Consider the following 72,089-nt stretch of genomic DNA (forward strand, 5'->3'; position numbering starts at 1 on the left):
GGCTTCCCCCATGCTAATTTCAGCCTCATGAGTCAAGTTTGGCTTTATTTTCCCTTTCTATTTCTTTTAATTACCAAATGACTAAAATGCCCTTAAGGCTTTTCTATAAAATTTTGTCCTATTCATGCCCTGTACAAAGAAAATATAATGGCCTAATTACCATTTAAGGACCTCCTCTTTAAACCCCAATTTCAATCAAGTACTTATGAATTAGAACACATATTTTGCAACTTTTGCAATTTAGTCCTAAAAGTCCAATTAAGCACTTTATCAGTAAAATTACTTAACGATATTTTTACACAATATTTTAATCAATAAATAAACCTTAAAACTTAATCGGAATAAATTTTTTGACTTTGAATTTGTGGTTCTAAAACCATCATTCCGTTAAGGCCCTAAATCGGGCTGTTACAACAACTTCTGCAAATAAGCCCTAATAGGCAAATTAAACTTGCAATCTATAAAATTTCTTATCAATACTCTAACACATGCATCTAATCACTCTGTAAATCATAAAAATTAATTGAAATAAACTTTTCTATCTCAGATCTGTGGTTTCGCAACCACTATTCCATTTAGGTCCTACTTCGAGATGTTACACACATAATGGGAGTGTGACAGCCCAAAATTGACCCTAGTCGGGAAGTGGTTTCGGGACCACCAAACCGAGGTATAAAAATAATCTAATATTCATTTTGATGCCTATAATATGTGTTAATTGTGTGTGACATTTTGATGTTTTGATTTAGGGTTTTAAATGTGAATTTCACTAAAAGGACCTAGTAGTAAACTTTGAAAATAGGATAGGAAATGTGTGATGACTAGTTGATCATGCATGCAAAATGAGGGTTTGCATGTCAAATTTCCCTAAACTAAAGCCTAGTGGCCGCCATGACAAGGAAATATGGGCAAGACATGTCATGAAACATGTTTTGTAAGTGCATTATGTAAGGAGAAATAAAATAAGATGCATGGGTAAGAAAAAAAAAAAAAATTTGTGTGTGAAGGCTTCTCCCCCTCCCCATTGCCGTGAGTAGAGGAAAGAGAAGAAAAAATTGTTGTTCATCTTTTTTTTCATTTTCTTTGAGCTGAAATTTTAAGGAAGAAGGAAGGGGTTCTTGCTTCATGCTTGGTTTGGAGGGGGATTAGGAGGAAGTTTGGCCATACTTGTGTCAAGATTAAGGTAAGGTTGATGTTGTGCCATGAGACTCATGCATGTTTTTTTTTGTTAGCTTGAGTTCTAATTAACCCATGGTTCAAATCCTTGCTATGTCATGGGGATGATATTCAGCCAAGGTGGATTTTGTGTTAATGCCTTTGCATGCTAAATATGAAGCTTGCTAATGATGCATGTGAAGGTGGATTGATGGCTCTTGGACTTTATTTTTAGCATTTTTGAGTGAGGTATTAAGTTCTTGTTTCAACCATGACCAAAATTATAGTGTTGTGATGTATTCAGCCATAGTACATCTATAAGTATGATTTATGCTCATTGCATGATAAGTAAGATTTGTGTTTTGGATTTATGCTCATGTTTAGTATAATCAACTTGAGATTCGGCTCTTGCACATATGTATATATATATGATTGCACATGATGCATTATTATGACATATATACTATCTCAAGGTATATATTTACATATGATGATGTTTCGGTTATGAAGTAAATGATTGATGCGCATTGAGTTACGATATGTAATGCGTTAGTTAGTAAAATGTATGCTGTTTTTTGTGTGGTACTAAGTGTATAATTGGCCTCAACATGGACATGCATATTCGCCACATGAGGGAATTGGTGTGCATGCATTCGGTTAGAGGCAAGCATATTGATGCCTATTCTTGGCTTAGAAAATTCGGTTAAGGAGAGTACTAACTAATGTGTTGAGTTGATTCATGATTTCCGTACATATGTGACTTTAATGTCTAATGAAAATATGTGGGCTAAGTACCATGAATTCCTCTTCGATGCTTAAATGATTAAATCGATTTATTTGTTAAATTAAGCTCAAGAGCAAAGGGAGCTAAATCCGATAAAGGGAAGGAAAAAGTAGTCGAATAGCCGTTAAATCGTTCGACCACGTCCGAGGTAAGTCTTGAGTAATGACCCTACTTGAATTATATTGAAATGATTTGTCATATTATGGCGGACAGCCGAATGTGCGAGGGACTAAGTTATAAAGTCAATTGAAATCATGCTCTTTGTGTGTGGCTATTGAGCTGAAATTGAAAAGGTTTGATAAATGTTTTGTGTTTGAGCCTTAGTAACGAGAATGAAATATGGATGTGTTGTGATTATTGATATATGTGTACATGAGCATTTGAATGATACCGGGCTAAGTCCCAAGGCATTTATGCTAGTGATTATATCCGGCTAAGACCAAGGCATTCGTATGAAGTTGTTATATCCGGCTAAGACCAAGGCATTTGTGCAAGTTACCAAATCCGGGTTAAGACCAAGGCAATTGTGCTTGTGGTTATATCCGGTTAAATTGCGAAGAAGCTCGGTTGAAGGTGAGCGTTTTGGTGCTGTAATAAATTCAATTAATACTCGAAAAACCCATACGATAAGGTATGTTTACATGTGCATCGGAAAAGTCGATCCGTTTGAAATAGTATTCGCTCAATCGACTAACGAACTTTCGGCTCTTAGATAGGTTAATACCTTGTGTGTATATGTTGATGAACTGTGAAGTAAGTATGATTATGAGAATGTGTATTAATAAAGTGATTCATTTAGCTATGTGAATGTAATACTTTAGTCAAAGCTGATTTCTTTACTTGAGACTTACTAAGCATTAAAATGCTTACCCCGTTGCTTTGGCTCTCTGTTTTATAGATTTTTCTCGTTAGCTATCGGATTCGGGATCATTGAAGTCGAAGTCATCCACACTATCAAAGCCCCCTTTTTGGTACAAATTTTGGTTGAACTTTGAAATGGCATGTATAGGACTACCCTTTTGTTGTAGGTCATGTACCTTTCGGTTTTGTGTAAACTTGGATAGCCATGTGAAAATGGCTTATATACGTTTTTAGCATAGTACTATAATCGTTTGTATGTTGATCATTATGAGGTATGGAATTGTTTTGAACGATTAGGCATTGGAATGGTTAATCATGATCACACTTTGTGCTATGTATGCAAAAAGGGCCAATGGAATCATGGAAATTATGAAATAGGTAAAGTCTACCTTAAAGGCAGATGCTGTCAGCAGCAGTGGTGTGGATGTGAAAAATCACTAAAAATATCAGGAGCAGAATAAATTAGTGAATAAATTATGTAAATGAACCTTGATGAATTTACTTTCATATGGAAGAAACGAAACGGTCATATGAGTTGTATGTTAAGAGATATTTAGGTTTTCGTGAGATAGGGCCAGAACGGTTTCTGGATCCCCTGTTCCGACTTTGGAAATTCATTGTAAATTAACAAGGGATAATTAGGAGTCATGCCATATATGTATAGATTCCTATTTGAGTCTAGTTTCTATAGAAACAAACGGCATCAGTATTGAAGCCCTGTACAGAGAGATATTCAAGTTGTAACGCGCGAAGGTCAGTGTAGTCGACCCTTGTCACTTGGGAGACTTTAACTAATAAACTGTACTAATTGGCCTGACTAAAAATTCTAGAAAAAAATATGTAGATGGAAATATGAGTCTAATTTCAGGGAAAAATTACGAAACTGATTTTCGAGCTTTGAAACTCAAGATATGATTTTTAAAGTGACAGTGATGCAGTAACCAGCTTGTCTGGAAATTTCTAAATGGACTGTGAAAATGATTAAATTGAGTTGTGTGCACCTTGTGTTCGACTCCGGTAACGGACTCGGGTACGGGGTGTTACAATTTTATTGGTATCAAAGCTACGGTTTAGTCAATTCTAGGACTACCGTAATGCGTTTGGGTCTAGCTATACATGCCATTTTATGTGATTATTTGGTAGTGTGGTGATTTCTGAAGTTTGAATTTGTGTTTATTTATAGTAATGGATCCTGATCCTAACCGAGCGATAGCTGATGATGTGGAGAGTGTGGCGCCTGCTCCCGCACAAGGGACAGCGCCGGCGGACTCTCAACCTGTTGCTAGCAATCCGAATGATGAGGCTAGGCAAGCTTTCTATAGCGTGATGAATGATTGGTTCAACCAATACATTCGAACTAACACGGCTGTTCCACAACCTCCATCCCGACTAATACAACCCCCGCACCTACAATGCCTCCATGAATCGACCAAATAAGGTCAAATAAGCCCCAGTTGATGTAATTGAAAACATGGGGCTACTGAATTTAAAGCTACGGATAGCGACGATGCCGAGCAAGCTGAATTTTGGTTGGACAACACTATCCGGTACTCAATGAGCTATCTTGTACACCGATGAATGCCTAAAGTGTACTATCTCCTTGCTACGTGATTACGCCTACTATTGGTGGAGCACTCGACTTCTGTTGTGCCCGAGAGCAAGTAACTTGGGAGTTTTTCCAAACCGAGTTTGGAAAAAGTATATCATCGAGATTTGTTGATCAAATACGGAAGGAATTTCTTGAGCTTAAGCAAGGTTCTATGTCGCCATCGATTACGAGCGAAAATTTGTTAGACTTAGTAGATACGCTCAGGAATGTATTTCGTTCGAGGCTACCACGTGTAAATGCTTCGAGGATGGGCTGAATGAAGATATAAAAATGTTGTTGGCATTCTTGAAATACGAGAGTTCGTAGTACTTGTCGAGCGAGCTTGTAAAGCCGAAGAGCTTAGAAAAGAAAAACAAAAAGTTGATGTGGGAACTGGAGAGTTTCGTAAAAGACCCTCGGAAAGTCTCTTCTAGGCATCAAAGAAATTTCGTGATGATGTGGGCGGTCTAGAGGCACTTCAGCCTTTTAGACGAGATCGTGATCGACCCCTGTTGGTACGAGGCACTTGATCGCCGATGTTGGGAATGAACGTCGAGACGTAAGCTGAGTGTCGAGATTGTGGCAAATGGCATTCGAAGTTGTAGATTCCATGACCGCTCCTATTACAAGTGCGGATCGTTGACCACTTCATTAAAGATTGCCCGAGGTTGTGCGAATGAATGTAGATCGAGTGGGAAACGGGTGCTACCACCGCCGAGGAGACCATCTAGAAATACGGCAATGATAGTGGTGGTCGAGAGGATCTAGAGATGCTACGACCAGATCCGAGGCTCGCGCTCTCGCTAGGGCTTATGCTATACGCACGACGCGAGGATGCTTCCTCGCCGATGTTATTACCGGTACTTTCACTCTCTTTGATACTAATGTGATTGCTTTAATTGACCCCGGTTCTACTCACTCTTATATATGCGAAACCTTAGCATCCAAGAAGACTTTACCTATTGAGTCTCATCGAGTTCGTAATTCGGTGTCAAATCCCTTGGGTCGTTACGTCTTTGGTCGACAAAGTGTGTAAGAAATGCCCCTAGTAATTCGAGGATCCTGTTTTTCAATGGACTTGATGCTTTTGCCGCTCGATGAATTTGATGTTATTCTTGGGTTGGATTGGTTGACCGTGCATGATGCGGTTGTGAATTGCAAAAGCAAGACTATTGATTTGAGGTGCGCAAATAACGAAATGATCCGAGTTGAGTCTACGGACTTGAAGGGGTTGCCAGCTGTAATATCATCAATGTTGGCCCAGAAATGTGTAAGAAAAGGGTGCGGAGCATACCTTGCGTATGTACTTGATGATAAGGAGTTAGAAATAGAACCCGAATCTGTGCCGGTGGTTTGTGAATACCCGGATGTTTTTCCTGAAGAATTACCGAGTTTGCCACCTGTTCAGGAGATAGAGTTTGGTATTGAGCTTGTACCTGGGACCACACCGATTTCGATAGCTCCGTATCGTATGGCACCAACGAAATTAAAGGAGTTGAAAGCTCAGTTGCAAGAGTTGGTGGATAGAGGTTTTGCTCGCTCGAGTTTTTCACCTTGGGGTGCACCAGTGTTGTTTGTGAAAAAGAAGGACGGAACCATGAGGTTGTGCATCGACTATCGTCGACTTAACAAAGTGACAATAAAGAACAAATATCCGCTACAGCAGATCGATGATTTGTTCGATCAACTGAAGGAGCCTCGGTGTTCTCAAAATAGATTTGAGATCGGGCTATTATCGATTCATGAATCCGAGATTCGGACATACCCAAAACCGCCTTGAGCGAGATATGGTCACTACTAGTTCTTAGTGATGCCGTTAGGGCTCACTAATGCCCCTGCGGTATTTATGGATTTGATGAATCGGATCTTCAGACCGTATTTGGATCGGTTCGTAGTTGTGTTCATTGACGACATCTTGGTCTATTCAAGAGATGAGACCGAACATGCGAAGCACCTGAGATTAGTGTTGCAACTATTACGGGATAAGCAGTTATTTGCTATGTTCGGCAAGTGTGAGTTCTGGTTAAGAGAGGTTAGCTTCTTGGGTCATGTGGTATCTGCATCGGGTATTCAAGTCGACCCGAGTAAAATTTCAGCCATACTTAACTAGAAGCCTCCGAGAAATATTACTGAGGTTCGGAGCTTTTTGGGACTTGCCGGTTACTACCGACGGTTTGTAAAAGGATTCTCGATGATAGCCACACCCATGACAAAACTACTTCAGAAAGATGTCAAGTTCGAATGGACGGAAAAGTGTCAGAAAAGTTTCGATCAATTGAAAACTCATTTGACGGAAGCTCCAGTATTAGTGCAGCCCGAATCTGGCAAAGAGTTTGTCATCTATAGTGACGCCTCCCTACTTGGGTTGGGCTGCGTATTGATGCAAGAAGGTCGAGTTGTGGCCTATGCGTCGAGACAATTAAAGCCACATGAGAAAAATTATCCGACCCATGATCTCGAATTGGCGCCATCGTATTCGCTTTAAAGATATGGCGACATTACTTATTTGGTGAGAAGTGCCATGTGTATTCGGATCACAAAAGTCTCAAATATTTGATGACTCAAAGAGACTTAAATCTGCGACAAAGACGTTGGCACGAGTTGTTAAAAGATTATGAGCTTGTCATTGATTATCACCGGGAAAGGCTAATGTGGTTGCGGATGCCTTAAGCCGAAATCACCGCTTGCTTTACTGAGCGATGAATGTACACTTGTCTATTCTACCCGACAATGTGTTAGTAGTCAATTAAAGGCCAAACCATCATTGATTCGTCAAATTCGTGAAGCTCGTAAAGTCGACGATAAGTTGGTTGCAAGACGGCTGAATGTGTTCGAATGTGGAATCGAGTTTCAAGTTGATGATGACGATTGTTTGAGGTTCAGAAATCGTTTGTGTATTCCAAGAAATTCAGAACTTATTTCGATAATTCTGAACGAAGCCCATTGTAGCCGAATGGCAATCCACCCGGGAAGTACGAAGATGTACAATGATTTGAAACGTCGGTTTTGGTGGCATGGTATGAAACGAGACATCTCCGACTTTGTTTTGAGATGTTTAATATGTCAACAAGTGAAAGTGGAACATCAAGTGCCTTCAAGATTACTTCAGCCGATTACGATACCCGAGTGGAAATGGGATCGAGTCACAATGGACTTTGTGTCCGGACTGCCATTGTCAGCAAGTAAAAAGGATGCGATTTGGGTTGTTGTTGATAGACTGACTAAGTCGGCTCACTTTATCCCCGTATGTACGGACTCTTCATTGGATAAACTTGCTGAATTGTATGTTTCTCAGATTGTGAGATTACACAGGGTACCTATTTCTATCGTGTCGGACAGAGATCCGAGATTCACCTCGCGGTTTTGGAAGAAATTGCAAGAAGCTTTGGGTACCAAGTTGCATTTCAGCACCGCCTTTCACCCTCAAACCGATGGTCAATCCGAGCGGATAATTCAAATACTTGAGGATATGTTGAGATGTTGCATCCTCGAGTTCAGTGGTTCATGGGAACGGTATTTACCTTTGATTGAATTCGCTTACAACAATAGTTTTCAATCAAGTATTAAAATGGCGCCTTTACGAGGCCTTGTACGGCGTAAATGCCGTACACCATTGTTTTGGACCGAGCTCGGTGAAAGCAAAATTTTTGAGTGGATTTGATTAAAGATGCTGAAGAAAGTAAAAGTAATCCGTGAAAGTCTGAAGATAGCCTCCGATCGTCAGAAGTCGTACGCGGATCTGAAACGAAAAGACATTGAGTATCAGGTGGGAGATAAAGTGTTTCTTAAAGTTTCGTCTTGGAAAAAGATACCCAGATTTGGCCGTAAAGGCAAATTGAGTCCGAGGTTCATCGGGCCATATGAGATATCCGAACGAGTCGGTCCAGTTGCGTATCGCTTGATTTTGCCACCTGAACTTGAAAAGATTCACGACGTCTTTCATGTTTCGATGTTTCAACGTTATAGATCTGATCCATCGCACGTAATTAGTCCATCAGAGGTTGAAATTCAAGCCGATATGAGTTATGAAGAAGAACCGATTCGTATCCTAGCTCGTGAAGTGAAGGAGTTGCGAAACAAAAGGGTTCCGCTAGTGAAAGTGTTATGGCTCAAACACGGGATAGAAGAAGCTACCTGGGAACCCGAGAACTCTATGAAAGAGCAATACCCAAACCTATTTACCGGTAAGATTTTCGGGGACGAAAATTTCTTAAGTGAGGGAGAGTTGTGAGAGCCCAAAATTGACCCTAGTCGGGAAGTGGTTTCGGGACCACCAAACCGAGGTATAAAAATAATCTAATATTCATTTTGATGCCTATAATATGTGTTAATTAAGTGTGTGACATTTTGATGTTTTGATTTAGGGTTTTAAATGTGAATTTCACTAAAAGGACCTAGTAGTAAACTTTGAAAATAGGATAGGAAATGTGTGATGACTAGTTGATCATGCATGCAAAATGAGGGGTTTGCATGTCAAATTTCCTAAACTAAAGCCTAGTGGCCGCCATGACAAGGAAATATGGGCAAGACATGTCATGAAACATGTTTTGTAAGTGCATTATGTAAGGAGAAATAAAATAAGATGCATGGGTAAGAAAAAAAAAAAAAATTTGTGTGTGAAGGCTTCTCCCCCTCCCCATTGCCGTGAGTAGAGGAAAAGAGAAGAAAAAAATTGTTGTTCATCTTTTTTTTTTTCATTTTCTTTGAGCTGAAATTCTAAGGAAGAAGGAAGGGGTTCTTGCTTCATGCTTGGTTTGGAGGGGGATTAGGAGGAAGTTTGGCCATACTTGTGTCAAGATTAAGGTAAGGTTGATGTTGTGCCATGAGACTCATGCATGTTTTTTTTTGTTAGCTTGAGTTCTAATTAACCCATGGTTCAAATCCTTGCTATGTCATGGGGATGATATTCAGCCAAGGTGGATTTTGTGTTAATGCCTTTGCATGCTAAATATGAAGCTTGCTAATGATGCATGTGAAGGTGGATTGATGGCTCTTGGACTTTATTTTTAGCATTTTTGAGTGAGGTATTAAGTTCTTGTTTCAACCATGACCAAAATTATAGTGTTGTGATGTATTCGGCCATAGTACATCCATAAGTATGATTTATGCTCATTGCATGATAAGTAAGATTTGTGTTTTGGATTTATGCTCATGTTTAGTATAATCAACTTGAGATTCGGCTCTTGCACATATGTATACATATATGATTGCACATGATGCATTAGTATGACATATATACTATCTCAAGGTATATATTTACATATGATGATGTTTGGTTATGAAGTAAATGATTGATGCGCATTTGAGTTACGATATGTAATGCGTTAGTTAGTAAAATGTATGCTGTTTTTTGTGTGGTACTAAGTGTATAATTGGCCTCAACATGGACATGCATATTCGCCACATGAGGGAATTGGTGTGCATGCATTCGGTTAGAGGCAAGCATATTGATGCCTATTCTTGGCTTAGAAAATTCGGTTAAGGAGAGTACTAACTAATGTGTTGAGTTGATTCATGATTTCCGTACATATGTGACTTTAATGTCTAATGAAAATATGTGGGCTAAGTACCATGAATTCCTCTTCGATGCTTAAATGATTAAATCGATTTATTTGTTAAATTAAGCTCAAGAGCAAAGGGGAGCTAAATCCGATAAAGGGAAGGAAAAAGTAGTCGAATAGCCGTCGAAATCGTTCGACCACGTCCGAGGTAAGTCTTCGAGTAATGACCCTACTTGAATTATATTGAAATGATTTGTCATATTATGGCGGACAGCCGAATGTGCGTAGGGACTAAGTTATAAAGTCAATTGAAATCATGCTCTTTGTGTGTGGCTATTGAGCTGAAATTGAAAAGGTTTGATAAATGTTTTGTGTTTGAGCCTTAGTAACGAGAATGAAATATGGATGTGTTGTGATTATTGATATATGTGTACATGAGCATTTGAATGATACCCGGGCTAAGTCCCGAAGGCATTTATGCTAGTGATTATATCCGGGCTAAGACCCGAAGGCATTCGTGCGAGTTGTTATATCCGGGCTAAGACCCGAAGGCATTTGTGCAAGTTACCAAATCCGGGTTAAGACCCGAAGGCAATTGTGCTTGTGGTTATATCCGGTTAAATTCCGAAGAAGCTCGGTTGAAGGTGAGCGTTTTGGTGCTGTAATAAATTCAATTAATACGCTCGAAAAACCCATACGATAAGGTATGTTTACATGTGCATCGGAAAAGTCGATCCGTTTGAAATAGTATTCGTTCAATCGACTAACGAACTTTCGGCTCTTAGATAGGTTAATACCTTGTGTGTATATGTTGATGAAGTGTGAAGTAAGTATGATTATGAGAATGTGTATTAATAAAGTGATTCATTTAGCTATGTGAATGTAATACTTTAGTCAAAGCTGATTTCTTTACTTGAGACTTACTAAGCATTAAAATGCTTACCCCGTTGCTTTGGCTCTCTGTTTTATAGATTTTTCTCGTTAGCTATCGGATTCGGGATCATTGAAGTCGAAGTCATCCACACTATCAAAGCCCCCTTTTTGGTACAAATTTTGGTTGAACTTTGAAATGGCATGTATAGGACTACCCTTTTGTTGTAGGTCATGTACCTTTCGGTTTTGTGTAAACTTGGATAGCCATGCGAAAATGGCTTATATACGTTTTTAGCATAGTACTATAATCGTTTGTATGTTGATCATTATGAGGTATGGAATTGTTTTGAACGATTAGGCATTGGAATGGTTAATCATGATCACACTTTGTGCTATGTATGCAAAAAGGGCCAATGGAATCATGGAAATTATGAAATAGGTAAAGTCTACCTTAAAGGCAGATGCTGTCAGCAGCAGTGGTGTGGATGTGAAAAATCACTAAAAATATCAGGAGCAGAATAAATTAGTGAATAAATTATGTAAATGAACCTTGATGAATGTACTTTCATATGGAAGAAACGAAACGGTCATATGAGTTGTATGTTAAGAGATATTTAGGTTTTCGTGAGACAGGGCCAGAACGGTTTCTGGATCCCCTGTTCTGACTTTGGAAATTCATTGTAAATTAACAAGGGATAATTAGGAGTCATGCCATATATGTATAGATTTCTATTTGAGTCTAGTTTCTATAGAAAGAAACGGCATCAGTATTGAAGTCCTGTACAGAGAGATATTCAAGTTGTAACGCGCGAAGGTCAGTGTAGTCGACCCTTGTCACTTGGGAGACTTTAAATAATAAACTGTACTAATTGGCCTGACTAAAAATTCTAGAAAAAAATATGTAGATGGAAATATGAGTCTAATTTCAGGGAAAAATTACGAAACTGATTTTCGAGCTTTGAAACTCAAGATATGATTTTTAAAGTGACAGTGATGCAGTAACCAGCTTGTCTGGAAATTTCTAAATGGACTGTGAAAATGATTAAATTGAGTTGTGTGCACCTTGTGTTCGACTCCGGTAACGGACTCGGGTACGGGGTGTTACAGGGAGAAATATTTTAGGCCACTTGATGAAGTGAGACTAGAAATGTATGACCATGCTCAAGTAAGTTAATATGAGATATTACACTTTTTTTTTATTATAGTCCACTTCGAGTATCAAGAAACATGAGATTGGACTTTACAAGTGTGACTATTCCATCACTTGTGTCCAATCGAGATATAAAAGACAAAAGGATATAATACATGAAAATTTATCACGGAAAGGTTATGTTGAACCACGACTTCTTGTAACTTGGGTAGCGATGATCATTGCTAGATGCCACTCATTGCTTGTAACGTTAAAAGTGTTCTAGTATTACTAACAATGTTACAAGATCCTTCAAGGTCACACCCTATGGTTGAAAGAAACAAAATCTAAACACAGTTGGTATTAAATTTAACTGTCATGAGAATTATATTAATTATTAAATTAATTTAATTTGACAGTTAAATAATAAACACAATATATGTACAAATTTGTTGTACAATAATAAAGAACATATTTAAAATAAATGTATGAATTTGATTCATATAAAATATTAATTATGATTTGTTTATTGAATTTATTAAAATAAAGTATTATAATAATTAATTTCGGTCAAACATAATATATATATGGAAATTAATATCCTTTTGGAAAGGATATTACACTGTGATAGTTTCATAAATTGTGGCACCAAAAAGGGGATTCCATTTTATTATTTAAAGAATATAAAATAATATGAAAGGAATCATAAAATAAAACCCTAGGGTGCAGAAGAGTGTTTAACCAACATTCATTACACAAAGAAAAGAACCTAGGTCTAGCAACTGCATTTCTTTTTCAGAAAAACCTCTCTGAAATGTTAAGTGAGAGTTTTTGTACGTTCATTCACAATAAGGTGGACTACGTAGAGGTCGAGAGGATTCTATTGTAGCTTTGGATCAGCAGTGTTCGAAGGGGATTAAAACAGTAGTGGTTCCTTCCTATTTTCCAGAGTACGAAATGTATATTTTTCAAACCTTTTCTTTCTGATTTGTTCCTTTTGCATGGGTTCTTGGTTTGGATCATCGAAATAATTTTTCTCTATGCCATAGGGGGTCTTGGTGATCCAACAACTACAACAATTAATTCATGAGCTACAATAGCAACCCCATGCTCACTCTAGATATAGCTGGAATGGAACATTATTGCGAATAAAGGGAAAGGTGGTTGTTGGTAGCAATACAGATCTCAGGAGTGATCTTTTCCACTATTTCCATGATAGTCCATTGGGGGGGCACTCTGGAATACATGCCACACGGCACCACATCTCCAATTTACTTTATTGAAAGGGTCTATCTAAGGATGTTAAAAACTGGGTGTAAGAATGTTTAACTTGCCAAAGATGCAAAGCAGACCTCACAACCTCCCTTGGTCTCCTTCAGCCTTTGCCTATCCCTGATTGGGCTTGGTCTACCATTAGCATGGACTTCATTGAGGAATTTCCAACATCCAAAGGGAAGAACACAATATTGGTCGTGGTTGACCGACTGACTAAGTATGGACACTTCATATCACTAGCTCACCCATTCATTGCAGTCATTATTGCCCAAGAATTTATTTGTCACATTTACAAACTACAAGGAGCCCTTGAGTCTATTGTGTCTGACCGAGACAAAATTTTCATTAGTACCTTTTGGCAGGAGTTGTTTAAACATATGGGGACCAACTTGCATCTCTCCACTGCATACCACCCATAAATGGATGGTCAAACAGAGGTATTAAATAGATGTTTGGAAGGCTATTTATGGTGCACGACATGTAAGAGACCTAGTGACTAGGTCATTTGGTTACCTTTAGTCGAATGGCGGTATAATACCACATATCACACAGTCATACACTCTTCCCCTTACTGTAATACCCCTTACCTGAGACTGTTGCCTGAGTCGAGCACGAGGCGTTACCATACTTATCTTACCTGTTCGGGGCATAAAAAAAATTACCTTTTAAAAAAATATTAATTCGCTCACATTCATCCAATAAATCCCTAAAAAGATCCCTCCAAGCCCTAAAAGTGCAATTGGAATAGTTCGGGACCAAACCGAGAACATTAACAATTTTTCGATTACTTACACAAATCAAAACAATTTATTTCACTATTCATAATAAAACTGTCCATCTGCATAACATTATATTTCTTACAGAAATCAGTCTGAAAGAACTCCCAAGTTACCCACTCTCTCGGAACCACCGATCTAGTGTATTCCACCAGTGATATGCAGTGTCTCGAAGCAAAGATATGGCTTCAGACATTTATCCAGAGTACAAGATAGTTTATCAAACACACGGATAGTATTATCAAGCTAGAATTCAGCTCACTCAACATCATCATCATCGGTAGCTTTGAACTCTTCGGCCCCATGTTTTCTGATTTTATCAACAGGTGGCTTTTGTAATCTCAACGGTTCACTTACCTGAGGTATAGCAGGTATCTAAGATGGATTAGTCGAGGGTGGGGGTTGTTGTGCAGCCAGGTTAGTCTGGATATACTGAGTAAACCAGTCATTCATCATTTGGTAAAAGGCTTGTCTAGCTTCTCCCTCCAGGTTACTCGAAATCAATCGAGAATCAACCGGCGCTGTCCCTTGTGCGGGAGCAGGTGCTACACTCTCAACATCATCAACTACGGCTCTATCGAGATCCATTTACTATATGAAAACACATTTTTAAAAGTCAGAAGTCATCATACTATCGCTGTATATAATATGGCATGTATAGCTAGACTCACACGTGCTATGTTAGTCCTAGAATCGACTAAATTGTAGCTTTGATACCAATCAAATATAACACATCTAACCCGTATCCGTCGCCAGATTAGGGTTACGAGGCATTATCGATCATATCACAGTTCATACTAATATGCATTATGTTTTAGTTATATCAACAAATTCGTTAATGGAATATTAACCTAATTTTTTTTATAAAAATCTTTCACACATATAGGTTGTACCACATATGAAACTAACTTCCACATTATATTTGTCATTCATTCATGCAACATTACCATGTTGGTAAATGCGAATTTCATATCTCATACATTAATATAATTTATATGCATCCATTCGAAAATATGTAAATTTAAATAAAGGTATCTAAGCATATTTGAATTAAGCTTTATAGCAAGTCATGTTTACAGTTTGATAAACCACCAACATATAAAAGATGCAACATGTTCACCAAGCTCAAGTACATTACAACATTTTAACTTCAACCATTTTCGGACATAAATAATAACTCCTGCACAAGCTCATAGGAAAACCATTTGAAAACTTATTACATAATTTAACAAGCAATCACATATGCAACATAATACAAAATAACATGACCGAACATGCGATTAATGCATATATATACATAATGTGAAACTTACCCTAAAATAAAGATCACACTTAGCATTGATTACATACCCAAACAATCAACCCAAATAATCATGAAACACATGCAATACTTACTACTTAACAACTGAACCAATCAAGCTAGTATACATTCATCCATCACTTTAATTATATCACCTTTCATATTTCCATCATGAACTAACTAATATACCAAGTACATATTATGCTATTATTCTTTCATTGCCGAATCTTATTACCTAAAACCCCTTACATATCCAAAGCTTCCATTATCAATTTACAAACATTTTAACAAGAGCATATAAGACCAAACTTTAAACATAATATGCAAGCCATTTTCAAAGCATAAAACACCTATCAGGAACATCATCCATTTATAGTACTTAACACTTTAACTAAAATGAATTCAAGCCACAACCAAGCATAACCCAATTCAAACATAGAAATTAAGCCATTTTCACATGGCTCAAATTATACATAAACCAAAATACAACATTTCAAAAGTATGTTCTAGCCTATACATGCCATAATTCGAGTTCAACTATTAAGTACCGAAACAGTGGATAGCATGATGAACTTTCCTGACAATCCCCGAGCTTGTAATTTGAATCCAAAATCTATAAAATAGAGTAAACATGAACACACAGAGTAAGCTATCATAGTTTAGTAAGTCATAAGCAAATAAACAACTCAAAGATATAGTCTATTCATTTTAACTAACTGATTTACATTACCATACCATGCTTAATCTCAAACTTACAAATTCTATAAATAATACATTTTCATTGACAATTTCTCACCTTGGCCGAAAGTTCATATAGTCAATTTAACATATTATTAATCAACTTCTAAAGCCAAATAATCGTAATATAACGTAGTCCACATACACTCAAATATATTTATAGCTCATGTATCAAATTATAGCTACATATACATATATTAATTAGGTGGCTGAATATACCTAAATATATGCACATATTAAGAATTGTTTCAATGATACACAAGTTACTCTTTCTCAAAGCCAAATACACATACCACATACACATATATTTTCATTTGCATCGTACATGATCTGTAATAAATATATAAGTTACTTACTTACCTTATCCCAAGTAGGTAACAAGTTAATTCATACTTGGCCATTTAGTTCGTTTTACACATTCGAACACCACTTACCTTTGCCCAATGAACCATTCAGAATTGGATAGGACACTCAGATAATCACACATATCATACAATGCCAACATCCCATACGTGGTCTTACATGTTGTCACATATCGATGCCACTGTCCCACACAGGGTCTTACTCGCACACATATATCGGAGTCACATATCGATGCCATGGTCTTACTTGCTCACATATATCAGAATCCTATGTCATGACATATGTATCCTAACTATTCCTAACGTTCATACGGGGCTTTCAGACGTTATAACTCAGTCTAAACGAATGCATAAACATGGTTATGATGCTTATACACATTCGTCAATAGCATATATAAATTCATATATTTCATTTCAGCATATATACTTTGCATTTAATTAAAATTAAGTACATCTATTTGCTTATAAACTTACCTCAGACAATGTAAAAGGGAACGGGATAGCTAGTCGACAACTTTCGTTTTCCCCCGATCCAAATTTGATTTCTTTGGTTTTTGATCTAAACATATTCAAATTAAGCTCATTCAATTTATTTTCATTCAATTTAGTCCAAAAACACGTAAATGGGAAAATTACCATTTTACCCCAGATATTTACACTTTTTCCAATTTAGTCCCTATTGCACAAAACACAAAATATGGAAAATTTCACTATACCCATGTTGGGCCGAATCTTACCCATGTTCATACAAGTCCATATATTTCATTTATTTCACATTTTAGTCCCTCAAATTATTATTTTTGCAATTTAGTCGTAATTACTCAAAATCATCAAAAATTCCAATACAAAACATGTTAACCCAAAACATATCTTTCATATTTCATCATCAAACAAAAAAAAATCACAAGCTTTCAACAATGGCATAACTCAAAATATTCACCAAAATAAAAAATTCAAGCATGGGTTTACTAGTACTCAAAGCAACAATCTCAAAAACATAGAAATTATCAAAAACCAAGCTAAACACCTACCTTGATTGAGCTTAGAAATGGCCGAACCCTAGAACTCTTTTCCTTTATTTCTTGTTTAGTTTTAGCAATGGTGAAAAATATATGAACACTAATGTTTTATGATATATTTTATATTATAATAGCTTATATTATTAGTTTACTAAATTAACCTTAATGAATTTATAACAAAATTATATAATATAAGCCTAATTTCATCCGTTCAATATGTCAATGGGCTATTTTCAACTTAAAGGCTTCCATTGATAAAGCCAATAGCAATTCGGCCCCTTATACATTAAACTACTAAATTTTCATTTTACGCGATTAAGTCCTTTATTTAATCGGACACTCAAACGATAAAATTAAAGCACAAAAATTTCACACATAATAAACACAGAAAATAGTTTTAAAATTTTTTCCTGACTTGGATTCGTCGTTCTGAAACCACCGTTCCGACTAGGGTCTAAATCAGGCTGTTACACAGATTTCATTTGAAAAGATCTCAAGCAAGAATGAAACAGTTGGCTGATAAAAAAAAAGATTAGATAGAGAATTTTAGGTGGTAGATTTGGTTTATCTTCGATTGTAACCTTATCGACAACACTCCATTTGAAGAATAGTGAATCAAAAAATATCCCCCAAATACTTTGGTCCGTATCCTGTTGAAGCTAAAGTGGGTCGAGTTGCTTATAGACTATCCTTATCTGTTGGCTCGAGAATTCACCCTACATTTCACATGTCACAACTGAAAAAACATATTGGCTGAACACCTCATTCTCCATTGCTACCCTTAGTAGGACCTGAGGGTGATCTACTGAAAGTTCCAACCAAGATAGTGGATAGACGTATGGTCAAAAAGGGTAACTAGGTCGGCATTGAGGTTTTAGTGGAATGGTCGAACACTTTTCCTAAGGACTCAACATGGGCAAATTTCAATGAACTTTGCAAGAAATTTCTAGACTTTGATCCTTGAGGACAAGGATCTTGTTCGAGGGAGGAGTAATTGACATGGGACAGAATGCTGCTTCAACATAATGATCTACTTTTTTTAATCTACTATTAATTTTGTTGATTAGATGTTCTGTCAGTGTTTGTTTAGTTGATGCTAAATGTAACACCCCTAACCTATATCCATCGTCCGAATAGGGTTACAAGCATTACTGTAAAATTCAAACATTTATAATTAACTTCAGTCAAAAATCATAAACATAACTTAAATCATTCCTACATACACATATTGTCCCTAAATTGAGCCATCGAGGCCTTAAAAATACTTTAGAAACAAATCAGGACCAATTTGAAATAATTTGGAAAGCCTAGGAAAAATTTAGAAAAATTGAAAACAAGGGTCACACGGTCGTGTGCCTCACACAGCTGAGACACATGACCATGTCTCAGGCCTTGTAACCTTCAAACTAGGGACACAGCCGTGTCCTCACTCGTGTATCTCACTGACTTGCACCTTAAGCATTCAACAGGTGACACATGGCCTGTAACACCCCAAACCCGGCCTAGACGTTATGACCGGATCTAATGCGTCACATCGAAGCGTTTAAAACATTCCGTATTACCTAGTTTGGAAAAACTTAGTTGGTGTTGTAAAAGACACTTTTAAAAGTAGCTTAAAGTGAACGGAAGCTGTGCACCAGGTAGGAAACCAGGAAGAAGAGGAGGTGAGTCCGTCGGACTACTTAAGTACCAAGCTCCCTTCGGATCCAATCCTAGACATGCACACCGCCATTGCCACACTCTAACATCTCGTATAATTTTGAGAAAACCGTTTGGTTATGTCCATCTTAAGAAAGTGATTAAGGTTGAAAATGTTTGCTTAGCGGAAGTCTTACTTGTACTCGTGTTATTTTGAAATCACTTAACGTTTTTGAAAACGCGTCCTAGAGCTAATCCATTCCGTTAATTATCATAGTTCAGTTTTATCATAATAGAGTTAAATAATAAAGAAACAACCCAAACTATAAAATAATTAGCGGCCTTATTACAAAAAAAACCCAAAACCAGAAATGAAAAATATGGAAAATCTAGTTCACCGAAGAAAATGAATTTGCGTAAAACGTGTGGCCACTCCGAATCCCCTTGACTCCAAGTCCACCAACTAGGGCTCACCGCAAGGATGGAAGGAAAAAGGGTGAGTTTGGGAAAACTCGGTGTATCTGAAACCCATCCAAAGCCCAAATCAGCTCGAGCCCATTGGGCCTAAGCCCTACCAGATAACAAGATTACAGTGGACCGAAGCCCTTTTCGAACACAAGAGTACGACCTTAGCCCTTTTAACATAACGAGTGTGGCCCAAAGGCCCAATCTAAAGAACATAGGTAACAATAGTAGTAATGCATGCAAATCCATCCGGGAGACTACTCAACCCACCAACCGCTACACCGCCTGCATCAAACCCTACACTCCATGTGGGGAATATCTCAACCCACCCAACCCTACACTCCACAGTGGCAGCAACGCTGCTCAAATATCAGTAAGTTGAGGCAAAGCCTCCAGTACGTGGATGAACCACTTTCAATACTTCCTCCATCAATACCCTAATCCCATGCAACAGATATTAATAAAGCATATCATGTAAAATACAGTATTAATCAATCATGCAGATTAGCCAATTTAAACCCTAAGGGTATATCGGTAATTTTGCTCTTTAGGGGTAATTTTTGTAACTTAGCAACTACACAAGCTACTTCAGTAATTTTCATCAGTTTTATGCCATTTGGTTCCACCATCTAATTGACAGGCTAATTTGCCCATCTCTTACCCATATTGGTCCGTAAGCCCATTGGGCCCAGTTTTGGCCCATCGAGGCCCTCTTTTTCCGAAGTACGTTAAAATGTCACACGAACTTACTTACCACTTTGCGGTGCTAGATCTAACAATTACTCTATGTCTTGAGAGCATTCGCATACTCACAAGCCTATGAAATGCCGGAATTTCGGCATTTCGGCTTTTGCCAAATTGAACTAAGGAAGGGTGTTCGGTACACACCTAATTCACGACGACTGCTACCAAGATCCCTTTCGATGTCCTAAAATTGATTAGTACAGTTCTTATTTACAAACCGTAATCACTAAACCCAAAACTTGCTCAACCAAAGTCGAACCATGTTCCTAAAAAGCCTTTGAACCCTTACCTTTTTGCCAAAATCGATAGCTAGCTCCGAATCCAATTGTTCCAATGATTCACGCTTTTGATCCAACGCTAAGAAGACTCTAATCACCGAAAGAAAACATCGTTACAAACCCTTAAAGCCTTATGCTCAAATCGATGACCTCCCTAATTTTTAGGGACTTGACTTTTCTAACATCGTAAAATAAAACAGATCTGAGATGATAAGTACTTACCCTTACTCCTACTTGATTTCCATCTTGATGCAGATTTATCCTTAGAACAATGGTAAAACCCGAATCCAAGGGTTGAAGAAGTTTCGGCTATAAGCCCCTAAACCAATGGTACTTTCGGCTTTTGGGTGGTGAAGGAGATAACGATATGAGGCTATGACCTTGAAGTAGAATTGCCGTCAGGTATCTAGGATTAAGAAAAGATAATCGTAGATTTAATAAAAACAAAAGAACATAGAAGGACCTGGCTTTGAAGAAATCGGCATAAGCAGTGATCACAGGATTTCGGCTTTTGCGACTTCAGCAAAGGTGCTAATGAATAGCAGGTTTGATGGACGGCTTTGGAGAAGGAAGTAGAGAAAGAAGAACAGGATAGGTGAAAGTTTCGGCTGGAGAGGAAAAAAGAGAAAAATAAAACCCTTGTGGTGCCTGAGCAGAAGAAAACGGCACCTCACAAAGCCCTAGGTGCCGAAATATTAACCTAAACCCTCTGCCGAATTTTCCCTCTTCAATTCCCTAAATTCGGCCAACTCCCAGTCTCTTACCCAATCCCTTAAATCTTTCCCCTTATCACTCCTTAATTCAAGCATTTGGACTGATTCAAACTTCCCTTTAGCAGAATCCACTTGGACTCCAACACTTACCCCTCCTGCACTTAAAAAATAAATGCATCTATTTGTCAACACAAGGAATCGATCCCATGCCTTCCCCAATGCTCCACACGCCACCTTTTTAGGAGCCTAGTGGCGTCACCCTTGCCACTCTACTAAGGCTCTTTTTGTGATGCAATTTACCCATAACTCTATACAAGGGCCACCTAGCCAGAACCCCTAACTCCTAAGTCCAAAATTCAAAAATTCAACCAGGTTTTGGCCAACACATGGGCCTTCTATAAGCCCATTTACCTACTCAAAATATTAATTTCACATCCAAATACAAAAATTTTAAAATCTTCACAAAATATTGAAAACCGCGAATAAATCCGAAAATCAGGACGTTACATGGCCGTATCGCCAAGCTGTGCATCTCACATGCCTATGTCTCTGGCCGTGTGGACCTAAAATGTACATTAAACAAAAAGTTTACCATTTCAAGCTTACTTAGGCCTTAAGCAATTCAAATACCAATCGTTTTACCTATTCAAAATACGATTAAACATATTCAAAACAATCATCCTAAGTGCCTATCAATGTACCCTCATTGGTACCACATTTTATAACATCAAAAAAAAAAAAAACTCGACAATGCATCATCCAAATCAAAGTTTAAAGTATGCTAAAATCACTCAATTTAGCCTAACATAAAGCTATTTAAGACATCAAGCTTTAAGTTTCATACACATATCAAGCCTTTGGTCAAAACACATACTAACAATTAGCTTCAAACATAAACATATACTTATAACTCAATTTACATCACATTCACAAGATAACTAACAACCAAAGACACCCTAGATACATTCCATTACAAAATTAAACATCACCACACTTGAGATTGGGATTTTTGTTGGACGCTGAGTTAGAGATCAAAAGAGAGTACCTAACCTGTGCACGCAAAACAAAACTGCATGTTGAGTAAAACTCAATCATATTTCTATAATTCGAACATTTTAAGACATGATACGATACATGAATGCTCAAATTGAATTATATCATCATACTACTATCTAAACATACAATTAAAAGATATCACCATTTCAATTTCATGCATTTCAACACCTTATTTCATGTTATACTCAATTTTCACAAGTATTCACCTTTAGTTGGTTTGAACATATATCTCAATTCACATCACTTGCTATATAAATAGCTTTGCATAGATCAATCAACAACTTACTTATATTATGGCACAAACCAATCCATATTAAGCAACTTTACTTATTCGAATAACCTTAAGTATATCTGAAGCATTTAAATTTATTTCACAACTTTAATAATCTAACTCAAGAATATATCATAACTTCTAATGAATAAATGTATATACATAAGTAAATATAATCTTCTTTAGTAATACCTACAACCATCCTTCTTAGATGATTCATAAAACCTTGTTGTAGAGTCCAGTTGATACACGACACCCAGTTCTTAGCAGGTAATCCGTGAAAGAGTTTGTGCCCAGCGTCGTCGGATAAACCGATAGATGTGTGTCCAACACTAGTTAGATAAACTGAAGGAAGTTGCACCTAGCACTATTTGTATAAATCGACGAATAATTAGTGAGCCTAGCTCTAGTTGGATAGACCAACGATATTTGTGCCCAGCACTAGTCGGATAAATCGATGAATGTGCGCCCAGCACTAGTCAAATAAACTGACGAAAGTTGCGCCTAGCGCTAGTCAAATGAATCGACAATATTAATTACTCATTCACAAGTACATACAATCATATTTCATAACTCAATATCACATTCACTTCAATTATTTATTAATGAACTCAGTATCACATTCACTTCAATTATCTATTAATCATTCATTAATTTATTCCATAATGCCACATTCTATCTCTTTATGATTTTGTCAATATCCATTCAATAGAGCTTAACCAAACACAAATAAAAACATAGTTAAATAATAAATAATAATTAACTAATTAAATTAAGTAAATGACGTTCGAGTTCCAAGACTACGAACTTACTTAGCATGTAAACCTAAGATTTTATTTAACTCCATACGTTAACCAACATTATTCAACTTCAATCTCATCATTCGGCAATACATCTCCATATATAACATTTCCATACTATCAATTTAAATTCTAATAATTTATTGATTCATTTCATAATGTCACATTTCATGTATATAATACACAATTTCTCATTTCATAATTTAATCATTTGCATATATATAAATATAATTAAGATGCCAAAGTAATAATTAAGTATTTAAATAAAATAAATAGAGTTCGAGTTCAAAGACTACGAACTTACTTGGCTAAATTGCAGCAATGACTAAGTACATAGGCTATTTGGTAGTTTTTTCTTCTCCTCGATTTTCCACTTGTTCTTGATCTAAATTAATAATTTCATTCAATTCATTAATTTAGATAATAAAATCACTCCATTTTATGAAATTTAGTTCTTTTTGACATTTTTACAAAATTGCCCTCAACTTTTCATTTTTATTCAATTTAGCCCCTATATCCTAATCATGCAAATAAACCAATTTTATTGAAAATTCATACCAGCCGTATGTTACTAGCATTCAATACAGCCCACATTTGTCACAATTTCACATCTAGCCCTTGTATTTTTACTATTTCAATAGTTTAATCCCTAATCGTTAAATTCATCAAAGTCAAGTAATAAAATACTTATAAATAAAAAATAATACCTCAAATTAATCATGTAACATCTAAAATCAGAAATATTCATCAATGGTAACATTCAAAATCTTTAACAGTTTCAAAAACAAAGGTACGAGCTAGCTGGACCTAGTTGCAACAATTTCAAAAACATAAAAATTATTAGAAACAAACTTCAAAATCTCCCACATGCATCAAAGTTTGTTTGGCCGAACCTCCCATGCTCCAAAAAAGAAGAACATAGAAACAAATATGTTTTTCCTTTCTTTTATTTTAGTTATTTCTTATTATTTAATTTATTAATATTAAATTATATCATACAAACTAGCAAAAGAATAATTACCAAGTGCCCACTCATATATAATATGGTATATTTACCATATTAGTCCATAAATTTACATTTTCATAGCTATTAAAGACTTTAGTTAATAGAATTCTACTTTCACACTTTTTATGATTTATTCCTTTTACTTAATTAACTATACAAACATTAAAATTTCTTAACGAAACTTTAATACAACCTTAATAACACTTTTAAATATTTACGGCTAGGTTTATAGAAACGAGGTTTTGATACCTCATTTTCTAAAACCACTTGACTTTAGGGTCTTACCACTTGAAATCATTTATATAACATAAATTACCATATCAAAAACCTTTTTAAAACCATATTTGACTTGTAAATATTAAATAATAATATTTACGAACTTACTCATAGATTTGTGGCCCCTAAACCACTATTTCTGACACCACTGAAAAATGGGTCATTACATAAAAACTCTGTGGTTTTTTTAGTGAAATGGTGTGTATGAGGAATAGATAAACACATGGTTTCAGTCCTAGCTTAGTAAGCAAAACGATGCATAGCTTATAACTATTTTGACAACTATTTTCTGATTATTATCTTGTACCCATCATTTGTCCCTATTTGAGCACCAATGAGGCTTAGAGAACGGTTATGAATGAACAGACTAAAATTCTAGCCTTCTCTACTCTTCATCTTCTTCTCTAAAGTTTTCTTCTTCTTCCTCCTTCTCTCTTATCTTCTATTTTCTATGTATTAATTACCAACCTTTTCAAACTATTGCATGAGTTAATTAAGTATTAGTCCTTTTTACTTATAATTTTTTTGAAACAACTATTCAAAGTAAAGAATGAAAATATAAAACATTTACATCATGGATTCTTTTTATTTTTAATCCAAAGTTTCAATCATTTTGATGAATATAAATAATTAATTCAAGTTTATTTTAAATATTAAATTTTTGTTCTTAATTTATATTGATCTTAATACCAACTTTCATAATTTTAAAAGTAAACATTTATATCATTATCATGACTATGTGTTCAAATTTAGTAAAACCCTATATGGTCTCAAATAGACACCTTGTGTATGGTATGAAAGGCTAACTCAGTTCTTTATTGCTTAAGTTTTTTAAAAGGGTTCTGTTAATCTGAGATCAGTATGGTTGGTGAATTGAGCTATTTCCTTAGGTTCCAAATTAAGCAAATGAAAGATGGAGCTTTTATTTCACAAGAAAAGTGTGGTGAAAAAGTTTAAGATGGAAAATGCTAAAGCGGCTAGGACACGTATGATTATTGGTGAGAAACTGTCTAAAGATGAGAAGGGAATGCCTACAAAGACCACTTATAGAAGTATGATTGGTAGTCTCTTATATCTTACTACTAGTAGACCTAATTTATCATTTAGTGTGAGAGTATGTGCTAGATACCAGGAAAGTCCAAGAGAGTTGCATGTTAAAGTCATGAAGAGAATTACTCGATATGTCCATGAAACTACTAATTTGGGAATTTCATTCTCAAAGGATAATGCTATGAGTCTAGTTGGTTATAGTGATACTGACAAGCCTAGTAACATCGATGATAGAAAGAGTACATCAAGTGGTTGTTTCTATATTGGTTTGAACTTGGTGTCATGGTACAGTACGAAGCAAGCTTCAATTTCATTGTCTACCACAGAAGCTGAGTAGATTACTGCAAGGAGTTGTTGTGCTCAACTATAATGGATGAAGCAAATGATGAAGGATTTTAGGGTTGAGTTGGATATGAATCATAACACCAAATCAGTTAAAGACTTAAATAATAGTAAGTGTAGCTAGTATATAAAAGGAAATATGCATTAAAAATCACCGCAAGGGTTCCATTATGCCTCCAATCTCTATACTATTTAGACTATTAAAATCCAATCCTTATTTTTTAAATTTTACATGATTTAGTCCTTTACTTATCAAATTTAATTTTTTCTAAAAAAAAATCTAATTGGTAACACAACTATAACTTTCATTAAATTTGAGTACCTAGTATTTTTAGATTGAAAGGTCCAATTAAAAAAATTAAAGTCCAATTGATATCACATATTCAAATTTAATAGAAATCAGCCAACAATGTTACCAATTGAACTTTTACTTTTTAAATCAACCAAGTGGAAGGACTAAAATCTTGAAATTAAAAGTAAAGAGATTGAATCTCAAAATGTTAAAGAGTAGAGGGATTGGAGAAGACTTAGAGCAAAATTTACTTGCAATTTTCAAAATTAGGCGTTCAAAATGTCGTAAAAAATGCATAAAAATTCTCAACTATTTTTATCAAAAAAATCCCAACGTTTTATAGGCACGAGAAACACTGATAGCCGAGTGTGTTTTGTAAATTTTATAATTTTAATGAATCCTAGTGTAGTATAAATAGCAACATGATGGTGGTTTTCCATGCAGATCAAGCTCGAGTTCCACAATTTGGAATCGTAGCTTGTCTCTCCTATCCTAACAAGGTCCTGTTTGCATCCAACTAGTTGTTTCCAGGACCTAGGCTTTGATAGTTAAAATATCACCATGGGTATTCCTGGTTATAGTTATAGTTGGTTTTTGTTGTTATTTTTTGTCCTAATCCCAACACTAAGAGCTCACATTGCTGAATATGATGAGTATTGGAAAGCACGAGAATTGGAAGCCATTGAGAACCTAAACAAGGCTTATCACCCTAATCCGGAAGAGGTGGTCCGGCATTACAATGACCACTTTGCCAGGACCATGCTTGAGTATAATAGCACCAGAAGGGCATTGAAAGGGAAGAAAAAGGGTCCCTGTAAGATTACCAACCCCGTTGATAGCTGTTGGCGATGTGATCCTAACTGGGTAAAGAACAGAAAGAGGTTGGCCGATTGTGCCCCTGGATTTGCTAGTGGTACTACTGGTGGAAAGGACGGCAAGTTTTACGTGGTCACTGACCCTAGTGATGATAGTGCTAACCCTAAGCCCGGAACTCTACGCCATGCAGTCACCCAGCTCAAGCCACTTTGGATCACTTTCAAAAAATCCATGATCATCAAGCTGGAACAAGAGCTCATTGTTACAAGCGACAAGACCATTGATGCGAGGGGAGCTAATGTACATATTTGCTATGGTGCTGGTATTTTGTCCGTTTGCTAAGAACATCATTATTCATGGCCTCCATATCCATCACATTAAACCCACTACTGGTGGCATCATTAGGGATCTGAAAACCACCTTGGGTTAAGGGCGCGGCGATGGAGATGGGATCTCTCTTTTGGAGCAACCAACATTTGGCTTGACCATCTTTCCTTTATGATTCCTCGATGGTCTTATTGATGTTATTCAGGTTCCACCGCCATTACCATTTCAAAGCGCCATTTCACGACCATAACGAGGCAATCTTACATTCTTTTCTATTTTAAACTAAGCTCGAATAGATTTTTTTTTAGTGACAAAACAATATAATTGAAATGAAAAAATTGTAGGTGCTGTTGTTTGGAGCAAGCGACACTTATGTTGCCGATGAGAAGATGCAGATCACTGTTGCTTTGAATCGCTTTGGTAAAGGATTGGTGGATAGGATGCCTAGGTGTCGATTAGGTTTTTTTCATGTCGTCAACAATGACTACACTCATTGGTTCATGTATGCCATTGGCGGTAGTAGCCACCCTACAATTATCAGCCAAGGTAATAGGTATATTGCGTCAAGCATCTATGTAACTAAGCAAGTGACTAGTAGGGGCTACTTATCACCGGAACAATGGAAGAATTGGAACTGGGTATCACAGGGTGACCACTTCATGAACGGTGCCTATTTTACTACATCCGGTGATCCTAATGCCAGCAAGCTATTCGATGCTGACAAAATGATGTATTTCCAACCCGGTCGATTGGTCCCTAGACTCACAAGGTATGCGGGAACACTCCATTGTAGAATTGGTCGCCCTTGTTAAAAACATTATTTTGATATGCATACATCCTCTCTTTTTGTTATGTACAACATTTGATACCCGTGCATTGTACATTTGGGATTTATTGGGAATGATTATCAGGAAATGTTATTATTTGATTCCACCCTATCTTCTTCTTTTCTACTTTTAATTCATAATTACAAATCTTATCACACGTGTACATGTGAAAACCATAATTTTAACCCAAGACATAAACAAAGACAAGGATAATCTTTCTATTCTAAAAAGAACTCTTGAATGAAAAGAAACTAATCTTAAAGAGAACTATAAACAAATAAAAATAGAAGATCTGTTTTGACATGAAATGGATATATCCATATATCTCTGACTCATCTTTATGAAATGATAAAATATGGCAAAACCTATACCAAAAGTTGGTTCACATAGGAATGGACACAGTAGTGCATGGAAAAGTCCACGTATAATACGAAAAGGAGTTATTCATGTTCAAGCAAGTTTTAACAATAGTTTGACACTAATAAATAATAACACTAATTATCATGGTGTTGTAATCAATTGTAGGTTGGTGTTGGCGGCAAGACAATAAAATATATTAATCTAATATATCTAATATATATTCTATTGTAAGGTTTTCTTGCATTTTTGGAAACCTTAAGTTTTGATTTTAGAATTTGCCATGTATCACCAATCATTTTAAAGTTGTCTAATTAACTAATTTTTTTTAACATTCATCAACAATCATGGACTAAGACCAATAAGTTTCTATAAATTTGGTATGTCCCAACTTATATATTCGCGTACTGGGTTATTTTGAAAAACACATCATTTTGAGAAAAGAAAGAAAGAAAAATTATGAGTGTTCTTGATATAGTAATATTCTCTTATTGCTGCAATTGTATTGGTGATTCCTCCCGGCGTACTTGCATCACCATAAACTAAACTTAGTTTTTTATTACATCATTTAAAATGGACAGATCAAGTATATATATATATATAAGGTGGTGTATGAGTTTGATTGCTTTAAGGCTGAACGAGAGTTGAGAATCCATCCAAGGCCCTTAATATTGTTGAAAGATTTGTTTCAAGAATTTTACTTGGCAGGTTTGAGCTTCCACAAATGACTTGTTACTTTTACTAATATAGAGTTAAATATTAAAGAAAACAAACTTGCAAAGCCCACAGTACATAGGATTAATAATTTGGTGTGGATAAACACTCATACAATATGGGTGTGGATAAACATAGGGATTGCAAGAAAGAAGGAATTGTTGCAGGTATGCTATACCAAAACTTAAACCCTTTCTCCACACGGGTTATTCAACAGGCACTGCCTTTTAGCAACAAAGCCTTAATTCCAGAGACATATCCTATCCACAACCATATTGTTATCTTTTGATCAGAATTTCAATATTTCTGATGTGCAGGATCCAACATATGGCAAGCACAGAGCATATTATATTGTAATTCTTTGTAAACTCATTTAAAGTTTTCTAGGAAGAAGATGATTTAGAGAAACACAAAGAATTTAGAAAGCCATAGGTGAAGGAAACACGCTAGGATTTTTTTAGAGAACTCGTTATATCTTACAAAGAGAAACACATCTTCCTTTTATAGCTGAATGAGATGTGATACAACAAAATATTAAACAGTACATTGGATAGATATTAGACATTAAAGCATATAAATAGTACATAAAGTAAAAATAGTACTGATATTAGACATTATTTGACACAAAGTAAATTACTTTAATTATTAAAGCAAGATTCCTGATAAGTGGTCTTTCAGCTGTTTGTATTTGAATGGGGAAGTTGAGCTCTATCCATGGAATCTTCACTGCAGCAGGTCATTTCTTCATCTCTTTCTTTTTCATTATGTAGCTCCATCTTAGCAAGACTGATTTGATTGTATTACCATGTGTAGTCTTAAGACCATTCTGTGGGATCAGGAATCCCTTCATGATATTCTCGGAAAGCTTTTAAGACCTCGTTATGATAAGGTGTGTATGTCCTTAGCCAGGTGTCCCATGGTGCATCAATATCTGGAGGTGGTCATATCTCAAATGGAATAATCCTATTGAGCTGGCAGAGAAACTTTTGTAACTCCCGATATTGAACATCATTTTTGAAGGTTTCATTTTCAAGAGTTTTATGAATCCAAGAGGTAGGAAAAGAATTGAGCTGAGTTGCTTTTCCATATTTGACAAAATATTAAAGTTTGTAGAAGATTATAATCATATAACTTCCATAATTACCTCTTGCCTGATTGCAATGTTGCTCAATTATCTGAAGCCATTGTGGGAGAGGATGAAACCAGCTAAGGAAAGTAAAGAAATTTTGTTGTTCTGGTTCAATATTTCCTCTGATGGCTTTTTCCAAGTAATAAAGGAGATCAGGGATGTTGAACTATATGGCAATATCGTAGAGATGAGTAAAGTACCATAAAAACCATTTTAATTCATCTGGTTGTTCAACAAACTCAAACCTAATTGGGTGTATGAAAGGATAATCTGGATGGATACCCCAAGGTTTAAGAATAAGTCCTCCAAAATTCTTGAAAACTTGAATCCGATATTCGAACATCATGTCTCTAGCTTTTTGATGAAAACAATTCTTTTCCACAAAAGTATAAACTTCTGGTGGATATTCAGGGTGGAGATTGGGAGTGACGGTATAAGGGGTAGGAAAGGAGGATGATGAGGAATAAGGCCTGTACATCATGATTGGTCTAGGCCAAAAAACTCTTTTATAAGCAAAGACTTCTGGGTTTTCTTTGGATCTGGAAAGTAAATCAGTAAGAACATTTTGCTTTTCTGATATATGTTTAACATCAAATTTAAACTGAGAAAACCATTCTGCCCATCTCAAGAGTTGTGAATGAGGAACTGTTTTCTGTTTAAAATTGAGCATTTTCGTAAATGAAGACATCCATTTCTACCAGAAAATAGTATCTCAGAAGGTGAAATTTGAATTTTTCCATACCTTTCCTGACTGCAAGGATTTCTTTGAATGTGGAGTGGTAATGAACTTCTGCTTTTGAAAATCTTCCACTCTTGTATCCTTAGAGTTGTTTCTTTCCATTTCTTTTTTCAAGCAAAATTGCTCCCCAGTATTTGTCACTAGCATCTGTTTGTAGGATTCTCTCTCCATCTGAGGGGATTTGAAGTGGAGGTAAATTCTGGGTAATTTCTTTCATCCTTTGAAGGGCTTTTGTCTGAGAGGAAGACCATGGAGGAGGGTCTTTTTTTAGCATATTTTTCAGGGGGTTAATATACATAGAATTTTTAGGAATAAAATCTCTAAGATAATTAACAATACCGATGAATTGTTGAACTTGTTTGAAAGACAAATCTTTTGATGGGAATTTGAGAATCTCTTGAGCAATGTGTTGTCCTGGAGAATATTTTCCTTCTTTGATGTCCATTCCTAGAAACTGGATCTCTGATTTGTTGATTTACATTTTTCTTTCTGACAACATTATCCCATATTTGAAAATAAGGGATTTGAAATCTTCAAGGAGTCGTGCATAAGAATCTTCATCCTTGCTGTAGTGTAGGATATCATCAATGTATTTATTTAAGAATTCAGAATGAGATTCTACACATGATTGGGCTTTTAATTCCTTGATAGTGTGAAGGATTTTTTCAGATTGGATGAAAAAAAGTTTTGGAATTTTGACAAAGGGTTGGAAAAGATTTTTGTATCTTACTCCTTCAGGGAGTATTCTAAGGTGCTGGGCTTTTTTGTAGAGGTCAAAACCTACTATGTAACACCCCGTACCCGAGACCGTTGTCGGAAACGATCACGAGGTGCTAACAGACATAATTCATGTATGTTCACAGTCCATTTTAAAAATTTCCAGACAGCTGGCTAACTGCATCACTGTCACCTTAAAAATCATATCTTGAGTTCCAAAACTCGAACATCAGTTTCGTAATTTTTTCCTGAAACTAGACTCATATATCCATCCACAAATTTTTTTCTAGAATTTTTTGTCGAGCCAATTACTACAGTTTATTAGTTAAAGTCTCCCCTGTTACAGGGTTCGACTACACTGACCTTTCTGCATTGCAACTTAGATAACTTATTATACAGGGCTTCAATACTGATGCCGTTTGTTTCTAATGAAACTAGACTCAAAAAAGGAATCTATACATATATGGAATGACTTTTAATTATCTATGGTTAATTTATAATGAATTTCCAAAGTCAGATCAGGGGATCCAGAAATCACTCTGGTCCTGTCCCACGAAAACTTAAATATCTCTTAAAATACGACTCATATGACCGTTTCGTTTCTTCCATATGGAAGTATATTCATCAAGGTTCGATTACATAATTTATTCACTATTTAATTCCATTTCTACTATTTTTAGTAATTTTTCAAATTCACACCACTGCTGCTGTCAGCATCTGCCTTTAAGGTAGACTTTACCTATTACATAGTTTCCATGATTCAACTAACCCTTTAGCATATATAGCACATAGTATGATCGTGATTAACCATTCCAATGGCCAATCATTGCCAAGCATATCCACACCTCTCAATAACCATATACATACAAAATGATTATAACATTATGCTCAAAATATATATAAGCCATTTTCGCATGGCTATCCAAATTTGTACAATATCGAAAGGTACATGACCAACATCAAAAGGGTAGTCCTATACATGCCATTTCAAAGTTCAACCAAAAGTGTACCAAAAGGGGCTTTGATAGTGTGGACGACTTCGACTTCGACAATCCCGAGTCCGATAGCTGACGAACCAAAATCTATAAAACAGAGAATCAAAGAAACGGAGTAAGCATTTAATGCTTAGTAAGTTTTGAGCCATGAAATTAGACAACTAAAGTATAACATTCGTATGGCTAAACGGATAATTTCATATGCACAAATTCTCAATATCATACTTACTTCACATTACCGACCCTTATATTCATACACAAAAGATCAATTTAGCCAAAGGCCGGTAGCTCATTTATCGACTGAGCGAATACTATTTGTAAGGAATCAACCAATTCAATGCAAATACGAAACATACCTCATCGCTGGGATTTTACGAGCGTATTAATTGAAATTATTACAGCAAGATCGCTCATTCCCAAGCCAGGTACCTTCGGGATTTAACCGGATATAGCTACTCGCTCGAATGCCTTCGGGACATAGCCCGGATGTAGTAACTCGCACAAATGCCTTCGTGACTTAGCCCGGATATAGTAACTCGCACAAATGCCTTCGGGACTTAACCCGGATATAGTAACTCGCACAAATGCCTTCGGGACTTAGCCCGGAACTAGTCACTAGCGCAAATGCCTTCGGGACTTAGCCCGGTTATCATCCGAATATTCACGCACATATCAATAAATCATGACACATTTATATCTCATTTTCATAATTAGAGTTCAAACACAAGTCACGTATTAAGCATTAACATTTTCAGCTCAAAAGCTACATACAAAGGGCATGATTTTGATTTGCTTATAACATAATCTAATCGAATCATAATCTAAGTTTCATTACTCGAAAACTTACCTCGGATGTTGTCGAACGATTTCGGCGGCTATTCGATCACTTTTTCCTTTCCCTTATCCAACTTTGGTCCTCTAAGCTCTTGAGCTAATTCAAACAAATTTAACTTATTAAAGTCTCATTATGCTAGCTTATGGCCGAATATGACAAGGAGTTTGATAGGTCATATGGCCACTTTTAGCTCAAATACAAAATGGTCATACGCATTTTTAATCACATTGAGTATTTTAATACAATTAATCTAACATTTCCTCATGTGCACCTTTATGACCGAAAACACACATCATTAACCTAATATCAATTACTAAGCACTTTAGCAATTTCTCCTTGAGCCGATTATCCAAGTCAAGATAGATTCATCATCATGCTTACCTATAACCGAACACATGCAACACCAATCCATCTATTCATTCATGCGTGCATCTTATTCAAGCATGTATATCAACAATCGAATTCATCATATAAATGACTATGAATTTACTCAAACAATCTCAATACCACACATGGTGCTCAAGCCCTTTTTCAATTTCAAAACTCGACTAGTACAACTATATACACTAGTAAATCAAACACTAACAATTGCACTTCACCTTACTACCATTTCTCATCCAAATAACGTGAACAACAACCATATTTCTCTTCTACTTCCTACCATGGCCGAATGCATCAAAACACCATACCATTTCAATTTTGGTCATGGTTAAACAAAGAACTTAATGTCTAACTCAAAAATGCTAATAAGAAAATTCAAAAGTCCTCAATCCACCCTCACATGTATCCTTACAAAGCTTCACTTTTAGCATGCAAATGACATCAACACCAATCCACCATAGCCGAATATCATCTCCATGACATAGCAAAGATTTGAACCATGGGCTAGGTAGAACTCAAGCTAACAACTAAAAGCATGCATGAATCTCATGGAACAACATCAACATTCCTTAACCTAGATACAAGTATGGCGAACCTCTTCCTAATCCTCTTCCAGTTTAACATGAAGCAAGAGAGCACCTTCCTTCTTCCTTCCTCCTTAGAACTTTCGGCCAAAAATGTAAAAGGATGGACACTTTTTTTCTTTGTTTTCATCATTTTCCTTCCATTATTTTATTACTATGCTCCTTATTTTATCATTCCTCCCATGAAACACCAACATAACATGTTTATGACATGTTTTGCCCATCACACTTTGTCCACCCTATTTGTCATGGCGGCCACTACTAATTAGGGGAAATTGACATGCAAGTCCACCCTTTTATTACATGCACTAATAGATCCTTATGTTTTGACCTACCACATTTTAAAAGTGTCACACATAAGTCCTATTGACTAAATTCACATGCAATTTACTAAATCGAAGCTTAAAACTTTCACACATTCATATTCACATATTTTAGACAATAAATATCATATTCAAATAATTTGGTGACTCGGTTTAGCGGTCCCGAAACCGCTTTCCGACTAGGGTCACTTTAAGGCTGTCACAACTGTCCCCCACTTAAGAAATTTTCGTCCCCGAAAATCTTACCGGTAACTAGGTTTGGGTATCGTTCTTTCATGGTGTTCTCGGGTTCCCAAGTAGCTTCTTCCATCCCGTGTTTGAGCCATAACACTTTTACTAAAGGAACCTTTTTGTTTCGCAACTCTTTCACTTCACGAGCTAGGATACGAATTGGTTCTTCTTCATAACTCATATCAGCTTGAATTTCAACCTCGGAGGGACTTATTATGTGCGAAGGATCAGATCTGTAACGTTGAAGCATCGAAACATGAAAGACGTCGTGAATCTTTTCAAGTTCAGGGGCAAAATCAATCTATACGCCGATCGACCAACTCGTTCGGAGATTTCAGACGCCCAATGAATCTCGGACTCAACTTGCCCTTACGTACCAAATCGAGTATCTTTTCCAAGGCGAAACTTTAAGAAACACTTTATCTCCCACCGATATTCAATGTCTTTTCGTTTCAAATCCGCATACGATTTACGACGATTTGTGGCGCCTTCGACTTTCACGGATTACTTTTACTTTTCTTCAGCATCTTTAATCAAATCAACTTCGAAAATTTTACTTTCACCGAGCTCGGTCCAAAACAATGGTGTACGGCATTTACGATCGCATAAAGCCTCGTAAGGTGCCATCTTAATACTTGATTGAAAACCTGTTGTTGTAAGCGAATTCAATCAAAGGTAAATATCGCTCCCATGAACCATTAAACTCGAGGATGCAACATCTCAACATATCCTCAAGTATCTGAATTATCCGCTCGGATTGACCATCGGTTTGGGGATGAAAAGCGGTGCTAAAATGCAACTTGGTACCCAAAGCTTCTTGCAATTTCTTCCAAAATTGTGAGGTGAATCTCAGATCTCTATCCGACACAATCGAAGTAGGTACCCCGTGTAATCTCACAATCTGAGAAACATACAATTCAGCTAGTTTATCCATTGAAAAATCCGTGCGTACGGGGATAAAGTGAGCTGACTTAGTCAGTCTATCAACAACAACCCAAATCGCATCTTTCTTACTTGTCGACACCGGCAACCCGGATACAAAATCCATCGTGACTCGATCCCATTTCCATTTAGGTATCATGATCTATGAAGTAAACCAAGAGGGACTTGATGTTCGCCTTCACTTGCGACATACTAAGCACTTCGAGACAAAATCGAAATGTCTCGTTTCATACCATGCCACCAAAATCGACGCCTTAGGTCGTTGTACAATTTCGTACTCCGGGTGAATTGACATTCGGCTACAATGAGCTTCGCTCGAATCATCGAAATAAGTTCGAATTTCTTGGAACACACAAACGATTTCGAACCTCAAACAATCGTCATCATTAACTTGAAACTCGATTCCATATTCGGAACACATTCAGCCCGTTTTGCAACCAATTCATCATCGACTTTCTGAGCTTCACGAATTTGATGAATCAACAATGGTTTGGCCTTTAATTTCGCCACTAACACATTGTCGGATAGAACGGACAAGTGTACATTCATCGTCGTAAAGCAAGCAAAGGATTTATGACTTAAGGCATCCGCAACCACATTAGCCTTTCCCGGGTGATAGTCAATGACAAGTTCATAATCCTTCAACAACTCGAGCCAACGTCTTTGTCGCAGATTTAAGTCTCTTTGACTCATCAAATATTTGAGACTTTTGTGATCCGAAAATACATGGCACTTCTCACCAAATAAGTAATGTCGCCATATTTTCAAAGCGAATACGATGGCAGCTAATTAGAGATCATGGGTCGGATAATTTTTCTCGTATGGCTTCAATTGTCTCGACGCATAGGCCACAACTCGACCTTCTTGCATCAATACGCAGCCCAACCCAAGTAGGGAGGCATCACTATAAATGACAAACTCTTTGCCTGATTCGGGCTGCACTAGAATTGGAGCTTCAGTCAAATAAGTTTTCAGTTGATCAAAACTTTTCTGACATTTTTCCGTCCATTTGAACTTAACATCTTTTTGAAGTAGCTTCGTCATTGGTATGGCTATCATCGAGAAACCTTTTACAAACCGTCGGTAGTGTAAGCAAGTCCCAAAAGCTCCAAACCTCAATAATATTTCTGAGGCTTCCAGCTAAGTATGGCTGAAATTTTGTTCGGATCAACTTGAATACCCGATACGGATACCACATGACCCAAGAAGCTAACCTCTCTTAACCGTAACTCACACTTCATCGAACTTAGCATATAACCGCTTATCCCGTAAAATTCGCAACACTAATCTCGTGTGCTCAAAGATGTTCGCTCTCATCTCTTGAATAGACCAAGATGTCATCAATGAACACAACTACTAACCGGTCCAAATACTATCTGAAGATCTGATTCATCAAATCCATAAATACCGCAGGGGCATTAGTGAGCCCAAACGGCATCACTAAGAACTCGTAGTGACCGTATCTCGTTCTGAAAGCAGTTTTGGGTATATCCGAATCTCGAATTCGCAACTGATAATAACCCGATCTCAAATCTATCTTTGAAAACACCGAGGCTCCCTTTAGTTGATCAAACAAATCATCAATGCGCGGTATCGGATATTTATTCTTTATTGTCACCTTATTCAATTGACGATAGTCGATGCACAACCTCATGGTTCCGTCCTTCTTTTTCACAAACAATACTGGTGCACCCCAAGGTGAGAAACTTGGTCGAGCGAAACCTCTATCCGTCAACTCTTGCAACTGAGCTTTCAACTCTTTTAACTCGGTTGGTGCCATACGATATGGAGCTATCGAAATCGGTGTAGTCCCAGGTACAAGCTCAATACCAAACTCTACCTCCCGAGCAGTGGTAAACCGGTAATTCTTCGGAAAAACATCCGGTATTCACAAACCACCGCACGATTCAGGCTTCTTTTCTAACTCTTTGTCATCAAGTACATATGCAAGGTATGCTTCACACCCTCTCTTACATTTTCGAGCCAAGATCGGCGATATTACGGTGGCAACCTATTCAAGTCGAAGAGACTCGACTCGGATTATCTTGTTATTTACACACCTCAAATCGATGGTTTTCTTTTGCAATTTACAATTGCATCATGTACGGTCAACCAATCCATACCGAGGATAACATCAAATTTGTCAAACGGTAAAAGCATCAAATCGGCCAGAAAACAGGAACCTCAGATTACTAGGGGACATTTCTTGCATACTTTGTCGACAAGCATGTAACGACCCAAGGGATTTGACACCCGAATTACAAACTCAGTAGACTCAACAGGTAGAGTCTTACTGGATGCTAAGGTTTCACATATATAAGAATGAGTAGAACCAGGGTCAATCAAAGCAATCACATTAGTATCAAAGAGAGTAAAAGTACCGGTAATAACATCTAGCGAGGAAGCATCCTCGCGTGCGCGTATAGCGTAAGCTCTAGCAGGAGCACGAGCCTCAGATTTGGTTGTAGCATCTCTAGATCCTCTCTGACCGCCACTAGCATTGCCCGTATTCCTAGATGGTCTACCTCGAGCAGTAGTAGCACCCGGTTTCCCACTCTGAGTTACATTCTGTTCAGACAACCTCGGGCAATCTTTAATAAAGTGGTCAACTTATCCGCACTTGTAACAGGAGCGGTCATGGAATCTACAACTCCCCGAATGCCATTTACCACAATACTGACTGTAACACCCCTATCCCGTAACCATCGCCGGAATAAGTAAGGGGCATTACCGGACTTCTAACTCATGACAGAACGGTAAAACTTTTTTTTTTCATTTATTTGGATAAACACTAAACTTAGTTAGGGATAAAATGTAAACTTCTATAAGTAAACATCCAAAAGATGCCATTTTCATATGGCTTATATATAATAGTCAAAATATCATTCTACTATATTGTCTATGTAACACCCCTAACTCGTGACCGACGCCGGTGTCGGACACGAGGGGTTAACGAGACAAATCCTCTTAAAGTACCGACCAATTTGGCATTTCTGGACAGGCTGGAAAACTGCATCACCGTCGCCTTAAAATCATATCTCGAGTTCCAAAACTCGGAAACTGGTTTCGTAAATTTTCCTGAATTTAGACTCATATAACCATCCATGGATTTATTTTTAGAATTTTGGTTGGGCCAATTGGTACAGTTTATTAGTTAAAGTCACCCATGTTACAGGGATCTACTGCTCTGACCTCCGCGCATTACAACTTGAATATCTTTCTGTACAGGGATTTAATACTGGTGCCGTTTGTTTCTAATGAAACTAGACTCAAAATGGAATCTGTACATATAAGGCATGACTCCTAATTCTTTCTGGATAATTTATGGTAAATTTTCAAAGTCGCGACAGGGGACCCAGAAATCGTTCTGGCCCTGTCTCACGAGAACTTTAATATCTCCCAGTATACTGCTCATATAGTCGTTTCGTTTCGTCCATATAAAAATAGATTCATCAAGGATCAGTTCCATAATTTACTCACTATTTAATTCTACTTATACTATTTTTAGTGATTTTTCAATCTCACCTCACTGATGCTGTCCGCAACAGTTACTGCAGTAGACTATGCCAATTTCATGAATTTTTCCTTGGCCTTAATCATCCATCATACATGACACAAATTATGGCCACCTTAACAAAATTTGAGTTTCTAAGACTCGTGGCTATAGGTTCTAGCATCCCACTCGACGACCACATAGGCCATTTTCACATGGCTTAAAGTTTACAACCCACAATTCGACAAAATATAATAGCCTATACATGCCAAATGTTCTTCAACAACAAAAACAATACCACAAGATTTCAGCCGGTGTGATGACTTCAACGACGGTTCCGAGCACGCAACAATACGAGTCCAAGAGACCTAAAATGGGTGACAAGAAAACACCGAGTGAGTTTACAACTCAGTAAGTCATAAGCATTCGTCAATCCATCGATAAAGTTACTACTACATGTACAACAAATGAGGCTAGGTACTCGTCCATATCGAATCTATACCATAATACCTCGGACCTTTTGGTCCAATCTGCACCAATTCATACATCCACATTTCATATTCTACACAACAAGATAATCAAGCATTTTACACATTAACTCATTTTCCAGCACAACCATACAATTTCAATCATCACATAGATTTAAGGCTTACCAAATTCAACCCCAAGCATGAACGTATTACCTATTCGTCATGAGCTCAAGGTACTTACCCGATCTGCTGTCCATACTCACTCGATGGAGACACACCTCCATATAATTGTTCGATTGGAGATATTTATATATATATAGAGTACGCACACACAGTGCTTAATACTCGATTTCGCACACTTAGTGCCATGCGATTTAGGCCCACACACAAGTGCCATGCCCTTCGAGCTTGCACACTTAGTGCCATATATTTCCAGCATGCACACTTAGTGCCATATATTTCCAGCACGCACACTTAGTGCCAATCTCGTCACCGTACACACGTATTGTTCAAGACACTTAGTGCCGAAAGCAAACTTTCTACACATTTCACTATTTCTTTTACATTCAACAATTGTCATCACTCCATACACATACATTTTCATTTATATATATATATCATCCCATTAAACACAATTGCATAAATTTTACAATCATTTAAGCAATATCAAATACGTGCTTAATGACTTACCTCGTGTTGGGTAAAATAGTTCCAAGTCGGCTACTCGATGACCTTCGTCTTTCCCTTGCTTGATTCTCCTTCTTTAACTCCTTGAGCTTAATCAATAAATCACTAGTTTAACCATCTTGCTAAACATTCATAATTCAACTACACATGCATATGTATGCTTGTATATTCGCAACCATTCTTACTAATCGTCCATTTGGTCGATTATACACCTAACCGAATATGCACCAAAACTTGATTCAACATTACCTACATACTCACTTTAATGGCGAATATATATATATATGTACAATGTCAACTAACATCTTTTAATCACCTAATTTCATCTCATGAACATTTAATCAAATTTTCCCAATCTAGCATATTTTCACATCCATTTGTAACATCATGTACAAACACATATACACATATATCAAAACACAAATTTTTACCTATCATGCAACAAGCATAAATCGCACTTATGAGCATGCCATGGCGAATACATCCCACACCATCCCCTTTCAATTTTTGGTCATGGTTAAACAAAGAAAACTCCATGTCTTACTCAAGAATGCTAAAAGAAATTTCAAGAGTAGTCAATCCATCATTACATGTATCATCAACAAGCTTCACATTTAGCATGCAATGGCTTTAACACAATATCAACCTTGGCCAAATACCATTTCCATGGCATAACAAGGATTTGAACCATGGGCTAACATGAACATCAAGTTAGCAACTAAAACATGCATGAATCTCATGACACAACCTCAAACATACCTTAATCTTGACACAAGTATGACCAAATCTCCTTCTAGTTCTCTTCTAAACCAAGCATGAAGCAAAAATCCTTCCTTTTTCCCTTAGTATTTTCAGCCAAGATTTTGAGAATGGATGAACAATTTTTTCCTTTCTTTTCCTCTACTCACGGCAACAAAGGGGGGCATCCATGCTCATTTTTTTTCATTTCTTTATTTTTTCTACATAATCCACTAACTAAACATGTTGGAAACATGTTCCTTGCCCATATTCTTGTCATGGCCGGCCACTCACCTTAGGAAGTGGGTTATTTGACATGCAAGGACAACTATTTTCCCACATGTATTAATAGGCCACCTTACAATTGCCTAGCACATTTCTAAATTTTCTCACATAAGTCCTATTTGATAAAAATTCACTTAATATTAACAAAATCCAAACACGAAATTTTCACACATGCATATATACATATAATGAGCATCAATTATGATGGTTAATTATTATTATGACTCGGTTTGGTGGTCCGAAACCACTTTCCGACTAGGGTCGATTTAGGGATGTCACAACTCTCCCCACTTAGAAATTTTCGTCCCGAAAATCTTACCGTAAATAGGCTCGGTATCGCTCTTTCATAGAGTCCTCAAGTTCCCAAGTGGCTTCTTCCATTCGTGTTTATGCCACAACACCTTCACTAACGGGATTTTCCTATTGCGCAACTCTTTTACTTCACGCCTCATAATGCGAACGGTTCCTCTTCATAGCTCAAATTAGGTGAATCTCAATCTCGGATGGAGCAATTACGTGCGATGGATCAGACCTATATCGTCAAGCATCGAGACATGAAAACGCCGTGAATCCTTTCGAGCTCGGGGCAAAATTAATCGATATCGATCGGCCCAACTCGTTCGGATACTTCATATGGCCCGATAAACCTCGGACTCAATTTGCCCTTACGACCAAATCTAAGCACCTTCTTCCAAGGTGAAACTTTGAGAAAGACCTTGTCTCCAACGATATTCAATATCTTTTCTTTTCAAACCGCATACGACTTTTGGCGATCCAAGCGCTTTCAAACTTTCACGAATTACTCGAACTTTTGCTCGGCATCCTTAACCAAATCAACCTCAAGAATTTACCTTCACTAAGTTCGGTCCGAATAATGGGGTACGGCATTTACGATCGTATAAAGCCTCGTAAGGCGCCATCTTAATACTTGATTGAAAGCTATTGTTGTAGGCGAATTCAATCAAAGGTAAATACCGTTCCCATGAACCACTAAACTCAAGGATGCAACATCTCAACATATCCTCGAGTATTTGAATTATCCGTTCGGATTGACCATCGGTTTGGGGATGAAAAGCGGTGCTAAAATGCAGCTTGGTACCCAAAGCATCTTGCAATTTCTTCCAAAATCGCGACGTAAATCTTGGGTCTCTATCCGACACGATAGAAATAGGCACCCGTGTAATCTCACAATCGAGAAACGTACAATTCCGCTAATTTGTCCATTGAAAAATCCGTGCGACGGGGATAAAGTGAGCCGACTTAGTTAGTCTATCGACAACGACCCAAATCGCATCCTTCTTACTCATCGACAATGGCGGTCCGGATACAAAGTCCATTGTGACTCGATCCCATTTCCATTCGGGTATCATGATCGGTGAAGTAATCCCGATGGCACTTGATGTTCCGCTTTCACTTGTTGACATATCGACACCTTGAAACAAATTGAAATGTCTCGTTTCATACTGGGCCACCAAAATTGGCGTTTGGTCATTGTACATTTTAGTACTACCGGGTGGATTGACATTCGACTACAATGGGCTTCATTTAGAATTATCGAAATAAGTTCAATTCTTTGGAACACACAGACGACTTCGAACCTTAAACAATCGTCATCATCAATTTGAAACTCGATTCCTTGCTCGTAACACACTCAGCCCATTTTGCAAGCAACTCCTCATCAACTTTCGAGCTTCCCGAATTTGATGAGCCAACAATGGTTTGGCCTTCAATTCGCTACTAACACATTGTCGGGTAGAATAGACAAGTGTACATTCATCGTCGTAAAGCAAGCGGTGATTTCCGACTTAAGGCATCCGCAACCACATTGGCCTTTCCGGTGATAATCAATAACGAGTTCATAATCTTTTAACAACTCGAGCCATCGTCTTTGTCGCAGATTTAAGTCTCTTTGAGTCATCAAATATTTGAGACTTTTGTGATCCGAATACACATGGCACTTCTCACCAAATAAGTAATGTCGCCATATCTTTAAGGCGAATACGATGGCAGCCAATTCGAGATCATGGGTCGGATAATTTTTCTCATGTGGCTTTAATTGTCTCGACGCATAGGCCACAACTCGCCCTTCTTGCATCAATACGCAACCCAACCCAAGTAGGGATGCGTCACTATAAATGACAAACTCTTTGCCCGATTCGGGTTGCACTAGAATTGGGGCTTGATCAAATAAGCTTTCAGTTGATCGAAACTTTTCGACATTTCTCCGTCCATTCGAACTTAACATCCTTTTGGAGTAGCCGTCATTGGCGTGGCTATCGTCGAGAAACCTTTACAAATCGTCGGTAATAACAGCAAGCCCCAAAAGCTCCTAACTTCGGTAACATTCCTTGGTGGTTTCCAATCGACTATGGTCGAAATTTTGTTCGGGTCCACCACGACACCGTCACGGACATCACGTGCCCCAAAAAGCTAACCTCTTTCAACCAAAATTCACATTTCTTGAACTTTGCGATAACGCTTATCTCGTAAGATTTGCAACACTAGCCTCGGTGTTCAAGATGTTCGGTTTCATCTCTCGAATAGACCAAAATGTCATCGATAAATACAACTATGAACCGATCCAAGTATGGCCTGAAAATTCTATTCATTAAATCCATAAACACCGCAGGGCATTAGTGAGCCCAAACGGCATCACCAAGAATTCGTGAGTGACCGTACCTCGTTCTAAAAGCGGTTTTGGGTATGTCCGATTCTCGGACCCTCAACCGATAGTACCCGACCTCAAATCTATCTTTGAAAACACCGAGGCTCCCTTTAATTGATCAAACAAATCGTCAATTCGTGGCAATGGATATTTATTCTTTATCGTCACTTTATTGAGTTGACGATAGTCGATGCACAACCTCATGGTTCCGTCCTTCTTCTTCACAAACAATACAAGTCGCGCCCATGGAGAAAAACTCGTCGGCGAAACCTCTATCCGTCAATTCTTGCAATTGAACCTTCAATTCCTTTAATTCCGTTAATGCCATACGACACGGGGCTATTGAAATCGGCGTAGTACGGTACAACCGATGTCAATTCCACTTCTCGAACCGGTGGCAATCCCAGTAACTCCTCGGGAAAAACATCCGAATACTCACAAACCATGGTACCGATTCGAGTTTCCTTTCCGTCTCTTTACTCCCAAACACATACGCAAGGTATGTTTCACACCCCTTTTCACATATCTTGACGGTCATAGAAGATATTATTCTTGCACTCCCTTTAAATCGAGAGACTCGACTCGGACTACCTCATTATTTGCACTCCTCAAATTAATGGTTTTCCTTTGCAGATCCACCATCGCATCATGTACGGTCACCAATCCATACCAAGAATAACATCGAATTCATGAAATGGTAGAAGCATCGGATCGGTAGGAAAACAGATTCTCGAATTATTAGGGGCATCTCTTGCACACTTTATCAACAAGCACGTATTGACCCAAAGGGTTTGACACTCGAATTACGAACTCAAGAGACTCAACAGTAAAGTCTTCTTTGGATGCTAAGGTTTCACATACATATGAGTGAGTAGAGCGGGGTCAATCAATGCAATCACAATAGTATCAAAGAGAGTAAAAGTACCGGTGATAACGTCGGGGAGGATGCCTCCTCTCGTGCGCGGATGGCATATGCTCTAGCAGAGCACGGGTCTCGGATCGGACGGCCAGTATTAGAGGCTCTCTCTCGATTACCACCCCTACCTCCAGAGATTCTCGGGGCCTACCTCCACCGTCGTTCCACTAGGTCTTGCACCTTGCGTCTTATTCCTCTCATCTAGCTCGTGCAATCTCTAATGAAGTGGTCCTTGAACCGCATCCATAATGAGCCCTATTAATGACTTACCCCAACATTCACCTAGGTGTCGTCTTCCACATTGGGGGCATTCAGGTCTCTCTTGACGATTATTGCCCACACTAGCTACTGAAGTAGCTCGGAGTCCGTCAATGGTCGGGCTCTAATGGAAATTCATGATCGTCCTCGACTTCATGGTGTCCTCCCCGAACCTCTTTACACCGAAGCGGAGCTTTACTCGTCGATCTTTTACGGTAATCTCTTGCTTCAAATTCAGCCTTCTTCTTCTCCTCCCAAGTTCTTCCGCCTTGCGTGCTCGTTCGACTAGTGTCACGAACTCCTTTATCTCCAAAATTCCCACTAGTAACTTTAACTCTTCATTCAATCCTTCTTCAAATCTTTTGCACATCGCAACCTCATCAGCCACACACTCCGAGCATACCGACTAAGTCTTACGAACTCATGTTCGTATTCGATCTGATCATCCGCCTTGCTTGAGTTCCAAGAATTCCTTACGCTTCGATCGATGAACCGTTGACTAATGTATTTCTTTGAAATTGGATTGGAAGAAATCCCAAGTAACTCGTTCATTTGGGACTATGGAAATTAAAGTCCTCCACCAATAGTAAGTCGAGTCTCATAACAAGGATATAGCACACTTAAGACATTCGTCGGTGTGCATGACAGTTCATCTAACACTCTAATGGTGTTATCGAGCGAACTTCGGCCTTTTCGGCATCATCGGTAACTATGGCCTTGAACTCCGGCCCCACGCTTCCTAATCAAGTCCACGGTGGTTTACTCAGCCTCACGGGATCGATGAATCGGAGGCATTGCGAGTCTTGGGGTGGAGTATTTAAATTCGGGAATGGTTGGACAGCCGGGTTGGTTCGGGCATATTGCGCGACCCACTCATTCATCATAGTGAAGAAGGCTTGTTTCGCCCTTCATTTTGATTATTCGCGGATGACCGAGGCTCAACAGCGGTGTCCCTTGCGCAGGAGCAGCCGCTACACTTTCAACGTCATCCGCCAAGGGTCTCTCTACCCGGGTTCCATCGCTAATCAAAACAAAAATTTCAACCGTCGAAGTCATCACATTATTAAGCACTATCAATTTGGCATGTATAGCTAGACTCACGCGCTATGGTAGTCCTAGAACCGACTAAACCATAGCTCTGATACCAATAAAATTGTAACACCCCTAACTCGTGACCGACGCCGGTGTCGGACACGAGGGGTTAACGAGACAAATCCTCTTAAAGTACCGACCAATTTGGCATTTCTGGACAGGCTGGAAAACTGCATCACCGTCGCCTTAAAAATCATATCTCGAGTTCCAAAACTCGGAAACTGGTTTCGTAAATTTTCCCTGAATTTAGACTCATATAACCATCCATGGATTTATTTTTAGAATTTTTGGTTGGGCCAATTGGTACAGTTTATTAGTTAAAGTCACCCATGTTACAGGGATCTACTGCTCTGACCTCCGCGCATTACAACTTGAATATCTTTCTGTACAGGGATTTAATACTGGTGCCGTTTGTTTCTAATGAAACTAGACTCAAAATGAAATCTGTACATATAAGGCATGACTCCTAATTCTTTCTGGATAATTTATGGTAAATTTTCAAAGTCGCGACAGGGGACCCAGAAATCGTTCTGGCCCTGTCTCACGAGAACTTTAATATCTCCCAGTATACTGCTCATATAGTCGTTTCGTTTCGTCCATATAAAATAGATTCATCAAGGATCAGTTCCATAATTTACTCACTATTTAATTCTACTTATACTATTTTTAGTGATTTTTCAATCTCACCTCACTGATGCTGTCCGCAACAGTTACTGCAGTAGACTATGCCAATTTCATGAATTTTTCCTTGGCCTTAATCATCCATCATACATGACACAAATTATGGCCACCTTAACAAAATTTGAGTTTCTAAGACTCGTGGCTATAGGTTCTAGCATCCCACTCGACGACCACATAGGCCATTTTCACATGGCTTAAAGTTTACAACCCACAATTCGACAAAATATAATAGCCTATACATGCCAAATGTTCTTCAACAACAAAAACAATACCACAAGATTTCAGCGGTGTGATGACTTCAACGACGGTTCCGAGCACGCAACAATACGAGTCCAAGAGACCTAAAATGGGTGACAAGAAAACACCGAGTGAGTTTACAACTCAGTAAGTCATAAGCATTCGTCAATCCATCGATAAAGTTACTACTACATGTACAACAAATGAGGCTAGGTACTCGTCCATATCGAATCTATACCATAATACCTCGGACCTTTTGGTCCAATCTAAATACCAATTCATACATCCACATTTCATATTCTACACAACAAGATAATCGAAGCATTTTTACACATTAACTCATTTTCCAGCACAACCATACAATTTCAATCATCACATAGATTTAAGGCTTACCAAATTCAACCCCAAGCATGAACGTATTACCTATTCGTCATGAGCTCAAGGTACTTACCCGATCTGCTGTCCATACTCACTCGATGGAGACACACCCTCCATATAATTGTTCGATTGGAGATATTTATATATATATAGACGCACACACGGTGCTTAATACTCGATTTCGCACACTTAGTGCCATGCGATTTAGGCCCACACACAGTGCCATGCCCTTCGAGCTTGCACACTTAGTGCCATATATTTCCAGCATGCACACTTAGTGCCATATATTTCCAGCACGCACACTTAGTGCCAATCTCGTCACCGTACACACGTATTGTTCCGCACACTTAGTGCCGAAAGCAAACTTTCTACACATTTCACTATTTCTTTTACATTCAACAATTGTCATCACTCCATACATACATTTTCATTTATATATATATATCATCCCATTAAACACAATTGCATAAATTTTACAATCATTTAAGCAATATCAAATACGTGCTTAATGACTTACCTCGTGTTGGGTAAAATAGTTCCAAGTCGGCTACTCGATGACCTTCGTCTTTCCCTTGCTTGATTCTCCTTCTTTAACTCCTTGAGCTTAATCAATAAATCACTAGTTTAACCATCTTGCTAAACATTCATAATTCAACTACACATGCATATGTATGCTTGTATATTCGGCAACCATTCTTACTAATCGTCCATTTGGTCGATTATACACCTAACCGAATATGCACCAAAAACTTGATTCAACATTACCTACATACTCACTTTAATGGCGAATATATATATATATGTACAATGTCAACTAACATCTTTTAATCACCTAATTTCATCTCATGAACATTTAATCAAATTTTCCCAATCTAGCATATTTTCACATCCATTTGTAACATCATGTACAAACACATATACACATATATCAAAACACAAATTTTTACCTATCATGCAACAAGCATAAATCGCACTTATGAGCATGCCATGGCGAATACATCCCACACCATCCCCTTTCAATTTTTGGTCATGGTTAAACAAAGAAAACTCCATGTCTTACTCAAGAATGCTAAAAGAAATTTCAAGAGTAGTCAATCCATCATTACATGTATCATCAACAAGCTTCACATTTAGCATGCAATGGCTTTAACACAATATCAACCTTGGCCAAATACCATTTCCATGGCATAACAAGGATTTGAACCATGGGCTAACATGAACATCAAGTTAGCAACTAAAACATGCATGAATCTCATGACACAACCTCAAACATACCTTAATCTTGACACAAGTATGACCAAATCTCCTTCTAGTTCTCTTCTAAACCAAGCATGAAGCAAAAATCCTTCCTTTTTCCCTTAGTATTTTCAGCCAAGATTTTGAGAATGGATGAACAATTTTTTCCTTTCTTTTTCCTCTACTCACGGCAACAAAGGGGGGCATCCATGCTCATTTTTTTTCATTTCTTTATTTTTTCTACATAATCCACTAACTAAACATGTTGGAAACATGTTCCCTTGCCCATATTCTTGTCATGGCGGCCACTCACCTTAGGAAGTGGGTTATTTGACATGCAAGGACAACTATTTTCCCACATGTATTAATAGGCCACCTTACAATTGCCTAGCACATTTCTAAATTTTCTCACATAAGTCCTATTTGATAAAAATTCACTTAATATTAACAAAATCCAAACACGAAATTTTCACACATGCATATATACATATAATGAGCATCAATTATGATGGTTAATTATTATTATGACTCGGTTTGGTGGTCCCGAAACCACTTTCCGACTAGGGTCGATTTAGGGATGTCACAGTCTATCCTATACATGCCATACGCTAAGTCAAATTACATAGTTGCCATAATGGTAGATAGTGTGACAAAGTGCTGATGATCCCTGAGTTGGTAGTCAGAATCCACAACCTATAAACCAAAACATGATCGAACAGAGTAAGCTTTTGTAAGCTTAGTAAGTTTTAAGCAAAACAAAGTGTTCTCATTCACTATCAATGGTCATTCATTTCAACTGTTCGATGAAGTTAATCTAGAGCTTCATCTCGAACTATAATATCAATAAACGCATCACTTGGCTGTCACATATATACTTTCGAATGATAATGACCTAGATGGTCAAATATTTCCAAAGCACATTCTTCATTAATTTTCAACTTTCAATAATCTTTTCCACTTGTTCATAATCACATCCATATTTTTAAGTATTTCCACATGACAAGTACTAAATTACCGTAGGCACATAAAGAACCAAACGTATTCCTTATCACATATACGTAAGCTTACAAAACATAATCCTTACCTTGCACTGGCACATCTAGCTGAACCCAACCTATACTCAAATCATAAGGCTTTTGGGCAGAATATGCACTAATACATAAAAATATTTCATCACATACTTCATTATACAAGCATACCATTACCAATTAGATCATTCTCATATTTAGAGTTGTAATATTAATCACATTTACCTACCTCTTTGATACTGATAATTCACCTCGAAATCACTCCACCGATGAGTAAGTATGTCGCACTGAACGTCTTAAATACATAATACTTATTTGATGGTAACTTATTGCAGATACTCAATACCAAAGTCTTACTTGAATCCTAGCATTTAGCCGTCGGGTCTTTAAAGCTCGGATATAGTACGAGCACGAAGCCTACGGACATTAATCAGGATAATATTCTCGTATAAAGCCTGCGGGATTTTAACCCGGATATAGTACTGACACAAATGCCCTTCGGGACTTATCACATTTATACACTTTCATATCCATCACATTGGCCATTCGACCTTATCACATATATACACCTTCACATCCATCACATCGGCCATTAGGTCTTATCTCATATATACAGTTTCACATTCATCACATTGGCCATTCGGCCTTATCACATATATACACTTTCACATTCATCACGTTGGCCACTCGGCCTTATCACATATATACACTTTCACATTCATCACATTGGCCATTCGACCTTATCACATATATACACTTTCACATTCATCACATCGGCCACATATATACACTTTCACATTCATCACATCGGCCATTAGGCCTTATCACATATATACACTTTCACATTCATCACATCGGCCATTAGGCCTTATCACATATATACACTTTCACATTCATCACATCGGCCATTCGGCCTTATCACATATACACACTTTCACATTCATCACATTGGCCATTAGGCCTTCTCACATATACACACTTTCACATTCATCACATTGGCCATTAGGCCTTATCACATATACACACTTTCACATTCATCACATTGGCCATTAGGCCTTATCACATATACACACTTTCACATTCATCACATTGGCCAGTCGGCCTTATCACATATATACACCTTGTACATCAATTTCATCATAACAAAATTGACTAGGTATACTAGTCATTTACGGCTTATGGCTTCACTTTAATATGGATTTGGTACTTTGATTACCAATATTTAATCGATAGCTTATAAGCAACTCAAATAGTTTTATTAAGGTTTACAACATAATCACAAATTCAGCACAAGCTATTTTTCCTAAGCAACAGTCATTAAATTATTCGTAAATGGAGCGACGAAACTCCAAATGAAGTGCCGTTAATTTTCCCTGAAAATAGACTCATACATATTTTATCCAACAAATTTTCAGAATTTTTGGTTTGGCCAATCAATGCCAGATTTTTCTTCAAGTTTCCACTATTTCACTGTTTGACTATGCTGACCACTCTTCACTACGAATCAAATTCCTCATTGTACAAAATTCAAAATATGTTCTAGTTTATTTCATTTGAAACTAGACTGACTAAGGCAATTAGAATATAAATTTTTTCTTTTAAAAATTTTTGTACAATTTATAATGATTTTCTAAAAACAGAACAGAGGATTACAGTGTCATTCTGCACTGTCTCACACAACTTTAAATATCTCATTATCGAAAATTCCTTTGCTTACACGGTTTCTTTTATAAGAAACTAGACTCATTAAGCTTTAATTTCATGTGTCATTCAGCCTCTAATTCAAGTCCATAAATTTATGGTGATTTTCTAAATTGACGTTACCACTGCTGTCCTAAGCAGACTATTTCAAATTACACTTAAATTCCCAAGCTCAACCACTTAAGAACTTACCATTTGAGCTTATAACATAACATGGCCACATCATATCTTATTAAATCAATTCATCATGTCCTATTATGATTGAATTTACTCAACGTTTAATCACTTAAAACTTACCTCGAAAGTGGTCGACGACTAGATATCCACAGCTATTCGTTTACTTTCTCTTTTCCCCTATCCGACTTTGATCCTCTTTGCTCTTAAGCTTAAGTAAAACAATAGATTTGCTTAAGTACTTAACTAATATTATTCACTTAACAATCACATTTGGCAATCACATATCATTCAATCTATATCTAAAACAATAGATTTCAATATGTATCATAATTAATAAAACATGCCATGACTCGATTTCATGCTTATATGCCATAACCGTATGCTTCTTATCACACTTGGACCACAAAATGCATAAATTTCACAAATTCTAATTACTATCATAAGCTCAATTTCGGCTAACACTCAATTAAATACTTACAATTTAGCACTAATTTAGCATTTCAACATAGCCGATTGTCATTAAGCAATTAAGCCACAAACATTTAATTTTACCAAGCTCAACTCATCTATAATCAACCCTCAATACACTAAAGCATCAAAAACAACATCAAAGAAATACAAACATCCATGACCGATTGTCATCTTCATAACTTTACAAAAACATTTGCCATGAGCTAGTTTCTATACTTGATGACCACTCCAAATATACAAAGATTTTCAATGAAAGAGCATTAACATACCTTAATATTAACCTAAGATGACCGAATGCTTCAAGACACCATACCATTTCAATTTTGGTCATGGGTTAAACAAAGAACTTAATGTCTAACTCAAAAATGCTAAAAAGAAAATCCAAGAGTCATCAATCACCATCACATGTATCACTACAAAGCTTCACACTTAGCATGCAAATGACATCAACACAAGTCCACCTTAGCCGAAACTTAGCTCATCTCCATGCCTCATCACCACAACATCAAACACCAACCAAGAAGACAACACCCATGGCCGAATATCATCTCCATCTCATAGCAAAGATTTAAACCATGGGCTAGGTAGAACTCAAGCTAACAACTAAAAACATGCATGAATCTCATGGAACAACATCAACATACCTTAGTCTAATGAACCACCATAGCCGATTTTCTCCAAGCTCTTTCCTTTCTTTTTCTTTCTTTTATTCGGCCAAGTTGAACAACATGAGAACTCTTTCTTTTTTTTTTTCTTCAAGTCACGGCAATGGGGGAGGGGAGCATGGATGAGACAACTTTGTTTTCATCACCCCTCCCTTTTCATTACTTTATTACTAGCCTTTTATTTTATTCTTTCTAACATAAAACACTAACATAACATGTTTATGACATGTCTTGCCCATCACATTTTGTCCACCCTCATTGTCATGGCCGGCCACTACCAATTAAGTGGGGAAATTGACATACAAGTCCACCTTTTGATTACATGCACTAATAGATCCTTATAGATTAACCTATCACATTTCAAAAGTGTCACACATAAGTCCTATTAACTAAATTCACATGCAATTAACTAAATCGAAGCTTAAAACTTTCACACATTCATATTCACATATTTTAGACAATAATTACCATATTCAAATAATTTGGTGACTCGGTTTAGTGGTCCCGAAACCGCTTTCCGACTAGAGTCACTTTAGGGCTGTCACAACTCTCCCCCACTTAAGAAATTTTCGTCCCCGAAAATCTTACTGACGCATAGTTTAGGATAACGTCCTCTTATTGAATTATATCCATATAAACATTACCTCATCGATAGCAATTGTAATTCATTACTGATTTCGCATCGACCTATAAAATCATTTTCTTATCTTAAAACAAATACATAAACATTTCTACAAGTATGCACATATATCTCATTTTCTTGATTTCATAAGCAATAATCACTTAATTTAATTCACAAATGCATTTCAAACACATATTAAGCACATATTAACATGTATAATTCACATCATCAACCCACATATTTGTCACCCACATTTTCATTCATGTATAAGTCAGAACTTTGACCGAAAGTACACATATACTCAAACATCCCAATAAATATCCTTTATAACTCCATCATATTTCACTATTCAACTTAACCTATTTCCAACAGAAAATCAACTTCCACATACCTGAACATTGAATTCATTTAGCACATTCAATCATCGTTAACGATACCCGTATACAATTGATTTGGCATGAAGCCTCATATAGTATACCGGTATGGGATTTATTTTAGCACATAACCCATATATCCAAAATTATCAGCATTCATCCAAAAATTCTTACAGACTTTCAAATGTCGAACTTACTCGAAATAATTTCTTGAACATAATTAACAAAAATAGGGGTCATTTAGCAATAGCACATATGACTTCATATACCAAGCATCCCATAAACTAAATCTGTAACACATTTATAACATGAATTCATTTCTTAACAACATATCCACCATCTTAAATCAATGCCTTCGTTCCATACGAGGTCTTACATGAATCTTGTTTTACTCACTTAATGTCTACTGACCAATCTCGCACACACAGTGCTCGGTTGAAGAACTCGCACTCTCAGTGCCTCTAATCATTTTGTGACAGCCCAAAATTGACCCTAGTCGGGATGTGGTTTCGGGACCACAAAACCGAGGCATAAAAATAATTTAAAATTTATTTTGATGCCTATGATATGTGTTAATTGTGTGTGACATTTTGATGTTTCGATTTAGTGTTATAAATGCTAATTTCACTAGAAAGGACCTAGTAGTGAACTTTGAAAGTATGATGGGGAAATGTGTGATGACTAGTTGCTCATGCATGCAAAATAAGGATTTGCATGTCAAATTCCCCCAACATGAAGTGGCTGGCCATGGCAGAGAGGATGGGCAAAACATGTCATGAAACATGTTTTGTTGGTGCATTAGGGAGAAATAATAAACAAAGGTGTATGGGTAAGAAAAGAATGAAAAAAAATGTGTGTGAGTGTGGTATTCCCCCCATTGCCGTGAGTTGTAGAGAAAGAAAGAAAATTTTGTTCATCCTTTCTTTGAGCCAAAACTAAGGAAGAAGGAGGATTTTTGCTTCATGCTTGGTTTGGAAGAGATCTAGGAGGAGATTTGGCTAAGTTTGCATCAAGATTAAGGTATGTATGAGGTTGTGTTAGGAGTTTCATGCATGTTTTGGTTGCTAACTTGATGTGCATGATAGCCATGGCTCAAATCTTTGTTATGCCATGGAAATGGTATTTGGCCAAAGTTGTTATGGTGATAAAGCCATTGCATGCTAAGTGTGAAGCTTGATGATGATGCATGCAATGATGGATTGTCTACTTTTGAGTAAGATTTTGAGTTTTCTTTTGTTTAATCATGATTGAAGTTGAAAAGGGCATGATTGTCATATTCAGCCATGATGCATTCATGAGCATGGTTCATGCTTCTTGCATGTTAGTTAAAATTTGTGTTTTGGATGGCTATGGACACCTTGAAATTCGCCATGCTCATATATGTATATATATGTTTGCACATGATGTTTTGGTTATGAACTAAGTGATGAATATGGTTTTTAAAGAAGAAGATGTTGAAGAATGATTGTGAAATTGCAAGCACATTCGCCTAGCACACATATGAGTGCTTGATGCTATATTATAAGTTTTGAGCTACAATATGCAAAGCATTAACTAGTAAAATGCATGCTGTTTTTGTGAGGTATTAAGTGCATAATTGGCCTCAACATGTACATGAATATTCGCCTTGGGTAGCCTATTGAAGGCCTTAGCTTTTCCTTGATGCTCGAATAAATTGTATTGAATTGCTTGATGTAGTATAAAATGTGCATGACCATTGTGTATTCAAGCTAAAGAGTGGCCATATGACCATTTAAACTCCTTGTCATATTCGCCATAAGCTAGCACAATGAGGTTTTAATAAATTGAATTTGTTTGAATTAGCTCAAGAGCTAAGAGGGCCACAATTGGACAAGGGAAGGAAAAAGTGATCGAATAGTAGTAAAAGCCGTTCGACAACATCCGAGGTAAGTCCTCAAGAAGTGACCTTACTTGAATTATGTGGAATGAAATATGGATGTATTGATTATTGATTTATGTGTATGAGTATTGAATAATACCGGGCTAAGTCCCGAAGGCGATTATGCTAGTGATAAAAATTGTGTTTGAGCCTTAGTAACGAAAATGAAATATGTATGTCCAATGATTATTGATGTATGTGTGCATGAGAAATTGAATGATATCCGGCTAAGCCCCAAAGACAATTATGCTGGAAATTATAACCGGGTTAAGACCCAAGGCAATTGTGCTAGTAGCTATATCCGGCTAAGACCAAGGCATTCGTGCAAGTTGTTAAATCCGGGCTAAGACCAAGGCATTTGTGCAAATCGTGATATCCGGGTTAAGTCCCGTGAGGCCTTGGTGCGGGTTACCATAACGGGCTATGTCCCAAGGCGATTGAACAGTAGCGACATCCGGTTAAACTCCTAAGGTATGTGATTTGAAAATTATAAGCTTGCTGGAAAATTTCAGCTAATGCACTTGTGAAATTTCCCAATGACAAGGTAAGTGCGGTGTGTGCTTTGCGCGCTAGGAGTAAGAGCGTATGAATATCCGCTCCTATGATGGAACGAGTTATCGGCCTTAATGAAGCCGTTATTTGTGTATGAACATAAGAGTTGGGATGGTGAAGTAAGTATGATTATGTGAATGTGCATTAATGAAATGATGCATTTGGTTATGTGAATGTATTGCTTTAATTAAAGCTGATTATATTCCTTGAGACTTACTAAGCATAAAAATGCTTACCCGTTGCTTTGGCTCTCTGTTTTATAGATTTCACTCAATAGCAATCGGATTCGGGATCAATAAAGTCAAGTCATCCACACTATCAACGCCTCTATTTTGGTATAAATTTTGGTTGAACTTTGAAATGGCATGTATAGGACTACCCTTGTTGGTTTAAAATGTGGCGATGTATATGTATCTGACCATGCAAAATGGCTCGTAAAAGGAAGCATGAACTTAGACTATTTGTGGTTTGAATGTATATATATGGTGTCATGATGTGATTATGGATTGGAAATGGGAGTGTTGGTCACATGATCAGCCATTGGTATGGTTAAAATGATCATATGTGAACCTATGTATGGCAAGACTAGTTGGTTGATGGAGACTACAAAAATAGATAAGACCTACCTTAAAACAGATGCTGCCAGCTGCAGTGACGTGAATGTGAAAAATCACCAAAATTGTAGGAATGGTATTAAATAGTGAATAAGCTATGTAAATGAACCTTGATGAGTCTATTTTCATATGGAAGAAGCGAAATGGTCATAGGAGTTACATGTTAAGAGATATTGAAGCTATTGTGAAACAGGGCCAGAACGGTTTCTGGGTCCCCTGTCGCAACTTTATAAATTTACTATAAATTATCCAGAAAGAATTAGGAGACATACCTTATATTTACAGATTAAATTTTGAGTCTAGTTTCATTAGAAACAAACGGCACCAACATTAAAGCCCTGTACAGAGAGATATTCAAGTTATACCGCGAAGGTCAGAGCAGTCGATCCCTGTAACATGGGTGACTTTAACTAATAAACTGTACCAATTGGCCCAACCAAAATTCTAGAAATAAATCCATGGATGGATATATGAGTCTAAATTCAGGGAAAATTTACGAAACCAGTTTCCGAGTTTTGAAACTCGATATATGATTTTTAAGGTGACGGTGACGCAGTCTTCCAGCCTGACTGGAAATGTCAAATTGGTGGGCAAAACATGTGAACTTGGCTTGTTAACCTCTCGTGTCCGAAACCGCGATGGTCTCGGGTTCGGGTGTTACAATTTTATTGGTATCGAGCCACGGTTTAGTCGATTCTAGGACTACCGTGATGTGTTTGGGGTCTAGCTATACATGCCATTAAATGATGACTCGATAGTGTGGTGATTTCGACAATTTGACTTTGTGTTTGTTTATAGCAATGGATCCGATCCCAACCGGCGATAGCTGATGATGTGGAGAGTGTGGCGCCTGCTCCGCGCAAGGACAGGGACAGCGCCGGACTCTCAACCTATGGCCAACAATCCGAATGGCGAGGCTCGTGGTTCTGCTAGGACTTATGCCATACGCGCAGCGCGAGATCTGCCTCTCCGGATGTCATTACCGGTACTTTCACTCTTTTCAATACAAATGTGATTGCTTTGATTGACCCTGGTTCTACTCATTCATATATATATGAAACCTTAGCATCCAAAGAAGACTTTGCCTATTGAGTCTCTCGAGTTTGTAATTCGGTGTCAAACCCTTGGGTCATTACGTGCTTGTCAACAAAGTGTGCAAGAAAAGTCCCTAGTGTTCCGAGGTTCTTGTTTTCCGGCGGACTTGATGCTTTTGCCGTTCGATGAGTTCGACGTTATTCTTGGGTTGGATTGGTTGACCATGCACGATGCGGTTGTAAATTGCAAGAGCAAGACTATCGATTTGAGGAGCGCGAATAACAAGATAATTCGGGTTGAGTCTACGGACTTAAAGGGGTTGCCACCGTAATATCGCGATGTTGGCCCGAAATATGTAAGAAAAGGGTGCGGCGTACCTTGCGACGTGCTCGATGACAAGGAATCGAAAAGAAACCCGAATCTGTGCCGTGGTTTGTGAATACCGGATGTTTTCCGAAGAATTGCGGGTTTACCACTGTTCGGAAATAGAATTTGGCATCAATTGGTACCGTACCACTCCAATTTCGATAGCTCCGTATCGTATGCCACCAACGGAATTAAAGGAGTTGAAAGCTCGATTGCAAGAATTGGTGGATAGAGGTTTTGCTCGTCCGAGTTGTTCGCTTTGGGTGCGCCGGTGTTGTTTGTGAAAAGAAGGATGGAACCATGTGGTACGTGCATCGACTATCGTCGACTTAATAAAGCGATGATAAAGAACAAATATCCGTTACCACGTATCGATGACTTGTTCGATCAACTGAAGGAGCCTCGGTGTTCTCGAAAATAGATTTAAGATCGGGCTATTATCAATTGCGAATTCGAGATTCGGACGTACCCAAGGCGCCGCCGTAACAAGATATGGTCACTATGAGTTCCTAGTGATGCCGTTTGGGCTCACTAATGCCCTGCGGTATTTATGGATATAATGAATCGGATCTTGAGACCATATTTGGATCGATTAAGTAGTCGTGTTCATTGATGACATCTTGGTCTATTCAAGAAATGAGACCGAACATCTTTGAACACTGCGGTTAGTGCTACAAATCTTACGGGATAAGCAATTATATGCTAAGTTACGCAAGTGTGAGTTACGTTAAGAGAGGTTAGCTTCTTGGGTCATGTGGTATCTCAGATCGGTATTCGAGTTTAACCGAATAAAATTTCAGCCATACTTAATTGGAAGCCTCAGAAATATTAACGAGGTTAGAGCTTTTTGGGGCTTGCTTAGGTTATTACCAACGATTTGTAAAGGCTTCTCAACGATAGCCACGCCGATGATGGCTTACTCCAAAAGGATGTTAAGTTCGAATGGATGGAGAAATGCCAAAAAGTTTCGATCAACTGAAAACTTATTTGTTGAAGCCCCAATTCTAGTGCAACCCGAGTTCGCAAAGAGTTTGTCATCTATAGCGACGCCTCCCTACTTGGATTAGGTTGTGTATTGATGCAAGAAGGTCGAGTTGTGGCCTATGCGTTGAGGCAATTAAAGCCACACGAGAAAAATTATCCGACCCATGATCTTGAATTGGCCGCCATCGTATTCGCCTTAAAGATTTGGCGACATTACTTATTTGGTGAAAGGTGCCATGTGTACTCGGATCACAAAAGTCTCAAATATTTGATGACCCAAAGAGACTTAAATCTGCGACAAAGACGTTGGCTCGAGTGTTAAAGGATTATGAGCTGGTCATTGACTATCACCGGGAAAGGTGAATGTGGTTGCGGATGCCTTGAGTCGTAAATCATTATTCGCTTACGAGCGATGAACGTGCACTTGTGCATTCGATCCGATAGTGTGTTAGTAGCTGAATTGAAAGCCAAACCACTATTGATACATCAAATTCGAGAAGCTCGAAAGTCGACGACGAGTTGGTCGCAAATGAAATTTGAGTGTGTTCGAACAAGGACTCGAATTTCAAATCGACGATGACGATTGTTTGAGGTTCAAAAGTCGTCTGTGTGTTCCAAGGAATTGAACTCATTTCGATAATTCAGAATGAAGCCCATTGTAGCCGAATGGCAATCCACCCGGGAGTCTGAAGATGTACAATGATTTGAAACGTCGGTTTTGGTGGCATGGTATGAAGCGAGACATCTCCGACTTTGTTTCGAGATGTTTAATATGTCAACAAGTGAAAGCGGAACATCAGGTGCCTTCAGGATTACTTCAGCCAATCACGATACCCGAGTGGAAATGGGATCGTGTGACAACCCGAATTAGGGCCTAATCGGAATAGTGGTTTCGTGACCACAAATCCGAGATAGAAATAATTGTTTTATAATTATTTTGGGGTTTATGATATGATTGCATGATTGTGTGAAAATTTCGTGATGAAATTCTATGCCTAAAGTGCTTAAATTGAAAGTAGGGACTAAATCGAATAAGTTGCAAAATTTGCATCCCGAAGTTTTAGTATGAAATTGTTTTGGAATATTAATTAGGAGGTCTTAAATAGCAATTTGACCAATTTTAAGTTCATGGACAAAATTAGGACATGGAAGGAATTTTGAAAGTTTAGTAAGGAGGGCATTTTGGTCATTTGGATATTAAATGAAATAAAATGGGAAAAATAACACAAAATTGGTCATCATCCTCCTTAGTTGCTGCGAATTCTCCCTCTCTCCATAGCTAGGGTTTCTTCAATTTTCAAGCTCCATAATCAAGAAAGACGCGGAATTGATCTCGAAGCGGGAAGGAAAAAGTTTTGGATTAAATTGCAAAATTTCCACATTTTGCACCAAGGTAAGTTTGTATGTAAATATTACAATAATTTCATGTACATTCTTATATTTCAGCCTATTATATGTATATACTAGCTGATGTTGAAGTATAAATCGACTATTGGAAGAATGGAAATAAATAATAGAGAGAGATCCGGTTGAACATTCTGAAAAATCGAATAAAATAGATGGAGCGTAGCTAGGTCACATGTATGATGCCGAGGCACATCATGTGTACAAGAAAGCTACTGAGACACCACAGTAGTAGCTAGGTCACATGTGTGATACGAGATGTATCCCATGTAGACAAGAGAGCTATGTGAAAGATAAATGTACCTAGGTCGCATGCGTGATTCCAAGTGAAGGACACCATGTAGACAAGAGAGCTACGTGAAAGATAAATGTAGCTGGGTCGCATGCGTGATTCCAAGTGACGGACACCATGTAGACAAGAGAGCTACTGAGACAAATCGGCTAGGTCGCATGAGTGGTACTAAGTGTTCACCATGTGTACAAGAGAGCCGAACTAAGCGAAGTATGATGGTGGGGTGTGTCTTTGAAACCATTAAATATCGAGATTGATCCGAATTGTTCAACGGGATGGTTTTGTGGTGACATTGTGGTTTGGACCTATACTTATGGTGAATGAAATATGGTGAAAATGATTTGTGGTATATACAAATATAAGATAAAATGAGGTTAGCATAAAGAATTTGTGAAAGAGTGAAATTAGCATTAAAACTGTTTTAGATGGTAGCAGTGACGTGATTTTGAAAAATCACCAAAAATAGGAGGAATATAATTAGAGGTTGAATGAGATGTGAAATTAAAGTTTAATGAGTCTACTTTCATATAAAAGAAACAGAGCAGGCAAAGGAATTCTATATTTTGAGATATTTACAATTGTATGTGACTTGCTCAGGATGAATACGTGATCCCTGTTCCAACTTTGAAAAATCATTAAAAATTGTACAAAGCAAATTAAGAAATATAGTTTACATGCCTAAATTCCTTATTGAGACTATTTTAAATGAAACAGACTTCAGGGTTGTTTGAATTGTGTACTGAGAGAAATTCAATTTGTAGTGAACAGAGGTCAGATCAGTCGAGCTGTGTAACAGGGGAAACTTTAACTAATAAACTGTACTAATCGGCTGAACCAAAAATTATAGAAAAAAATTAGCAAAAAGCTTTATGAGTCTAGATTCAGGGAAATTTTACGGATTTGAATTTCGAGTTTGGTAACTCGAGTTATGATTTATTTAGTGAATATGGCCTTGCAGAGACAGCTTAATCAAAGTGGAATGAATAGTGAAGTTAAAGTAGATGTACTTGAATTGTTGTGTAAACATGTTAGATTTTTTTTTAATTAGTATTTACATACTTACTTACTAAGCTATAAGCTTACTTTGTTTCTCTCTTTTGTCTTATAGTGTTCTCCGGCTTGCTCAGGAGTTAAGGATCGTGAAGATCTATCCGCACTATCCTACTTTAGGTATTTGAACTAAGCGTTTTGAATTATGGCATGTATAGTAGGCTTAATTATTTTGTTACGTGTCATATTTGTCTAGGTTTAAAATATTAGTTCTGATGACTCGACCAGCTAATTTGTACAAGCCTTTAAAGTTGGCTAATATTGATCAAGACATATTTATATTTCGATTATGTTTAATGGTAGGTATTATGTTACGGTAATACCTTGTATCTGATTCGATGACGATAACGGGTAAGGGTGTTACTGATCGAGTCACAATGGACTTTGTATCCGGACCGCCATTGTCGACCAAGTAAGAAGGATGCGGTTTGGGTCGTGGTAGATAGATTGACTAAGTCGGCCCACTTTGTCCCCGTCGTCTGATTTTCAATGGACAAATTAGCGAATTGTACGTTTCTCAGTTGTGAGATTACATGGGGTGCCTATTTCCATCGTGTGGGATAGAGATCCGAGATTTACCTCACGATTTTGGAAAAAGTTGCAAGAAGCTTTGGGTACCAAGTTGCATTTCAGCACCGCCTTTCACCCCAAAACCGATGGTCAATCCGGCGGATAATTCAGATACTTGAGGATATGTTAAGATGTTGCGTCCTCGAGTTTAGTGGTTCATGGGAATGGTATTTTCCGTTGATTGAATTCGCACAACAACAACTTTCAATCAAGTATTAAGATGGCACCTTACGAGGCCTTATGCGGTCGTAAATGCCGTACACCATTGTTTTGGTGAGCTCGGTGAAAGCAAGATTTTGGGGTGGATTTGATTAGAGATCTTTGAGCAGAAAGTGAAAGTAATCCGTGAAAGTCGAAGATAGCCTCCGATCGTCGAGAAGTAAATGCGCGGATCTGAAGCATAAGGATATCGAGTATCGGTGGGTGATAAAGTGTTTCTCAAGGTATCGCCTTGGAAAAAGATACTCAGATTCGGCCGTAAGGGCAAGCCGAGCCCGAGGTTCATTGGGCCATATGAGATATCCGTGCGAGTCGGTCCGGTGGCATATCGTTTGATTTTGCCCCCGAACTCAAAAAGGTTCACGATGTCTTTCATGTTTCGATGCTTGACGCTATAGATCCGATCCATCGCACGTGATTAGTCCATCGAAATTGAAATTCAAGCTAATATGAGTTATGAGGAAGAACCGATTCGTATCCTATCACGAGAAGTGAAAGAGTTGCGAAACAAGCGGTTCCATTGGTGAAAGTGTTATGGCTCAAGCACGGGATAGAAGAAGCTACTTGGGAGACCGAGAACTCTATGAAAGAGCGATATCAAACCTATTTACGGTAAGATTTTGGGACGAAAATTTCTTAAGTGGGGAGAGTTGTGACAGCCAAAATTGACCCTAGTCGGGATGTGGTTTCGGGACCACAAAACCGAGGCATAAAAATAATTTAAAATTTATTTTGATGCCTATGATATGTGTTAATTTGTGTGTGACATTTTGATGTTTCGATTTAGTGTTATAAATGCGAATTTCACTAGAAAGGACCTAGTAGTGAACTTTGAAAGTATGATGGGGAAATGTGTGATGACTAGTTGCTCATGCATGCAAAAATAAGGGATTTGCATGTCAAATTTCCCCCAACATGAAGTGGCCGCCATGGCAAGAGAGGATGGGCAAAACATGTCATGAAACATGTTTTGTTGGTGCATTAGGGAGAAATAATAAACAAAGGTGTATGGGTAAGAAAAGAATGAAAAAAAATGTGTGTGAGTGTGGTATTCCCCCCATTGCCGTGAGTTGTAGAGAAAGAAAGAAAATTTTGTTCATCCTTTATTTGAGCCAAAACTAAGGAAGAAGGAGGATTTTTGCTTCATGCTTGGTTTGGAAGAGATCTAGAAGGAGATTTGGCTAAGTTTGCATCAAGATTAAGGTATGTATGAGGTTGTGTTAGGAGTTTCATGCATGTTTTGGTTGCTAACTTGATGTGCATGATAGCCATGGCTCAAATCTTTGTTATGCCATGGAAATGGTATTTCGCCAAAGTTGTTATGGTGATAAAGCCATTGCATGCTAAGTGTGAAGCTTGATGATGATGCATGCAATGATGGATTGTCTACTTTTGAGTAAGATTTTGAGTTTTCTTTTGTTTAATCATGATTGAAGTTGAAAAGGGGCATGATTGTCATATTCGCCATGATGCATTCATGAGCATGGTTCATGCTTCTTGCATGTTAGTTAAAATTTGTGTTTTGGATGGCTATGGACACCTTGAAATTGACCATGCTCATATATGTATATATATGTTTGCACGTGATGTTTTGGTTATGAACTAAGTGATGAATATGGTTGTTTAAAGAAGAAGATGTTGAAGAATGATTGTGAAATTGCAAGCACATTCGCCTAGCACACATATGAGTGCTTGATGCTATATTATAAGTTTTGAGCTACAATATGCAAAGCATTAACTAGTAAAATGCATGCTGTTTTGTGAGGTATTAAGTGCATAATTGGCCTCAACATGTACATGAATATTCGCCTTGGGTAGCCTATTGAAGGCCTTAGCTTTTCCTTGATGCTCGAATAAATTGTATTGAATTGCTTGATGTAGTATAAAATGTGCATGACCATTGTGTATTCAAGCTAAAGAGTGGCCATATGACCATTTAAACTCCTTGTCATATTTGGCCATAAGCTAGCACAATGAGGTTTTAATAAATTGAATTTGTTTGAATTAGCTCAAGAGCTAAGAGGGCCACAATTGGACAAGGGAAGGAAAAAGTGATCGAATAGCCGTAAAAGCCGTTCGACAACATCCGAGGTAAGTCCTCAAGAAGTGACCTTACTTGAATTATGTGGAATGAAATATGGATGTATTGATTATTGATTTATGTGTGTATGTGACAGCCCAAAATTGACCCTAGTGGAAGGTGGTCTCGGGACCACAAAACCGAGGCATAAAAATAATTAAAATTTATTTTGATGCCTATAATATGTGTGCTCATGTATGACATTTTATGATGATTGATTTAGTGTTATAAGGGTGAATTCCACAAGAAAGGACTTAGTAATGAACTTTGAAAGTATGATAGGAAATGTGTGATGACTAATTAAAGCATGCATGCAAAATAATGGACTTGCATGTCAAATTCCCCTTTTATAGGTGGTGGCGGCCATGACAAGGAGGATGGGCTAAACATGTCATGAAACATGTTTTGTTGGTGCATTAGGGTGAAATAATAAACAAAGGTGTATGGGTGATAAAAAATGAAAAAAATGTGTGTGAGTGTGGTAATCCCCCCATTGCCGTGAGTTGTAGAGAAGGAAAGAAAAAATTTTGTTCAGCCTTTCTTTGAGCCAAAACTAAGGAAGAAGGAGGATTTTTGCTTCATGCTTGGTTTGGAAGAGATCTAGAAGGAGATTTGGCTAAGTTTGCATCAAGATTAAGGTATGTATGAGGTTGTGTTAGGAGTTTCATGCATGTTTTGGTTGCTAACTTGATGTGCATGTTAGCCATGGCTCAAATCTTTGTTAAGCCATGGAAATGGTATTTGGCCAAAGTTGTTATGGTGATAAAGCCATTGCATGCTAAGTGTGAAGCTTGATGATGATGCATGCAATGATGGATTGTCTACTCTTGAGTAAGATTTTGAGCTTTCTTTTGTTTTATCATGATTGAAGTTGAAAAGGAGCATGATTGTCATATTCGCCATGATGCATTCATGAGCATGGTTCATGCTTCTTGCATGTTAGTTAAAATTTGTGTTTTGGATGGCTATGGACACCTTGAAATTGCCATGCTCATACATGTATATATATGTTTGCACATGATGTTTTGGTTATGAAGGAAGTGATGAATAAGTTTGTTTAAAGAAGAAGATGTTGAAGAATAATTGTGAAATTGTAAGCACATTGACCTAGCACACATATGAGTGCTTGATGCTATATTGTAAGTTTTGAGCTACAATATGCAAAGCATTAACTAGTAAAATGCATGCTGTTTTGTGTGGTATTAAGTGCATAATTGGCCTCAACATGGACAAGTATATTCGGCCTTGGGTAGCCTATTGAAGGCCTTAGCTTTTCCTTGATGCTCGAATAAATTGTATTGAATTGCTTGATGTAGTATAAAATGTGCATGACCATTGTGTATTCAAGCTAAAGGGTGGCCATATGACCATTTAAATTCCTTGTCATATTCGACCATAAGCTAGCACAATGAGGTTTTGATAAATTGAATTTGTTTGAATTAGCTCAAGAGCTAAGAGGGCCACAATTGGACAAGGGGAAGGAAAAAGTAATCGAATAGCCGTAAAAGCCGTTCGACAACATCCGAGGTAAGTCCTCAAGAAGTGACCCTACTTGAATTATGTGAAATAAAGTATGGATGTGTATTGATTATTGATTATGTATGCATGAGTATTTGAATTCTACCGGGCTAAGTCCCGGCGAATATGCTTGTGACTATAATTGCGTTTGAGCCTTAGTGTGAAAATGAATTATGTATGTCCAATGATAATTGATGTATGTGTTCATGGGAAATTGAATGATATCGGGCTAAATCCAAGACAATTATGCTGGAAATTATATCCGGGTTAAGACCGAAGGCAATTGTGCTAGTGGCTACATCCGGGCTAAGACCGAAGGCATTCGTATGAAGTCATTCTATCCGGGCTAAGACCGAAGGCATTTGTGCAAATCGTGATATCGGGTTAAGTCCGTGAGGCCTTGGTGCGGGTTACCATAACGGGCTATGTCCCGAAGGCGATTGATCGAGTAGCGACATCCGGTTAAACTCGAAGGTATGTGATTTGAAAATTATAAGCTTGCTGGAAAATTTCAGCTAATGCACTTGTGAAATTTCCCAATGACAAGGTAAGTGCGGTGTGTGCTTTGCGGCGCTAGGAGTAAGCGTGTGAATATCCGCTCCTATGATGGAACGAGTTATCGGCCTTAATGAAGCCGTTATTTGTGTATGAACATAAGAGTTGGGATGGTGAAGTAAGTATGATTATGTGAATGTGCATTAATGAAATGATGCATTTAACTATGTGAATGTATTGCTGTAATTAGAGTTGATTATATTCCTTGAGACTTACTAAGCATAAAAATGCTTACTCCTCATTGCTTTGGCTCTCGATTTTCTAGATTTCGCTCGATAGCAATCGGATTCGGGATCGTTGAAGTCAAGTCATCCACACTATCAAGCCCCCATTTTGGTATAAATTCTTGGTTGAACTTGAAATGGCATGTATAGGACTACCCTTGTTGGTTTAAATATGTTATGATGTATATGTATGCGGCCATGCGAAAATGGCTCGTAATAGTGAAGTATCAACTTAAACTATTTGCGGTTTGTATATATATATGGTGTCATGATGTGACTATGAATTGGAAATGGGAATGTTGGTCACATGATCAGCCATTGGCATGGTTAAAATGATCATATGTGGACCTATGTAAGGCAAGACTAGTTGGTTCATGGAGACTACAAAATAGGTAAGACCTACCTTAAAACAGATGCTGCCAGCTGCAGTAATGTGAATGTGAAAAATCACCAAAATTTGTAGGAATGGTATTAAATAGTGAATCAGCTTTGTAAATGAACATTGATGAGTCTATTTTCATATGGAAGAAACGAAATGGTCATAGGAGTTACATGTTAAGAGATATTAAAGCTATTGTGAGACAGGGCCAGAACGGTTTCTGGGTTCCTGTCGCAACTTTAAAAATTTACTATAAATTATCCAGAAAGAATTAGGAGACATACCTTATATGTACAGATTCCATTTTGAGTCTAGTTTCATTAGAAGCAAACGGTACCAGCATTAAAGCCCTGTACAGAGAGATATTCAAGTTATACCGCGCGGAGGTCAGAGCAGTCGATCCCTGTAACATGGGTGACTTTAACTAATAAACTGTACCAATTGGCCCGACCAAAAATTTTAGAAATAAATCCATGGATGGATATATGAGTCTAAATTCAGGAAAATTTTGAAACCAGTTTCTGAGTTTTGAAACTCGAGATATGATTTTAAGGTGACAGTGGCGCAGTTTTCCAGCCTGACTGGAAATGTCCAATGGATGGGCAAAACAAGTGAACTTGGCTTGCTAACCCCTCGTGTCCGACACCGCGATGGTCTCGGGTTAGGGTGTTACAATTTATTGGTATCGAGCCACGGTTTAGTCGATTCTAGGACTACCGTGAGGTGTTTGAGGTCTAGCTATACATGCCATTAAATGATGAATCGATAGTGTGGTGATTTACGACAATTTGACTTTGAGTTTGTTTATAGCAATGGATCCGATCCCAACGAGCAATAGCTGATGATATGGAGAGTGTGGCGCTGCTCCCGCACAAGGGCAGTCTTGGCGGACTCTCAACCTATAACCAACAATCCGAATGATGAGGCTAGGCAAGCCTTTTATAGTGTGATGAGCGAATGGTTTAATCAATACATTCGAACTAACACGGTCTGTCCCACTACCTCCATTCCCGACAAATGCAACCCCGCAGACCTACAATACCTCCGATGGCCGACCAAATAAGGTCAAGTAAGCCCCAATCGATAGGATTCGAAAACATGGGGCCACTGAATTTAAAGCTACGGATGATGATGATGCGAGCGAGCTGAATTTTGGTTGGACAACACTATCCGGGTGCTCGATGAGCTATCTTGTACACCGATGAGTGCTTAAAGTGTACCATCTCCTTGCTACGTGATTCCACCTACTATTGGTGGAGTACTCGACTGTGGTACCTAGAGAGCAAGTGACTTGGGAATTCTTTCAAACCAAGTTAGAAAAAAAAAAGTATATCGGTGGAGATTCATCGACCAAAAGCGAAGGAATTTCTTGATCTTAAGCAAGGTTCTATGTGTTACCGACTATGAACGAAAATTTGTGAGGCTTAGCCGATACACGCGAGAATGCATTTCGTCGAAGCTATTATGTAAAGCAGCTTGAGGATGGGCTGAATGATGATATAAAGATGTTCGTTGGCATTCTCGAAATCGAGAGATCGTAGTACTTGTTGAGCGAGCTTGTAAAGTCGAAGAGCTTAGAAAGGAGAAACAAAAAGCTGATGTGGGCTGGAGAATTCGAAAGAGGTCCTCGGAAAGTCTCTTCAACAGCAATAGAAGAGATTTGAGATGATGTGAACCGGTCTAGAGGCGCTTTGGGCTTTTCTAGGCGAGGACGCGATCGACCCCTGTGACCACACGAGTCACTTGATCGCTAGTGGTGGAAATGATCACCGAGAGAGAGGCGAGTGTCAACATTGTGGCAAATGGCATTGAGGAGCTGTTGGTTTCGTGATCGCTCTGCTATAAGTGTGGATCGGCCGACCACTTTAGGAAGGATTGCGAGGATGCTTGAGCAGAATGTGAGTCGAGTGGAAACTCGGGTGCTACCTTCGCCGAGGTAGGCCACCTAGAAATATGGGCAATGTCGGTGGCGGTCGGAGAGGATCTAGAGATGCTACCATCGGATCCGAGGCTCGTGCTCCTGCGAGGACTTATGCCATCTGGCGCATCTTGAGGATCTTGCCTCTCGGATGTCATTACGGTGCTTTCACTCTTTTCAATACTAATGTGATTGCTTTGATTGACCACGGTTCTACTCAATCTTATATATGAAACCTTAGCATCCGATAAGACTTTGCCTATTGAGTCTCACGAGTTTGTAATTGGTGTCAAACCCTTGGGTCATTCGTGCTTGTCAACAAAGTGTGCAAGAAAAGTCCCCTAGTGTTCAGAGGTTCTTGTTTCCGGCGGACTTGATGCTTTTGCCGTTCGATGAATTGACGTTATTCTTGGTTTGGATGGGTTGACCATGCACGATGCGGTCGTAAATTGCAAAAGCAAGACTATCGATTTGAGGTGCTGTGAATAACGACATAATTCGGGTTAAGTCTCACGGACTTAAAGGGTTGCCGGTTTGTAATATCGGCAATGTTGGCCGAAAATATGTAAGAAAAGAGTGCGGCGTACCTTGCGTCGTGCTCGATGACAAGGAATCGAAAAAAACCGAATCTGTGCCCATGGTTTGTGAATACCCGGATGTTTTCCACGAAGAATTGCGGTTTACCACTGTTAGGAAATAGAATTTGGCATCGAATTGGTACAGGTACCACTCCAATTTCGATAGCTCCGTATCGTATGGCACCAGCGAATTAAAGGAGTTGGAAGCTAAGTTGCAAGAATTGGTGGATAGAGGTTTTGCTCGCCCGAGTTTTTCGCCTTGAGGTGCGCGGTGTTGTTCGTGAAAAGAAGGATGGAACCATGCGGTGTGCATCGATTATCGTCGACAATAAGCGACAATAAAGAACAAATATCCGTTGCCACGTATCGATGACTTGTTCGATCAACTAAAGGGAGCCTCGGTGTTCTCGAAAATAGATTTGAGATCGGGCTATTATCAATTGCGAATCCGAGATTCGGACGCACCCAAGACCGCCTTGAGCGAGATATGGTCACTATGAGTTCCTAGTGATGCCGTTTGGGCTCACTAATGCCCTCGGTATTTATGGATTTAATGAATCGGATCTTTAGACCATATTTGGATCGATTAGTAGTCGTGTTCATTGATGACATCTTGGTCTATTCAAGAAATGAGACCGAACATGCTGAACACTGCGGTTAGTGCTTTGCAAATTTTACGGGATAAGCAATTATATGCTAAGTTCAAGAAGTGTGAGTTACGGTTAAGAGGTTAGCTTCTTGGGTCATGTGGTATCTGCATCGGGTATTCGAGTCGACCGAATAAATTTCAACCATACTTAATTGGAAGCCTCAGAAATATTCTGAGGTTTGGAGCTTTTTGGGGCTTGCGGGTTATTACCGATGATTTGTAAAGGCTTCTCAACGATAGCCACGCCGATAATGGCTTCTCCAAAAGGATGTTAAGTTCGAATGGGCGGAGAAATGCGAAAAGTTTCGATCAACTGAAAACTTATTTGGTGAAGCCCCAATTCTAGTGCAACCCGAGTTCGAGCAAAGAGTTTGTCATCTATAGCGACGCCTCTCTACTTGGGTTAGGTTGCGTATTAATGCAAGAAGGTCGAGTTGTGGCCTGCGCGTCGAGGCAATTAAAGCCACATGAGAAAATTATCCGACTCATGATCTCGAATTGGCCATATCGTATTCGCCTTAAAGATTTGGCGACATTACTTATTTGGTGAAAGGTGCCATGTATACTCGGATCACAAAAGTCTCAAATATTTGATGATCCAAAGAGACTTAAATCTCGACAAAGGCGTTGGCTCGAGTCATTAAAGGATTACGAGCTGGTCATTGACTATCACCCGGAAAGGCGAATGTGGTTGCGGATGCCTTGAGTCGTAAATCATTATTAAACTTTACTGGCGATGAGCGTGCACTTATGCATTCGATCCGATAGTGTGTTAGTAGCTGAATTGAAAGCCAAACCACTATTGATACATCAAATTCG

General features: G+C 37.9%; 1 protein-coding gene and 1 pseudogene across 1 annotated transcript; both read left to right on the forward strand.

Annotated features, from left to right (window-relative positions):
* Positions 1-25,521: 25,521 nt before the first annotated feature.
* On the forward strand, positions 25,522-25,995 carry LOC128286790 (secreted RxLR effector protein 161-like). Its single transcript, XM_053024504.1, has one exon. The coding sequence runs from the start codon at positions 25,522-25,524 to the stop codon at positions 25,993-25,995; it is 474 nt and encodes a 157-aa protein (XP_052880464.1).
* A 661-nt stretch (positions 25,996-26,656) lies between these two features.
* Positions 26,657-28,368, forward strand: LOC108479606 (probable pectate lyase P59; annotated as a pseudogene).
* The last annotated feature ends 43,721 nt before the right edge of the window (positions 28,369-72,089 follow it).

Source organism: Gossypium arboreum, chromosome 13, assembly GCF_025698485.1.
Source record: "Gossypium arboreum isolate Shixiya-1 chromosome 13, ASM2569848v2, whole genome shotgun sequence".
NCBI classification, from domain to species: Eukaryota; Viridiplantae; Streptophyta; class Magnoliopsida; order Malvales; family Malvaceae; genus Gossypium; species Gossypium arboreum.

Excerpts from the sequence above, each read along its gene's own strand:
- LOC128286790 (XM_053024504.1), top strand. The coding sequence starts at position 25,522 with ATGGAGCTTTTATTTCACAAGAAAAGTGTGGTGAAAAAGTTTAAGATG.